Genomic DNA, 70,737 nt, shown 5'->3' with positions numbered 1-70,737 from the left:
GGAACCAAGAATGGGCACTGAATTAATGCAGCAAGAGCAAAATATATTAAAAATATAAAAGATAAAGATAAAATATAAAGATAAAGATAAAAGGTAAAATATATAAAAAATATATTAAAAATATAAAATATATCTTAAAAAAAGATGTATTAAAAATAAATATCAAAAATGGAAAGATTTGTCCGATGAGACTAAATACTTTAGACTATTCTTTTCCTAAAACACATCAAACACTTTCTATTAAACTGTTTCATTTAAGCTATTGCTAGAGGGAATTCTACAGTTATATTCCAAGGAGTTCCTGAAAGCTGACCTGACTTACACATGTATAACCCTGAAATCTGCAGCCTTTGCTTACTGGAGGTGTTTTTGACTCTTCCTTTTTATCAACAAATTCCTTACAGCCTTCCAACAGTCTGCTTGGGAATCTCAGAGCACAAGGATGGTGAATTCCACCATTTCCTTTGCTGCCTCCCAGTCCGTGCCTTAGCAGCATCCCCCTGTGGCCCTGACTGTCAGGGCCAGCCCAGGAGCTGTACCTGATGTGGTGTCAATGTCCCCATCCTGCTCCCTGTAGCTGTAGGTGCTGCACAGGCTCTGGGTGCCTGACTCGTTGGTCAGAAAGCCTTTCCCCCCAATGCTGGTGCTGTGCCAGTCCTGGGCTGGTCCAAGCAGCTGCAAGAGAACAAGGAGATGGTAAAAACTGCTCCTTCCTGCTGTGGGTGCAGTGGTTACTTGCCATTAATCAGAAGACAGGTAAGCAATAAGATCAAGTTCTATTTTCTCATGCTAAGTTATATAAAACTTGTTTTGTCAGTTAAAAAAAAAAAAAAAGTTCATGCAAAACAGCAAGGGCTGGAGCACCTTTTCATCTCTTCCTATCTTATCAGTGGGATGAGCGTGACACATCTGGAAATGCAGATTAGGAGCTGAACATGTCAGAAGTGGAGGGAAGGGCAAAACTGAAAAGTCCAGAGGATCATTGCAGACCTTAATACAACAACCTGAGAGCAAGGAAATGGCCTCAAGTTGTTCCAAGGGAAGTTTATATTGGGTGTTAGGGAAGAAATTTTCATGGAAAGGATTGTCAAGCATTGGAACAGGCTGTCCAGGGAAGTGGTGGACTCATCATCCCTGGAATTGTTCAAAAAGTGATGATATGGCACCTGAGGACATGGTTTAATGAACATAGTGGTGGTGATGAGCTGATGATTGGACATTAATGGTTCTGTGATTCTATGAACCTCTAGTCCTAGCAGTACTCAGTAACTTCCTCTGACTTTCTCATGAAGGGTAAATATTTCCATTGGTGTGTCCTCTCCAGTTCATGTTTGCAAAGCAGCTTTCTTTCTATTTTTAATTTTTCAGGCTTCCTCATTAAGAAAGAGTATGTTCAGCTCACATGAGACTGGATCAGATACCTGCTTCCCTTTCTTGGTACAAACATCAACTTTGGACAACTTTATTCTGACCAGAAAAGCTGCTTTTACCTTAAAAAGATCCTGATTTATTTCCTCTTCATCTTCGTCTGTGACTGTTTTGTAAGCACATAAAAAAAAGGGAAGAAAACATAGATGTCAAGTTTTAGCCCTCTTACTTCTGCTTCTTCACCACAAAACCTGCTTCATATTCTCTTGTCACACAACATGATCACTTTTTATTCACCCCAGACTCCTCACAGCCCTTCATCTTTGATGCTCTTTAACAACTGCATGTGGAGGTGCAGGGCTCCAGCCAGCTCTGATGCCTCCCCAGGGCTCAACAGAGCAGAGCCCACTTGCTGTGGAAGGTGATGGGAGGAAGATGATTTGCACCCACAGTGAAGAACCACTCTGATCTATCCACGTTAATTATTTATTTCAGTGGCAAGCATGGCTACCTCCACCATCTCTGCTGGAGCAAGAGGCATTTCAGACCCATGGGTAGGTGGCATGTGCCAGCTCTTCCCTTCTGCACCCTGGTTGGTTTGGTAACTCCAAATTCCCAAAATCTATCAGGTGGGGGTTGTTTTTTCTACAAGATAGCTCTTGTTTCTCCTGCCGGCCCAGGCACTCCTTCATCCTGCTGCCTTGCCTCCAGCAGAGCAGTGAAAGGCTGGGCTGGGAAAAAGGAAATACTCACCCTCTGAGGAGGAAGCCAGGGGAGACACCTGGAGCTGGTAGAGGTCGTTGGTGCTGTCAGCCATGGTCACCTCCATTGGAGGCCTCCAGTCGCTCAGGGAGCCGCTCACCTCGCAGGAGGACAGGTCTGTGGGAGGCACCAGGGTTGGCACTCACAGGACAGACAGACAGACAGCCCTCCTTCCTCCCTGCCAGGCTGGCACTGCAGCTGCCCCAGCCCCAGGACTCATCTTTGAGTCCACGGGTTTAGCACAAATGGCATTTTCCACCCTGCTCAGCCCTGAAGCCTTTGTCTCACCTAAGGTGATGGCTGTGCTCTCCACCTCCACTTCCTGCCCTGCATAGTCGTGAATGGTGTAGCCACTGTGGTCATCTGGCAGAGGAGTGTTGGTTAAGCTTTCTGCTGACTCTTTCAGCCTTGTCTCTTCATAGCACTGAAAACAAGGGTAAGGCATGAAAGACTTGTCTAAGAACGTGCAAGTTCCCATATGAAAAAAGTTAAGAAAGAAAACCACCAAAACCTCTAGTTTCTTAAGCTGCCTCTACAGACACATACATACCTTTCTCTTGCTCTTGTTTCTTGCCTCTCTTGAAGACTTTGACTTCCTTTCTGTGAAATAAAATAAGACAAATGTGAGAAAGGGCTGCACATTTTAGGCAAGTGTGAGCTCTTGCAGCCTTGAAACCTGCTCAGCAAGCTCAACCACTGCCACCACCAGCCAGACCCCTGACTCCCTGATGCTGCCTTTGGGCATGTTTAAGATATTTGGGATAAAATGAACTGTTTGTACAAGCTGTTCCCAACAATGCCCGGTGAGCAAGCCCAGTAGCACCAGTGCTACCAACAGGTCAATCACCCCTGCTCACACAGAGGAGGACCTTTAAGAGCTGTTTAAGCAGTGGATTGCCAAGGGTTTACCTTTCTTCTGGTGCTTTGTCAAGGGTGGCAGCATCCTGTAAACCCTGACAGCACTGGAGCCCTTGTTGATGCTTTTATCCTTCACTTCTTCAATGTCAGGCAGGGAATTCATGGCACAGCGGAAATTTGCCTTCCAGGTTTTTGGATCAGGATCTTTCTCACCTTCTTTATACCTTCCTATAAATAAGAGATACGTTATGTATTTTAGACTTTCCAGTGCTGGTTTTTCCCATGAAAAGATGCCAACATTCTCCTTTCTGACATACATACTAGTAGTTCATCTAACCACCAGTGTAAGGCAAGGCAAAAGAAAGCCTTGCTCAAGCCAGTCATGTCAGTGATGGGAATGCAAAGGCAGCACCCACCTGTGTGAATGGCCCAGCTCCTGAAAAGGCAGGCATCCTTCTCCATGTCCCAGCCATGCTTAGCTGCATGTTTCCATGGGATTTGGAAGATCCTCTTATCCTGAAATTTAACCAATAGAGGTTTGAATTAAAAAGGAAATGTCACATGCCAGTTTGGAATAATGGATTTAATCAGAGTTCTCAGGTGCAGTTCAGAAATGTTCTAACACCCCCTACTCTCTATTTTAGAGCAGGAGGGTTATAACTATTGGCATATAACTAAAGTGGCTATTTAATCTATATTTTAATTAAATAGCCATGGTTCCACCTATTTTGTTCATGGCATTTAAGGCTTTTTATGATTTCTGAAATTGGGAAAAAAACCCAAAGGTACTACAATACAGTAGAAGTCAGCAATATTATCAATTTTATCTCCAAATAATTTCAATACATTGCATCAAACCTATTAGTATTTCCTAAATAATAGCATTTTTTCTAGATACACTTTGTCAGAGAATCCCCTTTTTAAAGTTGCCCATAAGATCCTGCAGCAATTCTACAAAAAATGTAGCTTGGATCTCCTCTTGGGGTGGATATGGAAACTTCAGAGACTTGGTTCAATAAGCTCAGTGATCTCGACCTGTGCTACACCCTGGTAACAGGGATATGCCTTACAGACCAAAAAATGCAACATTTCTTCCAGGCAGGATCTTAAAAATGGAAGCAACTGGAGTGTAACAGCAGCTGCTTTTCTGGAACAGGAGGTGACTTGGCTCAATGAGCAGCAGGAGTTAAAAGAGATTTTGAAGGTTTCTTCGTTCTCCAACATACCCAGAATGCTTTCACTGCAATTTATCATTCCCCTCCTGGGAATTTTCTGAGGGAAAAATGGAACTACTCCACTGTGTACCAAGCAGAGCTATCTTTTCTGCAAACAAAAGCTGTTGCTTTTTAAGCATAATGCTGGCAGGTTTTCGCCATGTCTTTTCCTTTATGATCTTGACTCGTGTTTAGCGTCATTTAAGAACAAGGAATATTAATGGTACACAAGCAGTACTATTAATGATGACAGTACAAAGCAGCCTCACCTTGTTAATCCATATCAGTCCAGGTATTTGATTGGAATCAATCTGCATTTCCAACCACGGCCTCATGCGCATTCTTGACACCGGCATGTTGGCTGTGCAAGGAGTGACAAACAGGTCAGATAAACTCTCATCGCTGTTTTAAGCGCTCTGCAGCGTCGCCCCTCCCATGCCGCCTGTGCTCAGCATCACCACGGTGCTACCCAGAGCCACTTTTCAGAGTCTAAACTCGCTCAGTGCCTCTCAGCCTCTCCGGGAGGGAAGCGCTTCCTGCTCCGCCTGGCTCGGCTCCAAAGCAGGGCTCAGGTTTGGAGTTCGGCGGAGGGGCCGATGGCAGCACTGGGTGCTCAGCCCGTGCTGCGTGGGGAGCTCGGCTGGGACCGGTTCCGAGCCGGGTTCCGAGCCGGGTTCCGAGCCCGTTCTGGGTCCCGCCAGCACCGCCACTGGCTGCGGCTGTCCCCCCGCCCTACAGCCACCGGCACCGGAGCGGCACCGACTGCAAAATCCTCTCCTAAAAAGTTTATTATTAATTAAGTTGCGCAAGGCAGGGGCAGCGGTGCTGCTGCAGGTGGGGATCCCCTGTCCCACCGCGACCCGTCCCGAGCAGCGCCGCGAGCACCGGCCCTCCTGGCGCTCCCTTCGCACAAGTAATTTCCTGTTTGCGGTGTTTTCCCAAGACACACGGCCCAAGATAGCCCCAAGAACACGTTTCTAACTTTCACCAGCAACCCGCTCGGCGGAGTCCCGGAGAGTGCCCGCCCCGGGCCAGGGTATTACCAAGATCTGCCCCGAGCAGCGGGGCTCGGGCCGCCCGCTCCGCCGGGGCTCAGCGGCCGAGAGGAGCCGAGCCCGGCCCAGCGGCTCCGCACGGACAGCCCGGCCCAGCCCAGCCTGTCCCCGGGGGTTGTGCTGCCCGCTGGAGGATGCGCGGTGCCCACCCCGCCGGCTGCGGGGCAGTGCCCCCGCTCCGCCTGCGCAACTGCTCCGCTCGCTGGGGCCGGCGCTGCCGCCTCTCGAGCAGCGGAGCTCAGCGGCGCCGAGCCCCTGGCACCGCTCCCAGGGACCCTGCGGGGCGCCTGCCTTCCCCTGGAGCCTCCGTGCTGCGCACAGCGGGGGCTAAGGGCGGATGGGACAGGGCAGGATAAGATGGGATGGGACAGGATGGGATAGGGTAGATAGAATAAGATGGGGTAGGTTGGAGCAGGACCCACCTGCTGTGCCCTGCAGTCCCGAGCCGTGGCTCTCCGGCCGACGCGCACCCTCCGCCCGCCGCCCGGCTCTGGCAGCCGCGGGCCGCGCCCGCGGGTATAACGCGGCGGCTCCGGGATTCCCCGCGCCCGGGCCCGGCCGCCGCCCGGCCAATCCGCGCCGCCGCCAGGGGTGGACGCGCCCGTCATTGGCGGCCGCCGCGGCATCACTTCGGGGAAATCACGCTGTTGTAGCACCAGCGGCTCGGGGGGCGCGGCTCACCCGCTGCCGGGCCCGGCCCCGCCCGCGCTTCCCCGCCGGATCCAGCGCCGCCCGGGATCCAGCGCCGAGCCCCTGTCCCAACGAGGGAGCCACTGTCTATCCCATGGAGGGTTCTAGTCCCTGTCCCACCGGAGGAGGCACTTTCTATCCCATGGAGGGTTCTAGTCCCTGTCCCACAGAGATCTCCAGTCCCTGTCCCATGGAGGGACCCAGTCCCCGTTCTCCCAAGGGACCCAGCTCCCGTCCCACAGGGATATCCCTTCCCTGTTCCCTTCCCAGACCTCTTTTCAGGAAGAGACGGTGGAGTCACCAGAGCAATTCCTGTGCACATCACGGTGCACCTAAACCAGGGACCAGCCTGTGCCAGGTACCCGCCTGGCCTCAGCACACCAGTGTCAGAACAAGGGGAATGGCTTCATGCTTAACAGAAGGATAGGTTCTGATTAGATACTAAAAATAAATTATTGTCTGTGATGGTGGTGACACCCTGCAACAGGTTGCCCAGAGAGGATGTTCTGTCCCTGGAAGTGTTCAAGGATAGCTTGGATGGGCCTTGAAGCAAACTGCTCTGGTGGAAGGTGTCCTTATTGCAAGGTGTTGGCACCTTTAAGGTCCCTTCCAATCCAAGCCACCCTGTGATTCCGTGATAAATGGTGGCCAGTGGTATTGTCCCCTCTTAGCCCTCTTGGAGGAAGCCTGAGGAAGGGAAGTGGCAGCATGGCAGAAGACTACTGAAGCCATCAGGATTTCTCTTCAGTCCACTGTAACTACATCACAGGGGGATTCGATTTTCACCCAATGTCTTCAGGGTGCATTCCATTCAGCAGAATATTAGAGCATTTTTAATTACTTCCATAATTTGAATGAAGGTTTGTAGTCATATGCAACAGGAATTTATACTGGGGAGAGGTACAAAGATGCATGGGCAGCTGAGATGGAGTGTGACACCACCACACTGACTGCCTGCTCTGGTAAGTTTTCTTCTTTTAATATAAAGATAAAAGAAAAGCCCCAGCCTGGTTTTAACTGCAGAGAAACACCCTGTAGGAGTCCCATGTTTGCTCTTAAGTAATGTTTTTTGTCTTCTTGACACACTTAACTTGTGGTGGATCCTCCAGTCGGGTCTTTATGCTGAGAGAGGCACCATCCACCACCGAGATTTCACTGTAGATAAAGATACAACATATTAGGTAAATTAAAAAATAATCAAAGAAGGAGAGATACTAGGTATTACTAGACAAATAGAAGCCAACATAAACATAGCCTGAAAAAAGATAGAAGATATTTGATGTTTCAGTGTAAATGTCATCCACAAAAATCGTCACACCACCTCTTATACAACATAAATATTGACAAAAAAAGATTATGCTTTTGAGTTACAACCTCCCATGGTTTGCTTTCATTGCTCACTCAGCTTTAGAAAAAATGAATTCTGAGCTTCCTGGTTTCATGGGCCAAGGTCTGCACGCACCAAACGTATCAAACACTTTAAATAACTGAATTTTGAACAGTAACTTTTTTTTTGATCCATTATTTCAGTACTCTTGAGACCCTTTCTGACTTTTTAGTCTATCTTGTCAGGAATTGACATCAGACACCAAATAAATTGACCAAGAATAGAAATGCATGAAGGAAAGTTAACAGCCCCACCCCTCAATCTCCTATTTTCCTTGGGTTTAAACCCAGGCAGATCCTACTTAATGACACCTAATTGACCTTTCTGTGTCCTGTCCCACATCTGCATGGCACGTTTCCATGGGGCAGGGCCTGCCCAGCCTGGCATGCCTTATGCTTGTTTGTTTTTTTGCTATCTTTCTGCTGAAACAAGGAAATAACTTGTGTCTCCTCAGTGTTATTGAGTGTCAGGCTCCCTCACAGCACTTACAAAGCCTTCTCCTCGTTAAACTGAGTCTTTCCTCTCATTTATCTCACTACACTAACCACCCTTTCAGCAGCTTGCCGAAGGTAACAAGAATATACACTTAAATTTGTCATGTATAAAAGTATAATGAAGGAATAATCTCAGGGAGTCATTACATGGTTGGCCATAAAGCCCTTCTGCTCCACCCAGTTAATCACCCAAGAACTTCCATAATGTCAACATCTTTATTCTCTGCAGAATCATAGCCCTGCTCCAGCCTTATTTGACAGGTGTCTTATCTTGGACACCTTTTTTCATATTCCCTCCATGAATTACCAGTTCCCTTGTTTTATCAGTAAGCTGAGACACAGAGAAGCAGATCACTGACATGTTTTATCACATTTACTTGATCCAGGGGCATCCCAATCTAGGATTGTTGAATGCAGAAGTAATATCTAATAGTATCTTTATGTAAAACCAAATTCAATCCCAAACTGATCCTCCAGCAAGTTGTGTTTGTTATCCTACAACACATACCTCTCCCTCTCAGCCAGTGCCCTGAGATAAAGAGGAAAACTGGAATTTAAGTGATACCAAAAAAGTGACCTGGATGACATCAGCCATGGAGCTCCTGGCATGGCCTCCAAGGAGGGAGGTGGGTTATGGATCAGACACAGAAGCTCAAACAGGGCTCTTTTTTCTCTGGCATCATTGCTCTTCTTGTTTAAGCAGCTCAGGGTGGCTCTGATCCTGTGCTAATGGAAGAAACAATGGTTAATGTAGAACCCTGTGTGCCATGGGGTGAACCTGAGGCTCTGAACATCCAGGAACACTTTGAGGAGCTGGAAAGTAAAGGGCAGAAAACCAGCACACTTTAGGGCAGGCATGCTTGGCAGGGTGGGCACAGACTGAAGAGCTGCCTTCACCTCCAGGTGAGCCTCAGGTTCTAAATCTCTAAGGTGTCCTGGGGAAAGAGCTTGAGCTTGTACCAAGAGCTCCTGACAGTCTTTGCTTTGAAGATTTCCCCTTCCCCTGTGAAGCCAGCCAGGGGAGAGGGTCCCCAGTGAGGAATGTGTGCTCTGACCGTGGGGAGATGGGGACAGGGAGGGCTGGGCTTGGGGCTGCCACAGAAAGCTGCCTCTGGTGACCTGGTGGTGAGCCCAGGGAGGCAGCAGAGCCCGTTCTGCATGCCCAGGCAGTAACTGGGGGGGGAGTGAACAACCACAGGATGGGGCAGGGGTTTGTGGAGGGGAAGAGTTGGAGCACCGTGAGAGGGAGCCTCTTATCTCTTTCCTCGTGGCCCTGGCTGTTTCCTTCCATCTCTGCATCAGGACCTTCCCATGCCCACCAGGCTCAGCAGCCCTTGCAGACCCCATTCTGTGAAGGTTTGTTTGTTCCTCTTTTCCACCTGCTTTAAGAGAAACCTGCTTAAATTCAAGCCCTCTCCAATTTCCCCCCACACCCCACCTGTCTCTGTCTCCTTTCCCCATCAACTCAGAAACAAACCTTCCTTTTTGGGACTTAATATATGGGTGCAGAGCTGTTCCTATAACCCAAACATTGCCATGGTTCCCCACTAAGGAGCACTCAACTGCTGTCACAGTTTGGTGACCAAGGTCATCTGTGGGCAGGAAATGCCTCTTCCTCCCAAGGGCTTTCCAGGTAGTGAGGGGTTAATGCAGAGTGAGTTTTTTTAGGAACAAGGATGTAGTATCAGCCTTAAAAACTGCCAAGGGGCAGCCAACCAAAACGAGCTGCTTCTGGGTCAGAAGCCGTGAGGGTTCAGGGCTAGCTGCAAGTTGTTTCCATTTCTTATAAATGCCTATTTTACAGAAAGGAACTCTGGCTGAAGCACATGCAGGAGAATGAATGTCAGAAATGTTGAAACCCTGCCCAGCTGGCATGATGTAATCCCTCCAAGTGCTCTGATCTGCAGGCTACAATAAATAGATCTGGGGATGGGCCGGTTACAGTTTCCTGGAATTGGAAAGACCTAGCTCAAGACTCAAAATGATTCCATTTTTTTTCCCAATGATAACACAGCAAAAATTTTAATTAGACCAAAAAAGATTGTGTGCTTGTTTTGGTGGGAATAAAGGAAATTGCAAAAAACTTCACTTGTGATCTTGGACTTTCCACGCTCCTTGAAGGAGGACACAGACATGTCATGAACAGTTTGCTGTGGGAAGCTCTGTGGGCTGCAGGCAGCTCTGGCAGTTTGCTGACGAGGGTGCAGACCTGCAGCAGCCTGAGCTCCTTAAAAAGGCCAAAGAGACCTGGAATCTCCCACTGGCACAGCAGAGCAGCTGTGGGATACTCACGGGGCTGTGCTGCCCTGGGGTCCTGCCCTCCTGGCCACTGACCCCCCAAATCAAATGGGAATCCGTGCACTCGAGACTGCTGGAGTCCTGCCAGTGAAGCTGGGGCTGAGATCAGTGGAAAAAAGTATGAGTTGTGTCTTCAAGTTCTCTAATTTGCCCTTAGAGTGTCCATCTGAGAGTGTGAATGGACCTGAGGGCAGGAGTGAAGCCAAAGGGACGAGCAGCACGTGGCACAGGGCTGGCTGTGCCTCTCATCTGGCCCTGCCTGGGAACTGTGCTCCATCCTGGACTGATGGAAAAGGTGCCAAACGTCCCAGCTGTGGGCAGGGAAGGACAGGCAGTGCCTGTGGCGGTGCTGCTGTGCCTCCAGCCCTCCTCAGGGGTGGGCAGGGGCTGCTGGGGGCTCAGGGAGGGCACCCCACGTCCTGCCAGCCCCTGCCTGCAGCCAGCCCCTCCTGCTGCCCTCCAGCCGCTGGAACAGGCCAGCAGGGACACCCTGGCGATGGACCCAGCCCTCCAGGAGAGTCAGGGCAAGTGGAGGCTGCAGAGCAGTGACCTGTGAGTGTTTCACCTCTGCTTCATCTTGGAAAGAACATCCATAAAGCCTGCTTTGTTTGAAATAGGCTGTCCTGTGCATGTGCAGAGAGGGTGCCAAGAGGAAGTGGAGGCAGGATGCAGTGGGAAGGGGGCTGGTCCCAGCTGGGACAGACCGTGGGTGAGCACCAGGATGGGACCTGGGCTGAGCTGGGCTGATGCTCCCAGTGCTGAGGGCAGCCATGGTGGCATCAAAGGCCTTGTAGGACCATAGCAAAGAATGAAAATCATGAGCTAAAACATCTGAGTTGTATTACCTATATTTTAATTATTGATTGGCTTTTAACCCTGATGCCAACTGCAAACATGTCTGCCCAGACACAGACTGTGAGGGAGAACAGCAGCCGTAACAGCCTAATAATACCACAAATTACATAAGCAAGGCTCAGATTTGGTGCTTGAAGAACATCTGCCTGAGGCAGGTGTGGTGCTCCTGTCCTGCTGGGGCCAGAGCAGTCACAGCTGTCACTTTTGGCTCTCAGTTTTTTGATGCTCTCAAAGGGGTGCTGTAAGCACTGGTTGTGTCCCCCCAAGAACAAGGAAAAGCCAAGTGACAGCTCCATCCAGCTGGGTGCTGCAGGAGGGAGCTGGGACTCAGCTGAGCCAGTGCTGAGGGACAGTGGCAGATCTGCAAGGAGGGAAGGACCCCGTGCAACCTTCTCCCAGCCAAGGAATGGGGACCCCTTGAGCAGCACCCAGCGAGGGGGGCCCTGGGGAAGGGACCAGCTGTCCCACACAACTCCTTGTTCAAGCTCATCGCCTTCCCCTGTTTGGTGGGAGTGACTTTTTCTGAAATAAACACGGATTTAATTTTTTATTATTATTTTTAACATCCTCTGCAGTCCCAGTGGAGATTCCCAGCCACCAACTTGCCAGCTGTGGCTGAAATCTCAGATCAGAGGGGTTTTGTTGTCCCCTCCCTTTGGCTTTTTTTTTTGTCCCTCCTTCTTTTTTTTGTGTGCAACCGCTTTTTTTTTGTTTCCCCTTTTTTCTGTCCCTCTTTTTTTTATGTCCCCCCTTTTTTAGTGACCCCCTTTTTTATGTCCATCCTTCTTTTCCCTTTTTCATTGCCTGTTTCTTTCATCCCCTCTTCTTTTTTCTCCCCTTTTTTGTCCTGCCTTTTTTGCCCTCCTTTTTCTTTAATCCTTCCTCTTCGTTCTTTCCCTTAATTTTCATGTCACTGTTGTTAGTCTGTTTCTATTTATTACTTTATATAGTTAGTTAGTTAGTTAGTCAGTCAGATAGTTTTAGTTAGTTAGTTAAGTAGTTAGGCAGTCAGTTAGTTAGTTAGTTAGGCAGTCAGATTATTTAGTTAGCCAGTCAGTTAGTTAGTCAGTCAGATAGTTTATTTATTTATTTATTTATTTAGTTAGTTAGTTAGTTAGTCAATTAGTTAGATAGTTTATGTAGGTAGGTAGGTAGGTAGGTAGGTAGGTAGGTAGGTAGGTAGGTAGGTAGGTAGGTAGGTAGTCAGTCGGTCAGTTAGGCAGTTAGGCAGTTAGATAGTCAGTCAGTTAGTTAGATAGTTTATTTATTTATTTATGTATTTAAGTAGGTAGGTAGGTAGGTAGTCAGTCGGTCAGTTAGGCAGTTAGGCAGTTAGATAGTCAGTCAGTTAGTTAGATAGTTTATTTATTTATTTATGTGTTTAAGTAGGTAGGTAGGTAGGTAGGTAGGTAGGTAGGTAGGTAGGTAGGTAGGTAGGTAGGTAGGTAGGTAGGTAGGTAGGTAGGTAGTCAGTCAGCCAGTTAGTTAGTTAGTTAGTTAGTTAATGTGTTTCCGATGTTCCCCGACCCTCGGTCCCCTCCCGGCTCATCCCCGCTCTCCCGGTCCCCTCCCACCCCGCTCCCTGCCGGTCCCGCCCAGTTTCGGTTTCCCGCGGGAGCGGCTGCGGCGGGAGCGGTTTCCGGGAATCGGCGCTGCGGGGCGCGGCCGCGGGGGGGCGCTGCGGGGCCGGCTCGGGAGCTCGGGGTGAGAAACGCGAATTTTGTCATCGGCTTTTGTCAAATATTGAAATGGATATTATATGTGTTATGTTAGAAAGTTATGGTGTATTAATCCTCTTAAGTAATGCTTATTGACATTTTAATAGTATGGTAAATGTAGGTTTGTGGTTAAAATGTAACTTTCGTAGTTAATATATAAACTACGTATGTGGGATATTTTTTCAAAGAAAGGAATGAGCTACTCGCACCAGACAGCATCCACAGGACACCTAAGTCTTTCAGAGAAAAAGAATTTATTGCTCCATTATCAGAAGAAACTAACTTCATCCCACTTTGCTCAGCCCTGAAGATGCCGTCAGGATCACGACGAAGAAGCTGACACTGACCAGACAGAATCCTGTGTTTGAATGGAATTTATACATCATGGATGAGATGTAGGAATATGCAACGGGCTTTTAAGGGTTAATCCTCTGTTAACGTGTGTCCTTTTTCGGGCTCATTTTGCCCAGAAAAAGGTACCCGGACCGTCTGTAACTCTTTGTTTTTATTGTCTCGTATTGTCCTAAATCCTAATTGTCTAAAATTTTATTACTCTAACTATATTACTATTTTATAACCATTTTATTACTATTAAACTTTTAAAATTTTAAAACCAAGTGATTGGCGTTTTTCACACCCGGGAATCTCGGGATGCTCGGGAATTCCAGCGCCCTGCCGGGAATCCCCGGCCGTGCCGGGAAACCCCCCCGGGGCACCGGGGCCGCTCCTGCCCTGAGCCCCGGGGCCGCTCCGGCACCCGCTCCGTGCGCTGACCCTGGCAGAAGGAAACCAGATTTGGTTGGGGATGAGTAATGCTGCTCGCGGGGTCAATTCAAGTGTGAAAGGGAAGTAGGAAAGGTTATTTGAAGTTACACTGTTGTTTCATGTTAAGGGTATGCTGTTTTCCCCGGCCGTGCTAGACAAGATGATTTATAGGTAAAATACAAAAAATGCATACAATATTATGTCTGAATTATATAATAGACGTTATTAATTATATATTAGATGTTCAAAAATATAGTCTAGAACTCCCTGGGGAAAAAAAAATATATATAATATATAGTATAATATAGCAGATATACTATATTATTATATATAGTATAACACAGATATACCATACCATACCATACCATACCATACCATACCATACCATACCATACCATACCATACCATACCATACCATACCATACCAATTATATATAGTATAACACCTACATTAGTATATACTATATACTTTTATAGTATAACACACTATAGTATACACTTAAAATACAATAAATAATTATACATAATCCAAGACATATTTGTACTAGCTATATGATTTCTTTTTCCCTAGGCATGATGGAAAAGATGATTCTTTTGGACTTTCTATACAAGGTCATAGTTAGTATTAAAGTGCAGCTGGAGCAGCTCTCCCCTGAAACAGGATCCAGGTGGGTTGGAGGGCAGGTGTCTGCAGTGACCTGAGGGTACAGCGACCCAGACAGAGCTCCCAGTATCTTTAGAGTTCTGAAGTTCCTTTTTTTTGTTGCTGACCCTGAGCTCTGCCAGCAGCATGGTTCATTTTTTTCTCGTGGGCAGTTTCATCATTCCCTGTTCAGGCTCTGCTCTCTCCTTTCTCCCCACCATTCCTGGGTGTTTTCCACGGCCGCTGTAGCTGGTGCCAAACCAACTCATTCTTTTTTCTCCACTTTTTGGCCCCTCTCGAGTGCACACTGTGAACCCAGGGACACCTGTCCAGGAGCTTCCTGTGAGCACTCCCCTGCCTGGGTTTCACTCGTGTGCAGCTGCACCCAGGGCTGCATCACCCTGCTGATGTCACCTTGTTCTTTGGGCTGTCACCTCCCTCCCGCTCCAGGGAAACCCGAGGCAGAGGCTTCACTCGGATGAGCCCCTGTGCCCCACAACTGGAATGCTGGAACCCAGAACATTCCTCTGGCTACCCTAGAAAACTCCAGACCCTGGCAGGGGGCCCAAAGACCTTAGCACAAATTCAAAACCACCTGTGCCTTTGATCTTAGCCCATAGAAAATAACCTACCAGCTTTGTATGAAGATGTACAAGCCACCAAAGCTTAAGTAGAATGATAGTTAATTTGTCACAAAGTAAAAAGTAGAATTTTAGAGGTTTTAGAATGGGGATTCAAGAAGCAAGATAGAAGAATCTGGGTGTGTTCTGTCTTTCTCCTTCTTGGCCTCCATCTTCTGCTGTGATGGTGGCACTTTTAGATTAGTTTAGAGTAGAGACAGACTGTCTAACATAAGTGATAGGTAATAGAAAATTATTGTAAATAAAGTACATGTAGTTTTTAGTATAAAAAGATAACACTGCCCCGAGGGCAGTCAGTGTGCCTCAACCCGACCTGCTGGACAGAGCTCAGCAGGTCAAAAAGGAAACGTATCAGATAAGAGCAAATAAACACCCTTGAGAACCAGAGCCCAAGAATCCCATCTTCTTCTTCGGTCTCTAGGCTAAGAAAAAAGAACTTTCCAACAGCTCAGAGTCCTCCTGACACCAAAGACCTCGTCACTGGGCAATCCACCCAGGGATTGCCTTTCTCTGGGTGGCACTGGGGACACAAGGATTCTGTGGGGATGCACCAACGGGGCTTGGGCTCAGCTCAGGAACTGCCACATGGGGGACTCGGAAGGAACGAAGGAGCTCTGCGCACCAGCAGGAAGGAAAGCCCTGTTAGCCCTGTTTAAGGTTTTTCCTGCCCAGAAGCTCTCCCGGCAGACGCAGCGAGCATTTCTGGTCTCCTGTTGCCACCTGCTGTCAACTGCCTGCCGCCGCCTGCTGCTGTGAGAGGCTGCTCTGCTTCCATTGAGCTGCAGACAATTCAACGCCTGCACGAACAACTAATATAATGTAATATAATATAATATAATATAATATAATATAATATAATATAATATAATATAATATAATATAATATAATATAATATAATATAATAATATTTTTCATTTATATTATATGATATATTATTATACGTTATACACTATATATTGTATCATATTATAATATAATATATTCTATGATATAAAATTATATAATATAATATATTATATTATAGAATCATTATATTATTATATAACAATATAAAATATATAATATATTATTTATCTATTGTATTATATAAAATATAATTAAAATTACATATATTATATTACATTATATTATATTATATTATATTATATTATATTATATTATATATAATAATTTTGCTGATTAACCATTGCTTCGCTGGCAATTGTTCCTGCTTTGCCCATCTTACAGAGCAATACTGTGAAAAAACTGTATTTTTTGTTCATAAAAGTTGGATAACTCTAGAAAACACTGGGAAAATCAGCATGTGGCAGGAGAATGTTTTGTTTCTGCATGCTTGTTCTGTCACCACAAGATTGTCGCCTGTCCTTCCCCCGGTGTTCCCAAGGATGCCCCTGAAAAAGGAGCCGGGATGCTGACACGTTGTGTCAGGACATGTCTGACACAGCAGTTCGACACATTAAATCAAACCCTTGGCAACACGGTGACAAGTGCCTTGCTCATCTACTCAGCTTCTTTTTTCACAATGTCAGAATTGGTAGATTTTTGAAGAAGCTTCTCCTATGATCAGAAAGACACTGGTGGAACCTCCCTCTCTATCTGACCAAAAATCTCTTCTCAATTTTGTTCTTATTTCTTTCTCCTCTATATCTATTTCAAAAGAAATTGATTTATGCTGGGATATTCATAGAAAAGAAAAAGCAAACATCATCCAGGGACCTAGAGAGAATGTGTGAGCTCAGCTCTGTTACAGAGGTGGGTACTTTAATGGACTCTCTGGTTTTTAATTCATGTATCATTGGAAATAGCTTTCAGCAATACATTTGCTTGCTCACCTCAAGGATCTAATTCCCCTGACTGATAACTAGATTTCCTGAACTGTGAGAATAGCTTGGAAGAAATCTGGGAGGGAAAGGGAGGGAGAAAGGCAGAGACAAAGAATATTCACTTTATTGAAAGTAGTAAAAATACAGAATAAATATTTTCTCCAAAAACCTTTTGTCTATAAAATATAACATAACTTAATTGACACAATACAAATAAATTTGTAGTGATCTAAACACTCTTATCCATTAACATTATGAAAAAAACCCCAAAACTATTAATTCTCTAAGTGCTATATGTTCACATCCTTACAAATCCTTAGTTGTCAAATTTACACTGATCGACCAAAGCTTCAGGCAGAGTAAAATCCCAGGATGTGTTTCTCAGTGCTTATGGAATAAGGAGGTTGTTATGTGAGAGCAGTAAAACATTCTGGTAGAAACATGACCTGAAATCTTCAAAGTTAGCAGTGTATTCTGACTGTCCCATATTGCTGTTCCCCTGCAGTGGCCCAGCCTGGTTTCCAGGAAAGGCAGAGGGGACAATTTCCACATCCTGCACCCTCTGTCACTGCGTGCTGATGGCACAGCAGGGACAGCGGGGCCAGGCCTGCTGGGATGAGGGTGTGCAGTGACCCAGCTGCTCCTGCTCACACCCAGCCCTGCTCAGCCTCCCTGGCACCCAGAAATCAACTCTGCATGAGAAACAGAGATTTTATTCCTAGTCAGGTCCTTCTGTAACCCCCTGCATGGTTTGGTTTATCAAACATTTAAATGTTTGTCTCAAAATACAAATTGCTATTTTGCCACCAAATACTTTTGAGATGCCAAGCAGGAACCAGTGCAGTACCACTGACGCTGAAGGTGTGCCCTGCCAAATTTTAATGCAAAGGAGGAGCACTTCTTAAACAACGAAAGATTTTACTGCTCTTATAAATTTACAGTTTTAGAAACTTCTAGCTCTCCGGTCTTGTGGGTTTTAACTGTTTTCGGATGAATGTCATCATCTTCGTTATAAACATTGTTGCGTTCCTTCTTTCTGTGTCACATTTCCCCTGAAAAATGAATCAAGAAAATGAAATTGCTTAATATTTAATCATTATTTAGAACTTTTTAATCCCAAAATCATTTTATAAATGATAAAATTTTTTATCCTTATTTTAGAGGTGGATTAAGCTGAATAATAGAACAAGGGAAGGATATGAACATGAAATAATGCCAGGATTTATTCTTCCATGTACTAAAAACAAACCAGTAAGAAATTTCTCTCTTTTATAGATGTAAAAGACACATTTGTGAATTATAGATCTTTTTTTGGTACATTTCTGCTGCATGATCCCTGGCAGACAGCAAATAAATTCCTACCTCTTTTGCCAGGTTTGGCCTGAGCCATTGCTTCAGTCTTTCAAAATTCTGGAAAAAAGCATTGAATTTTTTCATAGCTGGATTATTTTTCAGGTGTTCTGTTCCTTCGAAGATTGTGCTGATACAATTCACATCCTAAGATGGAAGAAATAGAAAATTTGAGATACAAGTATTCGTAACCACAAGCAACAATGAGTTCATTAAAGAGCACTGTGAGTTTTGCCCAGCTGCCTGGGTAGCAAATTCATTCTTATTGACTTCTGGGCTTCAGTTTGCCAACAGCTTAGGGGAGTGTGCTTCTCTGCTCTAAACATTTATTTACTCTGCAGACAGAGACCTGGCAAAGGACAGTATCTGCTGGTGTGTCTTGTAATGTCCAGCTGAAAGATGTCATTGTCTAAAGACTCAGCCCTGCCTCTTCTGAAGCCATGTGAAGCCTGGATTTCTCACTTCTGCTCCTGTCTCTTCAACACAAGAGAAAGAAAACAAATGAACTTGAGGTTACTCCAAACATTAACCATGTGACATCTGACACCTGTGTGCCAGGACAGATGGGGACAGGGGTCACCCTCTCATTTCCTGGCCCTTGTCCCATGCTGGTCCTCTGCCACAAAGCAGTCACTGGCTTTGGTTTCCAAGACCTTGTGGTCTGGACAAGGCCACCAGAAGGGGGAGAAGGGATGTGGGATGGAGGCCAAGAAAACGTGATGGATGATGGTTGCACTCTCCAGTGTCGGGTTGTTTTGAAAGAGATCAGCTAAACTCACAGTGCTGGATTAGGGAAGAGAGGAGAGGACACGACCATCAGCAGCAGGAACAGATTCAGATGTTATGGGAGAAGAAAGTGATGAAAACTGAAGAAAACCCTAATCACTGAAGATTGGAGGAAATGCAGGCAACTGCTGAAGGTCAGCATTGCACCCATGATGTTCTTGACCAACATCTATCTCCAGCTTGTCATTCCTGGATGCTGCATGATGAATTTTTTCCCACAGCCTTGCCTGGGAAGCCACATCCTTCTGCCACTGACAAACAGCAAATGCAGAGACCCCTCTGTCACCTCTGGACCCAAAGAACAGGTGAGAGGGAAGCAGCTGTTCCCATCAAGGGAGAGCTGGGCACTGGCACAGGGGGCTGTGCTGGCACCACCAGGGACCTCATCAGGAAGAGGGACAAGTGGGCTGCCACCATTGGGCTCTGCTGATTCTGGGTCAGAACTTCAGAGCCAAAGCCCCAGCCTAGGAAGAGAGCTCCTTCAGACAGGATCCAGAAAGCAGTGACAGAGCTGGGAACTTCACAGCTAATCTGCAAGGATTGGGATGGATTGGGATGGAATGGGAATCCCCTGTAACCATTTTAGGGCAAAAATGGGAATTATTCTGCTCCTTCAATGAATCAATGAGTCAGAAACGTTTCCACTAATAGCCATCTGGCACACTATTAGCAGAGGAGCTCTGTGCTAGATTGTGATCTGTGGAAATCAGGATTCTAGTAAATGCACAGCAAAGAGAAAAATCCCATTAATGTCTGCATGATGAGAAAGTCATTTAAAGTTATCAGAAAAAGAAAATTTGAGAGGAGACAGGAGAAATGTATTGGAGATGCAAAAGAAGATGGGAAATGCATAAAGGGGACTTTGGTCTTTAGACAGACCCTGCTCACGGGCACCCAGTCACAGTGTACTGCTCAGGGGGCATTAACATCATCCTTCAGAGAAGGTGAGCTAATAAAACTGTTTAATTCCCTAACTGACGGTAAGGGTATAAAAAGCCATGTCTAGAAGTGGACTAAATGAAGCAGACTAAACAGAATGATTATTCAGACATACAAGCAGGAAATGTGATTGAATGTGTTCTTCCCTTTTTAGCTGCATCTCATTCAAAAAACTGATTCAGAAAATAATTCCTTGTGTGTGTTCTGCAGATTTACAAAACATAGAACAAGTACAGTTCCTTTTATATTGCAGCATCTTTTTGAACTTATAATTTGATTGGTTTTAATAGTGTTTTATATCTAATAACACTTTATATCTGATAATTTTATATCTTATAATAGCTACACTTAAAATAATTGTTTGCTCTTAAATACAAATAGAGTATTTTAGGAGAAAATTTAAGAACTACCTTAATTTCTAGTGAAGAAATTAACCAAAGAAGTTACTGTTATTTAAAAAACACCTTTTACTTACATCTATATTGTTGGGAGTTTCAATCCTCAGATTCTGAAAAATAACACATTAATTCAGACTTTTAACTATCTTCTTCTTTAACAGTGATAAAAATATAATAGATAAAAAACATAGATTTTTTTACTTAAAAAAAAAGTTATACATTCCAAAACAAGAGAATTCAGTATATTAAATTTTAAATTAGAAAAATGGAAATTGAATTTACCTGAATGTCCTTTGTCATCACCTCATACATTTGCTGTAGTAGTGTCAGTAATTCAGCCATGCTGCTCATCTGGGGAGCAGCAGAGATGCCTGCAGCCAGCAAGAGAAGGTAGAGATGGGTCTTCATCCTGCTGATGGGATCAGAGAACATGCAAGTGGTTGTGGACCAGTCCTCTATCATTTTATGGTCTCTACAAGGAAGTAACTGTTTAGGTTGAATTTAAAACTGGTTAAAAAAAAAAGAAAAGAAGAAGAAAAAACCCACATTTATTGAGATTTCTGGAAGAGAAAGGTTCCAGTAAATTTGGTGTGTAACCTTGGGACAGCCTCCTTGCCCAATCAGCTTTTCCATGGAAAGTAGATAGCAAATATATAATGAGTGACTTTTCAGCATGAAAATTAATACAGCATAGGATGACCCAAAGCATGACCAAGCAAATATCATCTTCACAGCACTTCTCTAGAAATCAAAACTTCTTTGTTCACAGAGTGTAATTATGTGCTAGACAATTGGAAAAACACTGGTCTAAGAAAAAAACCCCAACACAACCCCATGGAAAATATGTGGCCCATTGCCTACAAAGGAAAAATTACAGCACTTGTCCAATATTGGTGGCAAAATTCTGAAAAAATGCACGTATTCTGTAAGAGTTAATTAATTTACAGCAGGAGAAGCCACTGCCCTGGAGCACCAGGGTGGCCCTGGGGATGGGCAGAGCAAAGGGCCCCTTTTTGGGGGGAAGGAGGGATGCAGGGTGAATTGAGCACATCAGGCCAGACCTCATGGGCACAGTTGGTGCCCCAGAGCTGATTTTGTATCAGGACAGTGGTGTCCTGACTGCCCCATTCTCTGGCCAGGAGCTGAGAAAGGGGAAGCCCACCAGGTTTGTGAGGCTCCAGTCTGAGATCTTCATTAATTGAAGGCATTGTGGTGTGTTACTTGGCCAAATCAGCCAATGACCTGTGTTTCCCTCTTTCCTGGAGGGAAAGCTGGAAAAGCTTCTTTTTTACTTCTTTTTAAAAAGTGAATGATGTTATTTTACAGCATTGAAGGCAGCAGCCCTGTGGCTGCAGATCTGCTGGCCCCACTCGTGGGGTCTGTTGCCACAGCATTTCAGAGTAAGCATCTCAATATCTAAATACTTTGAATTGGGGAAGTCAAGAGTCAGTAGTGGTTATGTGGCTTGGCTGAAGCTAACCTGCAGCTGGCTGCTGCCTGCTTTGCTGTATCCGTTTGTCCTCTCTAACAAGATGAGGGGTTTTTCCACACTCCACTCTTACCTGTAGAACTTTCTCACCACACAGCTCTGAGGATCATGTAGGAATGTGGCAAGGAATAAGGAAAGAACTTTTTACAATGAGGATGTAAAACACTGGCACAGATTGTCTGGAAAAGCCTCATCCCTGAGTGCAAGAACAAGCTTGGGTGGGGGTCTGAGCAAGCTGGTCTAGTGGAAGGTGCCCCTGCTCATGGCAAGGGGTTTGGAACTGAATGGTCTTTAGGGCTCCTTCCAATTCAAACAACTCTGATTCTGTGGACTCTGCATAAATGCACCTCTGGGAGATGCAGAGGCAAAGAACCTGCCTGGCACTACCAGCTGCCCTTGGGCTGAATTTGTAAGCCATAAAACTGAAAAGAGTAAGAACCCACTCTTGGTTCCCTGTGTTTTTGGTGTTTCACAGCTTGCTTCCTCTGGTCTCCTTCAAACTCACATTGGTTTGCAGGCAAAGCCTCCTCTCCCCTTTGGCTGGTACCTGGGCTGCACTGCCAGCCAGGCTGATGTTCCACCCCACCATTAGAGACCTCTGAGGGCAACTCAGTTTCAACTCAAGGTTTGTTGGAAAACCCCACTTTTTTCACCTTTTCCTTGGCCAACAGTTGGCCCATCCATGATGTTTCCTGTCCCCACTGCACAGGATTGCCCCTGGGGCTGCTGGACTCTGCTGTGTCCCCCCTCAGACCTCCCCACGCTGGGGCTGCTTAGCACAGAGAGCACATCTGTGTCCAATTCCATTCCTGGCCTGCACAGCTGCCAACACATCTTGTCTCAGGCTTTTTCTTGTCTTCCTTCACTTGCATTTGGTATTTGCAGACACTTCCCCAGAATCCCAGCACTGTCCCAGAAGTTTTTATGACCTGCATGACTGTTCTTTTCCCCTTGATAAACTTAGTTTGCAGGAGATGATTCCCAGTTCTGAAGAATTCACAGTATTTTTGTTAAATACAACACTAGCATGAGCTACATTTACTTTTAGCTTTTCCCAGCTCCAAAGGAACAAGACCTTCACTGTTTTACCACTCTCTCTGCTTGTAACATACTCCAAAATCACTTACTTCTCAATGCAGGGACTTTTCCTTTTCTTTCACTTTTTTCCCTTATTTTACTTGAGGTAATAGAACTGCTCAAGTGCCTTTTTTTCTCTCTAAGCTGGCTCAGTGCCCCTACACAAATCATAGTCCCATCTCCTGAGAGGTTCATTATTGTACTGATGGTTTGGGGTTTTGTTTTTAATGTAAATGCAGGGTTAAGAGGTTGAAGAAAGATGTAAGAAAAAAATAGGGCAATGTAAGAAACAGATCCTGGCCTCAATACAGTAATCTCTGGTACTTAGAATTCTCAAATTGGTCTGATCTGGGAGTATGAGCAGAGTGAAGGCATCACAAACATGAATAAAATTGGTAGGAATAGGAATAAGAATAAGCAAAGAAAATATTTCAGAAGAAATTTTGGAGACTAGAGTAACAGACAGCAAGTGGAAATCCACACTGCTGAATTTGTCTCTATTTCAGTTTTGAATGATCAGGAGCATGGAAGTGAAGTGAATAAATAATCTAGTCAGTTAATTCATGACTTTTGATACGAACGGAAAAGGCATTTTGGTGTGAGTCAGGGTGTGATAAGTGTTCACATTAGATCTGGTTTAGGAATATTATTTAAGAAAGTAATCAGATGATGCTGAGTGTGAAAATAAAGTTATCCTAAAGGCTGTGCAAGGTGCTGCTGACGCCAGCTGGGACCATCCCAGGCAAGGGCTTCCCTGGGTCAAGAAATGCTGATGATTCCTGCAGGCATGTGCCTGCATGAGGTTGATGGACTCAGAGAATGCCTGTTAAGAACTGAGCTGCAACTCTTTGTAGGAGCTGGTTGTGCTCTTCCATGTAGATGCATGTGAAGTTACAATATTTAGATAAGGTTTCTTTACTGGTGTGAGTACAAAATGCAGCACTGCTGTGCTGCAGTAATCTTACTAATCTGCCTCCCTAGCCTGCCAGGCTCAAGAAAATGGAAATTTCTGGATACCAGGGAACAACTCCTGCAGAGATGCTCTGGAATGCTTTCTCACATGGTTATATTTCAGTATTTTGTGCAGGGAACTTAGTTTAAAACCAACCATTTGAAATGGAGTCTTCTCTTATCCTGACAAATTTTCTGATCCTCAAACTCATTCCTGTCTCCTGGGGTTGTAGAACCTGGTTTAAGCTTTAGTGATACTCTCCTTTGTAAGAGACAGTAATGAAGAGAACTAGGTGAGTGCAAAAAGCAGGTCACTAGAAGGGAGTCATACTCACCATATTTAATGAATTATTTTTTAGCTTTTTGCTGCCTTCCAGCATTACATGTCCCTTGTGACGGTGGCTGATATAGCAAGGTACATGTGCATATCTGGATGCTCTGGCAGTGAGCAGAATTCCTGCTTCCTACAACAGAAGGCAAAGATAAATGCCTGGACTTAGTTCTTGCATCCCAAAGCGGTGCGGCTCCTGGAGCATCTCTGTCCCAAAACTGTCCTGGTGATTCTATAAGGGCCACTTACAAACCATGGAGATTGTGAAATTTGGGGAAGACTGGTTTTGACCTAAATTACATTAAATGATAACTTTTCCTGGGAAACAGGCTGTTTAATTTACACTTCTGTGACAGTCTGTGGGAGTGACTGTTTTCTGGAAACAGTATGTGCAATACCTGGCCAGTTTTTGCACATCTCCCTTTTAGCACTGGACACTGCCATCAGTGGGGACCTGTCACATACCATTCTGATACCAGCTTGGCTGAGCTGTTGCACAAAATGGGCTGCTTCCTGTAGTAAAAAATAAAGGCAGAAGAGAAAAGACAATGAAGGGAACTGTTGCTCAAGATTCAGACAAAACGTGGATGTCATCTCCTGCTCGCTCTCTGCCCTGGGCTGGAGCAAAGGCACAACTACTGGCTGGCCCAGACTGTATCAGAAAGCTTTGAAGCACCATGGAAAATCCCAGTGGAATGATAGCCAGAATAGTGAAGTATTTTTAAAAACCCTGAATCCATCGTCATGTATCTCCCTGAAGTGCCAAGGCAGAAGAACAGTGGTGGGATGCTCATTGCTTCTGATCTCAGGATTTCCTTCCAGCAGCTTTAGCATCTCTTCTAAAATCCTTCGGCTTCCTTTGCCAGAAATTGAAAATCGTAGGAGCTCAGAAAGCTGTGATTATGGGTTTTTCAGCCCAAACCACTCCATATATTTGTCCTTAAATGTTTTGTTTATTTATTTCCTGATTTTTATGGTGGTAGCAATACCCTGGGTTTCAGTTCCCCAAGGGTCACACCCTGCAGCAGGAGCCTGCCTCAGTGCCAGGTGCCCTCTGCACTCAGCCAGACCTTCCTGAGAGCAAACTCTGCCTAGTTTGGGTGGATGTTTTGCTTGTACATGCTGAAAATGAAAGTCTTAAAAGGTTTTTCACTCACAGGGTAAACAGCATTGTGTGTATTGCATGTGAATTTTAAAGTTTGGATAGCCAATCTTGCAACTTTGTCTGCTCTTGCGTGTGCAGCCTTTCCCTGCCAGGGCTCCTAAAAATCTCTTTCATGTGCCTGGATAACTCTGGTTTGAAAGATCACATTTCTTTTCTCCTTTGAAATGACTTTTCAACAGGTTGACAGCGTGGTAAATGGATAATACATGTTGGCAGCACACTAAAAATCCATTTCTACCACTCAGGCTACTTTAGAATGCTCCCAAGGACTCTAAATTGTTTTATAATCCTGGCACTGCTATTCCTGAAGAGCACAGGGCATAAAACATGTGCTCCAAACTCTGTTAACCTCTGCTAATGCAGGAAAGCACTTCCAGAAGAACAAAATGGAAAGAAAAGAGATTTTGCTGCGTGGATGGACCCTCCACAAGGTAAAGAGATGGAACAGTGAATGAATACACTTTAAAGTATGAGCTGAGCTTATGCAAAGTTGCATAATTGTAATTAAAGATATCTTCTGCTTAATTAGCTAATTAAAGTCCAGTCTGGTCATTTAAGCACTCAGTAGCATTTCTCTGTGCTTGTCTTGTGAGGTTTAGCTTGGTGTGGGTGAGCAGAATTGTCTCCAATCAGGTACAGCACATTACAGCTCAGACTTTTTGCAGGTTTTAGAATGTTTTGGAAGGAAAGATGAGTTCTTAACCTGTGTTAACATTACAATCACTCAGCAAATGTTGAAAGGAGTTTGTTTTGACTAAGATTATAGAGATTCTGCAAACTTTGTAGTAAAATCCTGCCTTTGCTCCTACTTTTCAGCTTTGTGCAGAAAGCTGGAGTGAAACATACAACACTAGAAAAAAAGTGCCGTTTCCCAGTCTTGCCTCAATTTTAGCAGCTGTACATCATTTACAGTTACTTGTGAGAGCTAATGTTGAAGTACTTAAACGTCTCCTCTGTGTGAGACAAGTTTTCCTGCTTCCTGTGTTTCTCTGGATGCATTTTTGATTCCTTGAGAGCTGTGTCAGAAGGGCCCTGTTTAGAGAGATGCCTTCTCATGTTTGCTCATTCAAAGTTCATTGTTTTGCTCTTGTCTGCTCTTGCTAAACCTCCAGCAGTGACTAATGATGTGGGCTTGGTTTTGTGGGACAGCGTTCTCCAGGTTTCCTCATTGCCACTCTTTGTTCTGGAGAAGATTTATTAGTTTCAATTAGTGACTGGATTAGCCACTGTCACACTGCTAATACCAATGTCTGGATTTGTCATAGCTTTTCTCAGTCACCAAGATGGGAATATTTTGATGTGCACCCTCTCGTTTCTTGTAAAATCCTGTCTCTCTGCTACAATCATCACAAACCAGATGGTTCCTTGGACATAACTATGCTTGATTACTTAATCCTATTGTTTATTTCTGTAGAGATGGGCTACAACTTCCCAAAAATACATCTATGCCAAGTATTTTTCACTTAGAGATTACACAATGTCTGTCTGGGCAGGTCTTCAAGCTGCTTCATGCCCCAAAAGCCAGCTCCGTGAATCAACTCAATTCATTTGGAATTCAGGAAGTACTTCCATACACTAGCAAAAGTGTTGTTCTCCTCTGACACTTCAAGTTCTAGAAAAATGCCATGTTTTTATTTAGGAAAAGTGACTTGTAATCACAGTCTTCACTTCATAAAAAATACAGCTTTAGGCAGTCCTGAGAAGAAAAACCAAACAAACCAATCCAGCCTAAATTAGACAAGCTTTGCTACCACCACTGTGTCTGTTTGATAATTATCACTATATTTCTATGGCAATAACCCAGAGACCCTCTCAGGGTTTGGTTTTGGCTTGTCACTGAGCCAACAACACTAATTTCTGACTCTACTACAAAATTTGAAGATACCATGGTTGAAAATATATTTGGAGTAATATTAAAATAAATATGATCTGCTCGCACACTAAATATTTTAGTTAAAAAAAAAATGTGTATCATGCATGTTCAACGCAACAAATTTAAGTTGTAGAATTAGAGGGAAACACATTGTTCTCAAATTTAATTATGAATATATTTAAAAGATACCTTCTCTCCTTTTTATTCCTGCCTTCAGATTGTAAATATTTGACAATTTTGTAAGTGCCTGCAGAAATGCACCTCAATGGATCTGAATCTTAATCTGTATACTTTTTGATTTCACTCCTATAGCCTTGACTTGTAGTCTATAGTGCACAACCTCCACAATAAAATATTATATATATTTTTATTACAATACTTTATTATTTTATATATAATATTTTAATTTCTTTTATTCATGATCACTTTGAACATCAGGGTAAAAATATAGAAGCACTCTATAAATTAAATAAATACGCTAATAATTGCAATAAGACATAAATATCTGATAACTCATATATGAAACATTCATGTTAATGTTGTGGTGTCTCTTTGTGGTGCTCTGTCTTCCATCAGAACCAGCTCTAGTGTTGGGTAAGAGTTGTCTCCAGGTATTTGGGGTGCCAACACCTATCATCAGGACTTCCAGCAGTTCTCATTCACCTTCTGAAAGTATTCATTGAAGTGATCCAGGGCATCCTGTAGAGTCAGGTCTTTCATTGGACAGGGTATGATCTTCTGGGGTTGCTACAATAATGATAAAAGCAAAAAAATAGCAAAAGATAACAGTCAAAATAATGGAGGAAATAAGAAGAACATATTCCTGAGAAGGTGCTGGTGTTGTTCAAGGGAATGTTTAATCAGAAGCAAAGAGAGATCTGCATGCATGGACAGAGAGAAGACATTTGAGTATTGGGAATACTTCTTCCTGGCTGACTTTGCTGACTGAGATGTGGCTTAGGGCCTGTACTTACTGGTGTCCTGGCTAATGACAAGTCTCAGGATATGTCTACAGGTGATGCATCTTTTAGGAAACTCTAACTTCCATCCAGACTCTATGAATTCAGGTGGTTCCTGTAAAACCACTGCTGAGCAGCACCTGTAATGCTCAACACTGCAAAACTAAGGATGTTGTAGCAGTTTTGCAGAGATGCCATCAAAATTTTGCTGTTGACTTTCGTCAGGCAGGATGCTGAGATGATAAATTTCATGTTTTGAAAACAAGTGAGTGGTACATTAACATAATTTCATATTTTTACCTAGGGTGTCCCTAGTCCAGCCAGGGGAGATGGGACTAGATGAGCTTTAAGGTCCCTTCCACCCCAAACCATTCCATGGTTCTATGACTATAAATAATTCATGAGAAACTTACTTTATGTGATTTCTTTAAAGTTGATGCTATGTGATTCATGTTTTTCTCCATCAGAGAAATATGGGTTCTTGCTGGATCATTCTCAAAGGAAACTTTCAGTCTTTCTATGGTTCTTTTAAGCTGACAGGGAACTTGACTGCACTAAAAAAAAAAATCAAATAACAGTAAAATTATGTTCTGACAAATTAAACTTTTATTTTAACTTCTGACAAACTTAACTTTTATCTTTCAGTAAATTCAATAACTATTTGCATGCATAGCAGAAACAGAAATTCTGTATAAATACAGAAGAAGGTACTTTCCTATGTTTTCTGCGGTTTGATAAAAAATCTACAGCAGGGGAGTAAGTAAACACATTTTAAAAATTGTTATTAGGGAAAATAGAGAAAAGAATTGTAAAGGCAGACTAAAATCCACTGGGGTTGCAGTTTTATCAAAACCACACTGAGTGGCCTGAGAATGTTAGATCTGCCAGCTCCCTCTCCCAGCTGCACCTCCCACACAGGACAGAAGCACTGTGCCCATCTGTGTATATCTTAGCCTTCTTTAAAGCTGCAAGCTCTAAACATTTTTTCCTTCAAAACAACAGGCTGGCTGTTCTTAATTATTTTTCATGAACCTTTTTTCAGTTCACAGAATTTGAGAAATCTGCAGACCACAAACTGAAACCACTGAGCAACAGGTTTATTATTGTGGGCAATAACTTCTTATGCCAACAAATTGCTTTCTTCAGACACAAACTTTATGGTGCTTTATAACACTCAACTTGTTTGTTTACCAAGAGGTAAGAACATTTTAGTGCTTCAAGTACTAACCCTATTCACCCACCTTTGGTTCTAAATGACAGCAGGTGATGTTCAGGGTCTGCAGCTCAGATAGTAATGTTGAGAAGAACCTCAGAAGTAAACTCTCTGCAAGAACTCCCGAGATTGCCTTCAGCAGGAGTACAACCAAGTCTCAGAGACCATGGTCACAGAACTGGTTCTTTATTTCCATAGCTTCACTGAATTTGACAGAACTGCTCATGAAAAATTAGCATATGTATTTCCTTTTAGTAGGATTTGGTCTTTTTTGGTAGTCTAACTCTCTTTCCTTCAAGATCTGCTACAAAGCATCAGCAGAAAAAAGAAGTTTGAAAGTCTTACCTGAAATTTCCCCTTGGGTACTGGTAGAAAGATCTACAAATTTTAAAAAGAATGTACTGTTAGAAGGTATTTCTCATCTAAGTGACTGCAACATTGTTAAACATCTAGAACTACATATCATCTTCATCAGGTTTTCTATTTCTGAACTTCCTTTGGGGAAACAATTACCAGCTTCTGAGGAAAGCTTGACACGCAGTGCCTTGAGCATCTCAACTTCAACAAACACAATACAGGACATACAAACTAGAGCTGAAACTAACCCAGACTTCATTTTATACTTCCATCAAAAGAACTGTAGGAAATGAAGAAAAAGAGATAACGACCCACCTCTTTCTTTGCTAGATACACTACAGCCTTGAGGTTTGCTTGAAATTCTTCTACCGCATCTCCCATTGAGCCAGGTAAGCTGCAACTCACCAAAAAAATATAGAGCAACAGCATTTTGGGTTCAAGGAAAGCTGTGTTTGATTTATGCACCATATGCTGCCTATATATACACCTTGAATATTAGATGAAAGGGAAAGTTTTCTCATATAGGAAAAGGCACAAGACCATGGTGTGAGTTACCACAAGCATTGTGGGATGCCTCACTGGGGACTGGTTGGGGGTTTCCTTCCTTCTGACATCAAGTAAGGGGAAAATACCTTTGTGGATAAGAGATGTCATTTACTTACATGATATCAAAAATTCATCACAGGAAATAGGAGCATTCCTTCTGTACCATAGATCTTTATGTGGTTCTTATTTTTGTATCACGTAATCAGAGAGATGGAGATCTGAAAAGCTATGTAGTTTTTACATCTCACTCAGTAATATGCCATCCTTTGCTCAGTGGGATTTTCTAAGATGAACTGCAGTTCAAAGCTGAGTAAAAAATATCAGTGACTCCTTAGACATATACAGTCACTAATGCTACTTAACCAGTTTGGATTCTTTACCCTTCCTCCCTCACCCTCGCTGTTTGGGGAAATTCAGCATAGAACACATGGCTGCAAAAGGCATGGATTGAATTGGCAGCCCATCAGTGAAAGCATGGCAGGTATTAACAGCTGGAATTATCTGTCCTGGCACCAGGTGAAAACCTTGTCCCTTAACGTAAGTGGAAAAACTCTATCTACTGAAAAAAACCAATGTGCTTAAAAATGGCTGAAACTACTTTCAGATGACTGGCAAGGGCTTATGAGAAGGTAACACTCACTCATTAAAAGGTTACAATTTTCCAGCAAAACTGGACAAATCATTCAACGATGTGAGAAGAGTCATCTGGTTTTCCATAGCTACTGCTTGAGAGGCCCAGAAAGAGAAAAGACCTTGTGCACATCGAATTATCAGTTTCTCAACACACCATTTCATGAGCAGATCTGTTTAAGTTTTGTTGAAAATACTGCTTAACTGTGTTTTTAAATACTCTTTTAAAATTCTTGTCCTAAAATTCTGGAAGAAAAGAATAACTATGAGTTAAAAAAGCCATATTGAAAGGATCTTTTGATCTTAACTGAAAAAGCTCCTGATAAAGCTTTTAACAATAAACTTATGAAACATTCTGTTGTCATGACTCAGCCAAAGAAATACAAGAGGTCCCCAGATGAAAATGTTGAGCTCTTAGAAGAGTATGTAGAAATAATACAAGATATACTTCCATTCCTCCACAGAAATCAGCATTTGGATGTTCTTATAGTAGTTTAGGCTGGAAAGATAAAAGTGTCTAGTTGCTTTTGTTCTTCTACCTAAGTTCCAAACAGATTGACAGATTTCTAGAAGGGATGACATGATAATAAATGTTGCAGGAAAGAGGTTGTTTCTTCTAGTCCTCAGCCTTTCATGTTCACACTCATATTCATAGATTTACAGACTCTGAGAAACTGATAACTGTGCTGGTCAAAGGAGAACAATCACAAGCCAAGAAGTAATTGCCACTAAACCATCTCACAACAGCATATATACATACACTATTTAGAAAACAGATTGCATATTGGTGGGAAAAATAGTGTGTGTGAAACAGAAAACTCTACCAGAAAGTGCCAAAAATTGTCTCCTAATTATGAACTTTCGCAGAATATTCTGGAGGTGAGGCTGGCTACAGAATCAGGGTATGATGCATGCATCATCTAAAGGCAGTGTGGAAAAATATTGCCATAGAGAAAGTATTGTGCTGCTGAACAACTGAGTCATACTGAGGCAGCTGCAGGGCAGGAGGTGACACACAAATGGAGTATAATCTGGTTTCTCCTCTGCAGGGAAGCTGTAGAGGTGTGAACTTTGGCAATAGTTTTACAGGCTGTTCGGCCAATATGGACACTAATTTCTTCTTTGTCACTAATTTCTTAATTGTCTCAAAATCTGAAGTGGCCATAGCTTATGTCTTGTGAACCGTTTTTGCACTCATAAAAGGTACAATTATCACCAGAGTACAACTGCAGTGAAAGCCTGAATTGTTGGCCACAAAACCACCTGCTGGCTACCAACTTCTGATAAGGTCCAGACTTACTTCACTTATCATCTCTGTTACTCATTTTAATTACAGATGATGCTGAGATTGAGCACAAAGGGCTGTTTTCCAAAGTTTGCCTCTGTTACCTAACCATGAACTTGATCTGACACAAGAACTACTTAAGTTCTTTCTCTTCACGGTGAAAATCCAGTAAAAAATACTGCAATATAACAGAATACTAAAATATGCTGGCAGGTTATTAATCAGTTTTGGAGTTTACTGAAAGTGTAGATGAATTAGATTCCTAATCTGAGCTGTCAGCTCAGACAGTGAATCTGAGATGGCTCCCAGCTGGCCAGGGGCTGCTGGGTCAAGGCAAGGGTGTGCATGGCACGTGCAGCTGACCCTGTGTGTAGTTCTGGAGGGACTCCAGGTCCTCAGGAGAAGGATAACAAAGCTCGAGAGAAGCACGAGGAAGGGGCAGTGCTCTGGCTTGGACTTTTTTCTAGCTGGATGATGAATAGGGGATAGAGAACAAAGAGGAAGAAGATGTGGAAGACAGGTACAAGGGGGCAAGGAGCTCTGTTGGCCCTTGAGAGAAATGAACATGACCAGCCAAAGGGAGTGATCCCCTTTCCTTCCCCTGATCATCTCGAACTTTCCTGCAGTCCCTAAAACTGCCTGTCTTGGTTTCAGCTGAGGTGGAGCTAATTTCTTTTCAGTATTTGGTACAATGTTGTGTTTTGGATTCAGTTGCCAGTATGTTGATGTTCTGGTTCTTTCTAAGTTGTTGTATCCTGAGTCAAGGATTTTTTTTTTTTTTTTTTTTTTTTTTTTTTTTTTTTTTTTTTGTGTCTTGTGGTCTGCCAGTGAAGAGGTACAGAAAAGAAACAGTGAAGGAGCACAGCCAGGAGAGGTGACCCAAACTGGCCAAAGGGATATTCCACACCATGGAACATTATGCCCAGTAGATAAACTGGGGGAGTTACCTGGAAAGGGGCTGGCATTGGTCAGCAGGCAGTGAGCAATTTTATTTGGCATCAGTTATTTCTGGTTTTTTCCTTATTTATTTTCATTATTATTATTTACCATTATTATTGCATTTTACTTTGTTTTCTGTTATTAAACTGGTCTTATCTCAACCTACAAGTTTTAGAGTTGATTCTTCTCCCAATTCCATTGCAGCTGGGGGGGAAGAGCCAGAGGCTTCGTGATGCCCCATCATATAAGACAGACATTAAAGCTATAAGGGAATGTCCAAGGGAGGACAATGAGGATGGGGAATGGTCTGGAGAAGAAGCCATACGAGGAGCGGCTGAGGGTACTCGGTGTGTTCAGCCTGGATGACACTGAGGGTACATCTTGCAGCCGGGTACAGCGGCAGAATCAGATCTGCTCTCTGTGGTGGGCAGTGATAGATGAGACATGGCCTGAAACTGTGTCAGGGGAGGTTTATGTTGGGTATCAGGAAAAGGCTCTGCACCCAGAGGGTGGCTGGGCACTGCACAGGCTCCCCCGGGAAGCGGTCACAGCACGGAGCCTGACAGCGCTGAAGAGGCGCTCGGACAGGGCTCAGGGCGATGCTGCGACTCTTAAGAACGGCGCTGCGCAGGGCCAGCGGCTGGACTCGGTGCTCCTTGCGGGTCCCTCCAGCTCAGCTTATTCTGTGATTCTGTGATTTCCAGCTGGGTTCGAACCACGATCCCGCCTCAAAACTCCATCGCGCCATTGCGAGCCCTCAGAGGCCACCGCAGCCAGGCCAGCTCCCTCAGGGCGCTGCGCGGGCCCGGGCGGCGGGGGCGGTGCGAGCGGCGGGCGGGCCGCCATGGCGGGGCCGGGCCGGGGCGGGGCGGGGCGGGCGCGGGGGCTGCCGGGGCGCGAGCCGGCGGCGGCGGCGGGCCGAGGTGACGGCGGGCACGGGGGGAACGGAGCGGCCGGGCCGGGGGCGCGGTGCCGCGGCGGGCTCAGCTAAGCTCGGCTCGGCTGCGAGTAGGGGAAGGGATGGCTCCCTGGAAAATGTTCGCCCCCGGCGCGGCGCGGAGCTCCGGGCGGGAAAACCCCGCTGCCACCTCTGCCTCGGCAGGAAATGCCCTGGCCCGGGCCGAGCCCCGCCGGGCACCCCCGGAGGAGCCGCGGGAGGGCCGAGCCCGCGCCGTGGGGAACAGCCCCGGAGTACCCCCGCAGCCACACACACACCACACGGGCCGGGGACCGGCCTTGGGGGCCGAGGTGCCTCCCCCAGAGCCCTCCAGTGCCCGGGGCAGCTCCCACCCGAGCACAGCCCGATATCTGTGCCCGCCCCATGGCCTGAGAAGGCTCCAGCCTTCCTCTTCACAGCTCGATGGCGACATGGTGATGGATATGGTGCTGGATATGGTGCTGCATGTGCCTGGGAGAAACAGGCATTGGCAAACTTGGGTGTAGCAGTACAACAGTGGGTTGTCAAAGGGGAAAAAATATTGAGGCTTCTCTTGTGTGTTTGGGGAATTCTGAAGGCACATGCATAGTGTTTGTGAAGTGGAATAAAGGGTTATCCAGGCCATTGTGTTTGATTTCACGATACATAGTATGGCACTTAGCTTGGAGTTGATTAATTTCTCAGTTTGAAAGAAATAAGGTTTTGCCTTCATATGTTTTGTACCTTGAACAGTAACTGAAGAACCTTAGCTGTGTTTTAAAATACGTTTATCATATATGATCCATGATCCAATCATTCCATGATTCTGTGGTTGTAGGGTACAGTTTGAAAGTATCAATGTGTGGAGTATGTAGGCTTTACTTGCTTGTATAGGTGTTTAGCCAGTTTTCAGTAATCTATTGTGATTTCTGCCTACTGGATTTTTCACAAAGCTCTGTTTTACAGGATTTACAGTGTTTTCACCTCTGACTTTGGAACAGAAGTTCAGCAGAAATGTCGAGGATTGAAAAAATGAGCATCCTCGGAGTGAGGAGTTTCGGGATAGAAGATAAAGACAAACAAGTTATCACTTTCGTTAATCCATTAACTATTTTGGTGGGACCAAATGGTGCAGGAAAAACGGTAAGCCTCACTTTATGGTTGGATTTGATCTGTAAATAGCTCTGGAAGGCCATAACATGCGAATAATAATTTCTACAGAAAGGTATTTAATGCTATTGCAAAAGTCATGCTGTTTGCTATAAATATTGTGTTGTTTAGTGTTATTAGAAATCTGCTTTCATGCCTGGAATTTGCAGAGCACTGGTTGATATTTTTTCATAGGAAATTGATCCAGATCCTGATTAAAACTGCTTTTGCAAAGTATCATGGTACTCAAAAATTAAAATGTTATTTCTCTTTGTTTATGTACCTGATTCATTTGTGTTTGGGCTGTTAGTGTGGATTTGCCTGTAGTCCATCTTGGTTACTCTAAATTTGTCTTTATAACTATATACTTACTTTTGTTTTCTTAGACTATCATTGAATGTCTTAAATATATATCCACTGGTGATTTTCCTCCTGGCACCAAAGGAAAAACATTTGTTCATGATCCAAAGGTAAGTCCTAGTGACTAGATGCAATGTGTGTTTACTCCTCAGTAAAATACTCCACTGCACTCAGGTGGTGAATAAAACAGAGATGCTCAAATTGTAGCCAGCCTTGAGCTGAAATGAAGAAAAGCAGAGAGCTGGGGGTGATTAGAACATGCCCCACAGCTGGAGAGGCACACATTCCCTTGAGAAGAATTCCACTCATTCTGGGGTTTTTTGCTTCTGCCAAAGATTGCCAATGAAACGGACGTGCGAGCTCAGATCCGGTTACAGTTCCGAGATGTCAACGGGGAGGTCGTGGCTGTGCAGCGCTCCATGATCTGCACCCAGAAAGGCAAGGAACCTGAGTTTAAAACACTGGAATCTGTCATTACTAGAACAAAGTAAGTTGTCAAGTGTTTCTTCTTACTTTGGCATGAAGATAGGTTTGGATTTGGTATATTTTTATGCATCAGATAAGAGAAAATTGCATAATGTATTCTTTGACATAGCTACTAGTGCTTTTAGATTATAAAGCTGTATAGTTTCATTACTTTATCTGTTAAGTGATTGAAAAATCCCACATCACCACATAGCTGTGGTGTTAAGAAATACTTATATCTGTTGACTTGTATTTATTTGAAAGCTTTATTGGGTGGTGAGGCACTGGCAGAGGTTCCCCACAGAAGCTGTGGCTGCCCCCTTTCTGGAAATGTTCAAGGCCAGGGTAGATGGGGCTTGGAGCAGCCTGATTCTGTGTGTAGCATCCCTGCTCATGGCAGAGAGAATGAGGTGCGTGGCATGGACATTTCCAACCCAAATCATTCAATGATTCCGTGATTGTAGGGTACAGTTTGAAAGTATCATTGTGTGGAGTATGTTTTTACATTTTCAGTTTCACATGCTTTCTGGCCCATGTTTAACTCCCATCTCCACTGTTTAAGTACATTTCTTTAACTCAAGAGTTGTCCTGCCCCCTCTAGTGGTTCCTCAGAGTTCTACTATGTGAAACAGACTTCAGAAATTGGCAGTGTTAAATGCCTTTGTTGAGCATGGTAATTTTGTGCTTAAAGATTGTTACTTGTTAAATTGTTTTTGAATGGGCATGTTAAAATCAGGTTATACTGTTAAAATGCAGTTCACTTTTTGAAGAACTTGCCAGTAACTTCTTTGGGGATTTTCTTTGTCTTCACAGGCATGGTGAGAAGGTCAGTCTGAGTTCCAAGTGTGCTGAAATAGATCGGGAGATGATCAACGCCCTTGGTGTTTCCAAAGCTGTGCTTAACAATGTCATTTTCTGTCACCAAGAAGAATCCAACTGGCCGTTAAGTGAAGGGAAGGCCCTGAAACAAAAATTTGATGAGATCTTTTCAGCAACAAGGTTTTTCCCTTGACTTTTTTTACCTAGTTTTTATTTAATCACAGTATTCTCATAACATAAATGTTAATAAAAATGTCTAAGACGCTGTTTCATACATCAGAATTGCTGTATTGCCAAAGCAGCTGAAATTTTGCTTTTTTTAAAGGTACATCAAAGCTCTCGAAGCTCTGCGTCAGGTACGGCTGAAACAAAGCTTAAAAGTAAAAGAGTGTCAGACAGAACTGAAATATCTGAAACAGAATAAAGAGAAAGCTCAGGAAATCCAGGATCATCTCAGCAACAGAGAAGCTCAGCTGACTGCTTCTAAGGAGAATGTAATATCAATTGAGAACCAGCTTGAGCCTCTAAAGGTAACTTCCATGAGGATTATGTTAATACTTTAATACGAAGCAATAAAAGAAGTGAAAGGTGGATGCATTTCTTGGTTAAAATCTTGCACTTTTAAATCTAATCCTTTGACCTGTAGCAGACTCAAGCATACCTCAACTCACCTGGCAGATGCTTCTCTAATCTGTAAACAGTCATTGAAGAATTAAGAACAGAATTCTTATAGCAGCTTTGGGTTTTTGTCAGTTTAAAATCTCTCTCAAATTTAGCTGGTATCTAAAACCATTTTAAGCTATAATTAAAACAAAAACAAAACTAAAACTTAACGTTCCCTATTTTAAAAACATATTCAAGGAAACTGGAGGTTTTGCACTTAAAATAATTGATTATGAGATTTATGAGCTGATGAGATATTTTACTTACTACATTCTTTTGCAGAGCTCTCTGGCAGTGGTTGAGCAGAATCTCACAAAAGTAATGAGGTTGGACAATGATGTGAAGGCCCTGGAGAGCAGGAAGCGACAGATGGAAAAAGATAATCAAGATTTGCAACAGAAGATGGAAAAGGTTGCCTTTTTGACAAAAAACTTAGAATATTTTACTTTATCAGTCTAACAAAAACAGTTTTCCTGTTTTGCTTGCTGCAGATTTTCCCCCTGTATGTCTTGTAGAAAATCTGCATGTGAGGTGTTAAATTCTTATTCCTTTAATTCTATTGTAGTAAAAACTATACCTTTTTAAAACATCAATAATTGATTTATGAATTTGTGGTGTACAGGTTTTTCAAGGAACAGATGAACAACTAAGGGATAGATACCAGAACCACCAGAGAATAGTGAAGGAGAAGGAGAAGAGATTGTTGGACTGTAAACGTGATTTAGATAGAGCCACTAAAGAGTGCCAGAGATTTAACAGTGAGAAATCAGAGCTGCTTGTTGAACGAGGTAATTCAGACTTCATCTATAGTCCTGTGTGGTTTATAATGTAATTAAATCTGAAATGGAGCTACTGATAATTGAAGTGATCTGAACTGGACAAAACTCCTAAAATGTGTGTTAGTTCAGGTTCACCTGCACAGTGGGGTGGGAGAGTCCTGCTGGTGGACAAGTTTAGGTGTTTTTCTCCTGGAGTTTCTAACAGGCATTTTTTCTGAGCTATAATTACAACATGTAGTACATTTTGTCATATAACAGAAAAAGCATGAAAGCTGAATGCCTGGCATTGTCCATGTCTCATGTGGAGACTGGGGACAAGTCAGAGGGCTTGAAGTTAATGTTCTTTCAATTGTGTATCCTTTTTTGATGGGTTATGGGAATTTCAGCAAAGCTGTAGTATTGAGTCACAGAATACATGCTTTCATAAAATACATTTGGGCTTTGTTTTTTTATCAGAATTATATCGTGATTTTAGGGGCTTACTTTTGAATTATTGATTTATTTAATTCATAAAAATTTAGTTACCTGAAATATAAATCTCAACCTATAGCTTTTTATTCTTTTTGTGTTGTTGAAAAATACTTCAAGGTTTCAAAGGCTTTCAACTGGCTTTGAATCCTCAGCATGTCTCTTGCCTCAGTTTTTGAGCATTTATGTCACTTTTTCTTTTTGTGGAGGTCGTCTTCAACTGCAGGCAGATCGTCACCAGGAGCACATTGTGACCAGGGACTCCTTAATTCAGTCTCTGGCAGCACAGCTGGAGTTGGATGGCTTTGAGAGAGCCCCTTTCACTGACAGGCACATTGCCAGTTTTCACAGGCTGGTGAAGGACAGGCAGGACAGGGACACAGAAGCTGCAAATCGTATGATGGTGAGAATTTTCTTGTTTAAATGGTGTCATTTGTATGGGCCATTGGTGTTTTATTGGTCCCCATGGGTCTTTATGGTGCTGGGAGAAAGTGTTGGTGGGGGGGAGCTGAAGCTGGTTTTTTTTGGAATTATGGAACTTTTGGAATTAGGAGTGGTGACCAAGGCTTTTGAGCAGGCAGTTCATCAGAAAGGTTCTTCTAGCAGTCCTCATGCAGGTGCATCACTGATAAGCTCAAAAACCTGAGGAAGAATTACAATGGCCAGCTGGTTTAAAAATAACCAACTTTTTGTTGAAGTCATGTTCAAAATAGAGTTGCTATGTACAGAATGCTGCTGGTATGGTGCATCTGCATTTTGCTATCAGAAACATTTCAGCAGTTAATTTTGGACAAGTTGTAATTTTCTCAGTATTTCGGTGTTTTACTGTGGTGAATATTGGCACACTAGTGTGAAGAAGTATTTTAAAATATTTTCCTGTAAAAAAATAATGAATATATTATTGCTGATCTTCTTTCAGAGAGAATTTGCACAGAAAGAAGCAATGAAACAAAAACAGATAGATGAAATAAGAGACAAGAAAACTGGATTAGAAAGAACCATTGACTTGAAGTCAGACATTCAAAATAAGAAACAAGCAGAGCTGAAGAATGTCAAATGTGAATTGCAGCAATTGGAGGGGTTTTCAGACAGAATTAGTGAGTTGGATGAGGAGATTGGCAGAATGGTAAGTTAGTGTGTAACTGAAGAAGTTATAGAAGCTTGAAGTAAAAGCTTGTGGCTTTATCATTAAAAAAAATGTACCAAAACCTAAAACCCCCCCTTGATGTTTACTCTTTCAGATGTGTTTCTGGCCTTTTCATACCCTTTATGCTCTGTCTGTTCAGGTAGTGCACTCTTTGGGGCAGGGTCTGTTCACTACCTTGCTTTTGTACAGTCCACACATAGACTGGCTGCTGCTGCTTGGTGAGTTATAAACAGGGCAATAGCACAGCTGGCAAGTAGGAGATTAGTTACTCTCAAATTATTGGGCCAGAAACTTTGAATTGAAAGTTCCATGCTACCTACATTTTTGGAGATAACTTGCCTGTGAGATGGACTAGTTGGTTATAAGTCTTTTATCTGATGAAGTAAGGTTACAAGCATTTTATGTTCCAGCTGAACAGCTGGTCATGCCTTTGCAGCCAAATATTTTATGTTTGTTAGCAGTGTATGAATTCTGCTTGACAGTGGTTTTTCTAACCTCCTCACTAGGGTAATTCCAAATTTAATATACAGTAGATACTAAAATAAAGACAATCAAACTAAGTATGAGTGAGCTTCTGGTAAAAGCATGAACAAGCTGGGCCAGTGTTGCATTCCAGGACTGCATCCAGTATCTTCCTGTGGCTTTTCTTGCCCCACACCAGTCACAGCCTTTGTCCTTTTGCATTTATTCTTTACAAATCTTGTGTCATTCCTGTAACAGCTACTGATGCTGCTGCCAGGCAGCTGAAGAGGTTTCTTCTGTTTCCCTTAGCTAGAACTTTATTGATTTTTGTAATTATTGTGTCTTCTGGACTTCTGTTTTTTGTATAGGAACATGATCTGGAGAAGGCTGAGAGGAACAGCAATATAGAAACACTGGAACAGGAAGTACAGACTCTGCAAAATGAGAAAATAAACCTGGACAGAGCTCTTAGGAGGTTGGATCAAGAGATGGAGCAGTTGAATCTGCACACCACAACCATTACCCAATTGGAGATGCTGAAGAAAGACAAAGTAATGTTTTTATCAATATCTCATGAGAGAGGGACAAGGAATTGATACAGTCCCTCCAACATTTGTGTATTTTTCAGTGTATTTGTGTATTTATCAACAATCAAATGTGTAGCTTCTGTCTGACTTGATAGAAACTATTAGCTTAATAAATGCATTGATGGCTATAAACCTGAAGATAGGAAAATTTCATTTAAAATGCTTCATTTCCCCAGGCAGAGAAAGAAGATCAGATCAGAAAAGTAAAATCAAGACATTCTGAGGAACTAACATCACTGCTGGGATACTTTCCCAATAAAAAACAACTTGAAGACTGGCTTCATGGTAAAAATAAAAAGATTAATCAGACAAGGGATACTCTTGCTAATCTGAAGTAGGTATTAATTTAATAGATTATTTCTTCACAATTTTTTATGTAATTACAAATTTAAATGTTGAAAAGTTTCATATGTTCAAAATACTTTTTACTTTAATTTATTAGTGTTATTTAGGTATCTGCAAAATCAGAGAAAACATTCCTGTGATACAGAGCTGATATAGTTTGTGCTGGTTAATAAAATCACAGTATTTGTAGTGTGTCAAAGAAAGCATCAAAAGCAGATAGCAAAATAGAGATCTGGAACATCCTTAGTTGTTTGTACTAATTCTAGCTGAATGAATATGCCTGGGGCTGGAAATTGCTGGTCTTCTGATTTTCTAATAAGTCACAGAGTTGTTGTTGTTGTTGTGGTTATTATTATTATTATTGTTATTATTATTATTAGTGGTTAGTGACTGTATCACAAATTCATGTGTGATTACCTGTTCTTGGTTTTATTTGATTAGAAAGAGTAGGAAGTTTCTAATCAGTAATCATCTAGAAAACAAAAGGGATTTAAAATTAAACACTTGTGCTATACTTGGATGAATAAAAAGTATATGCTATAGATTGCATGAAAAATCAATAAAAAAGAACTGATGAATAGTTCTCTAATTCCAGTTTCAAATTACCTTTCCATGGCTTTTGGTTTTGCTTAAACAGTCTAAATCTTTGTGTTTAGGTAGTAAAAGTGTTTCTGCATTAATATTTCAGCAAGAGACTGGCATCAGTAGAATATGATAAAACTTATGCCAGTAATGAGCTAAAGAAAAAAGAAACCCAGTTGTCCAGTCATGAAGCAAAACTTTTTGATGTTTGTGGAAGTCAAGATTTTGATAGTGACCTGAACAAACTTCAAGATGAAATTGAAAAAAGTTCCAAACAGCGAGGTAAATTTGTGTATTGCTTGACTTTTTTCTCTGAAACACTAATTTAGCTGATTATTCACTGTTTATTCAACATAAGTGTTCTGTTTGTTTTTCACCCAGCTGTGCTTGCTGGAGCCACTGCAGTTTATTCACAGTTCATTACACAGCTGACAGAGGAGAACCAGTCTTGTTGTCCAGTTTGCCAAAGAGTTTTTCAGACAGAGGCTGAGCTGCAGGATGTCATCAGTGATCTGCAGTCCAAGCTGCGCCTGGCCCCAGACAAACTGAAGTCCACAGAATCTGAGCTTAAGAGAAAAGAGAAAAAACGTGATGAAATGATGAGTCTGAAACCCCTGCGGTAAAGTGCTTAGGGAACCACATTGTTACAGGCTGTTTTCTCTTAAATGTGTGGGGTTTGATTATAAAAAGCTATGCAGACATCAAGGAGGCTTTATTCTAGGGCTGGTTAATGAATTTCAAAATGTCATTGTTGGGAGAAATACTTTGAGAGAATTTGAGGATGGATGAGGGTAGAGCTGTCCTTCACAAGAGGGCACTCTTGTTCAGTGCTTCTGAGCACTTGCTGTAATGAAGTTAAAAACCAAAAGAGATTTTGTTTGCTTGTTTATCTCACCTAAAATGAGGGATGTATTACCTTGGCTGAGTGTGTAATATAAGCTTAAATGTGGGCAAGGTTAAGGGGGTACTATTTTAGCTAAATTTAGTCTTCCACTACTAAAGCATATCACAGATTTTGTGATCTTGAATGTCTTCAATTTATGCTGTTGTTTCTGACCAAGGAAATTTTAGGGATTTATATTTTATTTTAGGCGAACTGTAGTTGAACTCCAAGATAAGGAAATTCCAGACCTGAGGAACAAGATCCAGAATGCAAACAGAGATTTAACAGGCCTGAAGGGTGAGATAGAAGAACAGGAATCACTTCTCCAGACAGCTTTGTCTGAGGAAGAAGGTGCCAAAGCACGTTTACAGGATATAACTCTGATGGAAAGGTATCAGGTATGCTTTGGTAACTTTTTTTTAATGCATAAAATGATATTCCTTTGCATTTAAATATGTAGTTATCCAGTAATATGACATAACTTTGAGGTTCTTATTTTAAAATGCTTCCAAAGACTGTATAACCTAGATTATCTTGTACTAATAAAACTTTGATTTACAAAAGTTTTCTTTGAGCACCACAGAGTCCCTTGAGTTCTGATTCAATTCTGTGCTATATGAACTGAAAAAAGAGATGTAATCCAGAACTGAGCACAACCATGAGTACACCTAAGAGTTTTTAATACTCATAGTCATTATAGGTCTCTGTATTCCCAGCATCTCACATGTGTTTCCTGGTTCCGTGCCATCTGAATATATGGTAAAGGGAAAGATAAATCCTGAACTTTTTATTATCCTGGCATGGGAGACAATTTTTAGCAGTCTTCATGGCTCTATTACCGACATGAAATCTTTGCTTGACTGAGAACCTTCAGAGGAGCTCTTAGGGAACCTGGGGCCAGGCAAAGGAATGAGAGCATTTCACAAGGTGGAGATGTCAGCTACTCCTGAGGCTCCAACAATTGCAGTGTTGCAGGGACAGATTGCACATGGAACTGTCCTGAACTGGGTTGGGGATGTTAAAGGCCTGTGCATCCTTATTGGCTGATTCCATCCACAATTAGGAATTCCAGTTCCTAGCAGCTGACATAACCCTACTGCTAATGATGTGACATTGCTCTACAAGGGAGGGAAATTGGAAGCTCTTGAGTGCCTCAAGCCCTGAGCTTGTTCTTATGTGCCAGAGGTGAAAAAATCCATTGTTAAAGACTAATTCAGTAGTAATGGTTCTTCTCCTCATGCTTTCAGACTGATATCAAGGATGTTGAACGAAAAATTGCTCAGCAAGAGGCTAAGCTGCTAGGTGTCAATTTAAGTAGGACTGTGCTTCAAGTAAGCAGAGAAAAACAAGAGAAAAAACAGCTGTGGGATACAGGTAGGTCCTACAAACCTGTTATTTCACTTTTTACTAAATGTAATGTTCCAAAATTCTTGCCCTTAAAATTTTAGTTTACTTCTTTTATGTTCTTAAATAATTCTATTCTCCTAATTTGTTCTTACTGGTTTTTGGCGTCGCACCAGCTTCATTTAGAGATGAATTTTCATAAGGATTACAACAATGGTTTTGATAACAGATTGACTCTGTTTTCATCTGCAGTTACCAGTAAAATTGAGTTAAATCAGAAACACAAGCAGGACCAGCAAAGCCAGATCCAGCAGCTGAAGAGTGCAGTGAATGAGCTCAAGGCAGAGAAGCTGCAGATTGTCAGCAGCATGCAGCGGCGGCGGCAGCTGGAGGAGCAGACTGTGGAGTTAACCACTGAGGTCCAGTCCTTATGCAGAGAGATCAAGGTGACAAATACTCTCAGTTGTTTAACCCTTAGTTTTGCTGGCCTTGAAATAAAAAATAATAATCTCGTCATACTTAATATTGTCTCTAATCCTAGACAATGGGATGGATTTTTAAATGTTCGTACTGTGTTGCTGTTGTGTATCTATGGGAATTTCTTGAATTTTTTAATACATATTTTCATATTTCCTTTTTTTAATATGCACAAAAAATAAATAAGCAACCATATTACTTTTTTACTGCTTGAAAAAGTATTGATCTTCACCAGAATGTGAAAATAAAAACTACTTTTTCCAACTACTTTTCAGGAAGCAGAAGAACAAGTACTTCCTTTGGAGGCAAAGTTAGACAAATTGCAGCAGGAGAAGGAGGAACTAGTGAATAAAAGGACTGCAAGTAATAAAGAAACACAAGAGAAGGTTTGTTTGCTCTTGGCATAGCTGTGAGATAGGATTAGACATTGTTTTTCAGTGGATGGGAGCTGTGGTACTGAGTTTGCTTTTAGGAAACATCAGTGACACCAGGAGGTGCTTTAGATTGGTAGAGCTTTTAGGGAATAAAAGGAACATGTCACTCAGGACATGAACTCAATTGTAATTCACCTTTGGCAGTCTTGAAAAAGGACTTCTTGGGACATTTGGCAATATTTATTAGCTGATGGCATTCAAAAGCCCTTCCTAAGTAGACCCAAGAGGAGCAGCAAGGATGACCATCATCCATCCTTGCCAAGGGACACACTGGTTCTTCTCAGGTTTTGTGGCCCTCAATTGTTTTGGGAAACATTTTCATGTTTATAAGAGGTACTGGGATTGTAGAAGGTGAAGACTTTATTAGAAAACTAAAAGGACTTAGAATAAGGAATTGTGGTAGTGTCATCCAGTATCTTTGATACAGAGCATATCTGTTCTTGGACAGAAGACAGTATTTCATGTGGTATCTTTTCTCTGCAGATGAATAACATAAATGAGAAAGTTAAAGATATAAACAAGTATGTGAAAGAAATTGAAAACTATATTCAACAAGGAAAAGAAGACTATAAAAAGGTAATCTAAAATCTAAATCTTTTTTTAGTCAGTAAAAGGTTAGCATCAAAATTACTTTTGTTTTAAAATCATACGCCATTTTCTTCATCTTTCTTTAGCAAAAGGAGTCTGAACTTGAAGAAGTAAATTCTCGTTTGGCTGCCTGTGAGAAACAGAAGGAAAAGATAAGTAAAGAGATGGAAATGACCCGACAAGATATTGACACTCAAAAAGTGGGTATATTGTTGAATTATACTTGGCATAGTTGAAATAATTCCTAGTTCTGGTTTGTCTGTAGTAGTGTGAAATGAGCTTGCTTTTGGTTTATTTGATCAGTTGTTAGTTAGGATAGTTGCTATACGTGCATTAGGCTGAAAATAGTCTTGAGATTTGTATGTGGAAATTTAAAAACCATTTATCTCTAACTATCATCTGATGGTATTTCTAAGAGTTAAGTCTGGTGGGATAGTAGTCAGCATTTTCAGGAGTATCTTTATGTGGAGGATACATGCCTTTATAAGTAAAGTACAAACTGCAGGTACCAAAAGTTGCTTGCTATTCCAGATTTATCCTGTACTTTGAATTCTTGTGTATATGTTTCAAATACAGTTTACATTCCTTATAGGAAATATGTCCTTCCCCATTCTACCCTTTCAGTTACTGTCTACTGTTGTAGAACTTCACTAGGGGACGTAGTTAAATCTGTCCTTGGTGAAAATTACTTGTCTAGAAATCCATGGTTGAAACATGGATTAATATTCTTAAAAAGAATCAGTCTTGTGTTCACTTGTGACAGTAAACACTGCTAAGTGTTATTCCAGTTTGAAAGATTAAATAATACTGCTGATTTCCATTATATTCTATTTTTAGGACAGTCTAAGTTCTCCCTGGTATAATTTTTGTGGTTTTCAATTATTTTATGCTTGCAGCACGTTTCAGAGTTGTGCAGAACTGATACATTGTAATTGATAACCAACATACTGAAACGTTATACAATTTCTTGTTTCTTTGGAGCTAGATCCAGGAGAGGTGGCTGGAGGATAATCTCACCTTGAGGAAGCGGAATGAGGAGCTAAAAGAAGTTGAAGATGACATAAAAAAACTTATGAAGGAGATGGGAGAAATGAAAGTCCCCCAGATGAAAAAGTAAGCACCATCAGAACAGAATGGTGTGCTTTGCACAAGAATTCATGGAACATCTGGATGTTGTAGTGACTTCACTGTGTTTTAGGGTGTCTGATCCTCTCCTCACCCCATTCATGCAGGCCACTTTCTCCTTCACACCTGTGTTTGGTTCATATCCCTGTGACCACAGTGTGAATGACTCTGTGAAATTATACAGTGCTTCTGGCTAGAAATAGAGATATCTGCTCATACCTGTTCCAGTCCAATCCTTTTCATGATGCTTACTGAGAAATCCACATTTAAATAATTCATGCTTCTGGATGAGAGTATTTAGTTTTTATTTTCAGTCTGCTCACTTAGTTCCCAGCAGCAAATTTTGTTTACTTCAATAGTTTAGTAATAATTGCTTAGATAATAAACACTTTTGAAAAGTAATTAGCCCTTTGCTGGTTCTTGTATGTGAAATATTTATTTAGCATGCTAGAGCTTACCCAGTAATTAATCTTATTTTGTTCAGTATCCATCTATAAAATTAATTTTTATTTTGTTTATACATGTAGCACTTTAGCATTTGAACTTGACAACTTAAAACTTAACAAACTTAAAACTATTTTTATTTAAAAAATGTCTTCATTTCAGTGGCATTAGTACTATAATTTTAACTGTTACATACTTTATAGATACAATACAATGAGCTGTTGTCCAATATAAACTTGAAATTAGAGCTCTGATTAAAAAATTGAAGCACTAAACACAAAATACAAGTGTATCAATTGTGGTTTGACAGTGAGCAGAAGCATTTGGAGGAGAAGATAGAATCCCTGAAGAGGAACCACCACGTGGCCCTTGGCCGGCAGCGGGGCTTTGAGGAGGAGATCGTTCGCTTCAGGAAGGAGCTCCGAGAGCCCCAGTTCAGAGATGCAGAGGAAAAATACAGGGACATGATGATTGTCATGAGAACCACAGAGCTGGTGAACAAAGATCTGGACCTCTATTACAAGGCTCTTGATAAGTAAGTGTTGTCAAATGAGGGTGATTCTTAAATGTTTTCATCTTCATTGGTATTGATAACCCTGATGCAGAAGTGTGGGGGTCCCAGTTGTTGGGTTTCTCTGGGTGTGGATTGAAGGCACTTGAGACATTAGTTCATGTTCATACTCAGGCGTTTATTATTTCTTATCAGTAAAACAGTCTCATTACCGTGAGTTCAGCAGCTTTTCATTAGAAGGCACAAAATGGCCAGCAATCTTTTGTTCCAAGGTCTTTTAAACTATCCAATTAAGAACTGACACCTGGATTATTTTCCCTTTTAACCCAATAACTGATCCCAAACAGCTGCAATGTGAACTTTTCTGCCCAATTACAAAATGCCACCCAAACCCATGGAAAAGAAGGAAGAAGAAGCATGAAGAAGAAACCCAGGATGACACCCTGTGCCCTCCATCTTGCTGCCGTCCACATCATACTAAAAATCCCCAAACCTAAATGTCTCACCATGCGATACACCTACACTGCTCTCTGTAATCTATTTCACAATTCTGTGGATTCTAATCTATTATGAAGTCTAGGAAACTTTCTCTATGAATGAGGGTCAAAGTCAGTGCTCCCCTGGGGGTCAGGGCACCCCAGAGCAGACAGAGAAATATTCCTGATGCCCTGGGTTTCCACATCAAAGCAGCTTTCAATTTCAGGCTTCCAGGGTGACTTAGAGGAAATTAATATCATTCCTTGAGATACATAATTTCACTTCATATATTTTGACATTTAAATATTAAGAAAACATGACAAGGTATAACTTCCTAAGTAAATCAATGAAACTGTACTGGAAGCTGCACAGGATTGGTATGATGTAGGAAATTTGTAAGGTAATGTCTGTAATATACACATATTAAATGCTTTGATGGTAATAATTGGAATTTAATACTGTCATAGGTAAGTCTGATATTTGTATTCCCAATTCTCTGAAAGCCTTATTTGGAGTTTTGGTTGTACGTGTTAGGACTTATATTTGCAGTACTGCAGTAGGAGAGAGGTAAGGCAAGGTGAGATTGATGTTTAAATCCTTCATTTTCAACCTGAGCCCTTCTACTTTCATTTCTATAGCAATAGATTTTAGCTTATTCTGGTCATATCTTACCATGAGTAAGATATGCCAGGTAAATTTCTTGTTTCCTATGGCATTTGCTCAGGTAAATAATTGTGTTTTAAAGAACATTACAATGTAGAGGATTTTTTTGCCCTTTTCCAGTGTGGGTGGTTTTGTGCTTATATTAAAGAAAATAAGGTCATAAGAAACATATCTGGCATTTGATGGAAAGTGTAGCAAGTTTGTTCTTGTTTCTGTTTCCTCTGGAAGCTTGTTAGCTAGTCTTGGACTGACTGGGCAAAAAGAGCATCTCAAAATTGGTAACCATATACAAAATAAAACATGTGGCTCCCTAAAAACCCTGTTTGGTTGGTTATCATGATGGAATAGCAGTGAACAACTTGATGGACAGTGGGAGAGGATTTTGGAATCAGTAGATACATTTCAGGAAATAGAAAACTGGTTCTCAGTGGCAGAAAGATATGTATTAGGAATGAAAAAAGAGAAAAATAAACATTTTGGTCACTGTAGGAATTCTCAATACACCCATGCCTTGAGTAAAGTATGGAATTTTGGCCTTCTCTTGAAAAGGGTTTGCTAGTGCTGGAAAAGGAGCACAGAAGAGTAATTACGTGCTTGAGGATACAGAATAATGGTCAAGAAACAAAATAAATGAGAACTTTCCAAGTTGAAAGGACATTCTAGAGGATCCCTGTTCTAAGCTGGTTTGATAATAACATTAAATAAAGTAAACATGATATTAAAATGTAAGCTAATCCAAAATCTTTGTGAAGATCTAAGTTATTCAGAGCGTGTATAAGTCTTCCCTTTCAGTTGTAATGGAAATGCACTCCAAGAATTTCCTTTTTAGAATTTTTTTGTATGGTATCAAATCATCTATTGTTTCTATTTAAGGCTAAACAGGAAAACAGTCTTGTAATTTCAAGAAAAATAGATAAGCATCACTTAGCGGTAATCGTCTGAAAAATCAGCAAGGCAAAATGCTAAGTAATGGCCAGAGCTGTATCTGGGGCTGGGAAAACAGCATTTTGGGTGTTCCATGCTATCAGATGATATTTATTGACTCTATTTGGAGATTTATGATAAATATTGATGAGGAATGCATTCTTGGGCCTAAGCAAGTAGTTGAAAATGCTTCATTTTCACTTAACAAAACCTATCAGAGTTGATACCTCAGTATTCCCCAGAACAGGTGGAAGAGCAAAGGTAGAAAAAGCATGTGTAAAAGTCCATTTCAGAAGGATATTTTATTTCCACCACATTTTTTGAAAGAAGACATTGCCGTAAAGCAAGTGAGCATTTCTTTCATTACAGAGTAGCTTTTCTGTAAAAAGACAAGTTAGAAATGCTCTGTCCTGTCTTTTTCTGAGTGTTTTGTAAGATTTCATCTGTTAATAAACTAAAGTCACGCTACTATGTTAACCAGAGAAATTAAATTAAAAGTTATTAATGATATCCTGTGTTACTCTTGCTGCTGATAAGTATTTCTTGTCATAATGCCTGTTTGGATAATTACAAATTATATTCTCAGATGGAATTCTCTGCTCTGAGGAGACTTCAGGTTCTCCTTTCCTGCTGTGACAATACCTGTTGTTTGCCCTGTTATCAGACTGTGCCAGAATAACACTCCTGTTCTGGAAAGCTTAACATCAAATTCATCATCTTGGTATCAGGCTGACAATAAACTTCACACATAAATCATAAATCTCTTAAAAAGTCAGGTAAAGTCATTCTCCCTTGAGTGACTGCAAATATATTTGTTGTCATTACTTTCCTACTTCTTAGAACTGAGCTGTTTGTGAGCACAGAATTATTTACACAATGGCATGTTGTTATTCTTTAGGTACTTCTCTGTCCAAAATGAATTAGTATTTTCTCTATTTTTAGTAAAAGTATGAAGAATGGAAAGGGAGCTGCCACCTGCCTTAAAGCCCCTAGCAGTCCATAGCAGTCCATGGTTGCCTCTCTAACACTTTATATTTTTTGCTGTTTTTAGAGCAATAATGACATTTCATAGCATGAAAATGGAAGAAATTAACAAAATAATTCGGGACCTGTGGCGAAGCATTTACAGAGGACAAGGTATGTAATAATATATTTTAAAGTTTTACCCATTTACAAATGGATCTGTTTGATATTGGGCACTGCATAAGGAAAAGTGTTTGTTGGCAAAATGAGAAAGGCTGTATCTGTTCTTCACCGCTATAATCTTTTTATTGCACATTATGTAGTAACATGCAGGATAAATAGAGTTAATTTTCACTTTTCTGTGTTTTCCAAAGGTTAGGTTTCTTTGTCACAGGACAGTGCATGAGTTCATTCCTTCCATTTTGGAAAAGGTATTTTCCAAGATGGATCTATCAGTGGGAGTTCTGAATGGAATTTTTATTGTTACTACATATTATACCTCTCATCTCCCACTAATCCTATGATATCTTTCAAGATTTTTGATATATGAGCTGTCTCCTTCCCATTTTCAGATATTGAGTATATAGAAATCCGCTCTGATGCAGATGAGAATGCCTCAGCCACTGACAAGAGAAGAAATTACAATTACAGGGTGGTGATGGTGAAGGGAGATACAGCACTGGATATGAGAGGAAGGTGCAGTGCTGGGCAAAAGGTAATGGCTCTTTGTCTTCAGTACACAGCAACAGGGATGCTGAAACCTGACTCACATCAATGCAGGGGAGTCAAGTGACAAAGCACAGGCAGCTCCAGCTCTAATTTATTATTGTGTACAACTTCCCTTCACTCTCTCTGGGTGTTACACACACAATGTGTGACTCAGCATCTGACCCCTGCTTTGGGCTGCCAAAATCCATTGTTTCAGATGGGCACTGGGCTGGTGCCCTGCAGGAGTGAAGGGTTTGACTTCCTCTGTCCTCAGGTTCAAGTCCTCCTGCTTTGTCACTTCCTGGTTACCACTGAAGTTACCTCACCTTCAGGTCTATTGACTTGCTTCCTCTTTCTTTTTTTTCTTTCTGAGCCCTTGGTCTTCTTATTGCACCTGCATCTACTTCTAAGTTGATAGGATCTCTCTTCCACCAAATTATGTTGCTTTCACCTGCTGCTGACTGCAGCCTTTCAGTTCTTGTCACACCAATATCACACCTAGCCATACTTCCAGGCATTGCATCTCCTCCTGTGCTGTCAGCTTGCAGCTCTCTGAGCTGTCCATTCCTCTTCAGTAACACACTGGCCAAGCTGCCTGGTGACACACAGCTGTGACCTGTGGTCAGAGTTCATCACCGTTAACCACACCCACACATGCTGAGGGATCTTTCCACCTGTCTGTCCTATTCAATGTGTCCTTTCCTTGGGGTACTTTAGGATGTTGCGTTAGAGTCCTATGTAAGTGAGAGTGAAACTTGAACAAGTTTCTTAGCTGAAGTTCTGAGAATTCTTTGATGATGAAATGTGATGCCAGCACTCATGATAATTGGAAAATATTTTTGGCAGCACAGTTTCCATTGAGCGTTCTGTAGTTTTTAGTGGTTCAGGAGATCTTGTAAATATGATTACGCATCATTTGATGCAAAGCCAACACAGAAGGTAGTAAATCCCACTGTCTTCCATTTTAGTAAGAAGTTCAGTAACTCAGTAATGTGCAGACAGATTTCCACCTGCTGCAGTGGAGTGGGCTTGAGCAGAGTGTTGGTGTAATGCAAATGGCAGTGTCATAGCAGCTTTACCTCAGATCAGAATCCTTACTTGCAGTGTCTTCTGAATTTTGAGTGCTTCTTTGTAGAGTCAATCTTTGAATTCAAACTAGAAGTTTCAATGTAGTTTTTCAGTAAGTAGTCAGTTACTGTCATTTTGTGCACTGTCAGCACATTGTTCTGTAAACTTCAGTCACGGTTTGTAATGGCATTAAAAACAAGTTGTTTTGTGTAGATCCTCTTTAAACAGTTTGAAGCCTGAGATTTTTGTGGTTTTTCCTTTCCCTCAGGTGCTTGCTTCTCTCATCATTCGCCTTGCTCTAGCAGAAACATTCTGTATCAACTGTGGCATTCTGGCCCTGGACGAGCCTACAACCAACCTGGACCGAGAAAACATCGAGTCCCTGGCACATGCCCTGGTGGAGTAAGTGAGCTTTCCTTGTGGTGCTTAACAGTGGGTATTTTTCAATACCCATTTGGCATTATATTTTAAGCTGGCATGTCTTTGTTGTGAGTAGTTTCAGATTCCATCTCTATCTGGAAAAGAAAAAAGGTATTTCTTATATAATTTCAGGGGATTTTTATGTGGTTAAAAAGAGCGGATAATCAGCATTAGATTACTCAGTGGTTCATATCATTCATTATCAATATTGAAATATTTTAGTGCTGTGTATTGGCAAGTTCTGTGATGCTGGCCTGGGCTGTAGGGAAATGCACACTGGATATTTCTCTTTGCAGGATAATAAAGAGCCGCTTACACCAACGCAACTTTCAGCTGCTGGTGATTACTCACGATGAAGATTTTGTGGAACTTCTGGGCCGTTCTGAGTATGTGGAGACATTCTACAGGATAAAGAAGAACATTGATCAGTGCTCTGAGATCATGAAATGCAGTGTCAGTTCCTTAGGCTCCTATGTTCATTAGAATGCCAAGTAATTACATGCTACAGACAGCCCAACCTGAAACATTGTACACTGCCTGCCTTGATAGAGCTCAGTGTAGGTGTCTGAAAATGTAGTTCCTTCCTATCTATTCTACTGAAACTTTGTAACAATTTCAGCCAGAATCTAAAACTGTGAGACTTCTTAACTTACCTTTCTACATATTTCTGTACCTGAGCTAAGAATCACCATAATTTGAAAGAATTTAAATGAGTGCCACACAGTTACATTTTGATGTATTTTATGCTTTAAAAGTGAAAATAAAGTTGTGATGTTATTTTGCACGTTGTGTGGGACAAGTTGCAGATTCTCTGGAATAGCTGTGGCTCTGCCAGGGGAATACAGCTTGCTGTCCATCTCTGGCAAGGTCAGCAGTGATGGGTGTCACTTTGGTTGCAGGTGTGTTCATTGCTGTCTCCTAATCTACCCAAAATTGACAAGCTTCAAAGAGAACTTTTATTACTTTCTCTACAGGGTAACCTAACTCTGGCTGTTCAACAACAGAATTTTCCCTTGCATCTAACCAGATGAATGGGTGAATTCTGCTCAGGGAATTATGTTCTGGTTCTTCATGGCAGTGTCTGCAAACGGGAAGATGGAGCATAAGTGTCTCAGAGATTGAGTGTGGATGCTGAGCTTCACCTGCCCTGCTCTGAGCTCTTCCTGAAGCTCTTTTCCTTGGGGTGGCAGCAGCCCTGCAGCTTGGCAGCCCCAGGGAACTTGCTTCTCAAGGGGAGGGACAGTGGAAAGCCATGGGGGTGGCCTGCTGCAAAATGCAAAGAGCCTGATCATCAGAGTCCTGAGGTTGCACAAACTGTGCCTTGCTGCTTCCAAAGCCATGCAGCTGATGGAAGGAATTTCTGGATCCCTCTTTCTTTGTAAGCAAGTCAGGGACTACCTTGAATTCTTGGAAGGAGTCCACAAGCAGAAGTTGGACTTGCAGTTCTTTAAATCCTTTCAATCAGCAGCGATGGGCTGACACTCCTCAGCAATCAGTGTATGACCAGAGCATAATTTTCAGAGGAAAAATCTTTAAACAGCCATTAAAGAAAATTAATTTCTGTAATATCAGGACATTCTCTTTGGCAGATGCTCAAATGAGCCTAAGAATATTGCATGTTGTCTTCCTTCTCTTTCAGGGTGCAGGAATTCCTTTATTTTGCAGGGATAAGGAGAAGTTGACAGGGGAGGGGTGCAAGCAGACCTGGCTTGTGTAGGCAGGGCCTGGGGCTGGCTGAGCATGATGGACCAGGACTTTTCCCCTGAGGATGGTGCAGCTGAGCCCTCACTTGATGTCACACACCTCTAAGAGCACCTGAGGAGTGTGGATATCTGCACAAAAAAGGACAGAGCCCAATATCCATCCCCCAGCTCTGGTTCTCCATGGCAAAGGCTCTCCGGCCTCAGCCTTGGCCAGGGTGAATGGCAGTGAGTGCCTCAAAGAGTGATGGCAGAAACCAAGACCTTCAGCTAAGGATTTTTTCTACCTATATTTTCTGAAACCAGTGTCAGGGTGACCCCAGTCATCGGGAAACCACTCAAAGATAAGAAAACGAATGAGGCTTCCTAGCAATTACGATTTCACCAATTCCCCAAAAAAGCAATGAACACACAACTAGGGAGGGAGGGGGGAGGGCAGAGATAGGAAAATGCTACTAACCTGCATTATGTTTGCAGTTTTTAAATAAGAAGCTTCACTGACTCTAGTACTACTTCCGGAAGGGAAATTTTCTGAAAGATATGGTCAACAGAAAAAAAATGTGCTTTGTCTTTTCAAATTTCTCTGTAAATCCTGTTTATTTTAGCATGATGTGTACACCCCAGATCTGCACTGTCACAGAAGTGACTCCTCAGACTTTGTACATTCTGTCCTGCTATTTTTTCCAGCTTCAGGCCATGGCTCACAGTTTCTCTATGAAGCACTTTGGGCGCATTTTTGCCTAATTGGCCTTTGCCAAGTTTATCCTCACTTTGACATCAAACATTTTTTCCAAAAGATAGGGAAAACGCAGGAAATGTATTGGGAAACCAACCTCTCCTATATCAAATCAATTAAAATTATTTCAAAAAACTTCACTGATTAATTTGAATAATCCTTGACAGCCAACAGCATGGAAAAGAGACTCTGCCAGTCCCATGGTTTTCATGTGGACTGGAAAATAAAAAATGTGTTTATGTGAATCAAGTGTAAGAGAAACTTAAAGCACTTCCATGATATTCTGCTGTTGGGAGGGGAGGGTGGCACAGGAGCAGAACATCCCAGCAGAGGAATTCTTGCCCCTGCGTGATAATACACAAAGTGCAGGACCAAGCAGAGCCATTTTATGGCAAACAGGGCATGGATTTATTGCTGTACCTCACTGGGCAGGTGGCAAAGAGGTGAAGAAAGTTTCTGTCCAGTTCCCATTTTGGTGGGAGTGGGGGTGGATTTCCAGCAGGGAGACCACAGCATCCAGCCTCCAGACAGCAATCCATGCACACACTCAGATCCACTGTGGTTAAGAGCCAAAATAACAGCTGCAAAACAACAAAAATATCAAGTCAGTGGAATTGCAGCAGGGGATTGAGCTGAGATTCAGGCCCTTGCCTGGGGTGGTAATGGCAGAGCCACTTGTCTGAGAGCACCACACACCCATCACGTTGGCCTGGCAGGGTTGGTTGGGTGCAAATCCCTTCCAGGTGATTTATTCTGGCTGCAGCCTCAGCCCTGGCAAATGCTTTTGAAGCCAGGGATCTGTAGGGGATGGAGGACATTGGCATGCACTGCTCAGGTGAGAAATTGTCCTTCCACCCCTGTGCAACAGCATCCTTTTCTTCTGTACCATGATTATATTTGCTTTGTCTGCACTTAGCAAGAACTTCTTGCACTAGGAAGAAGAACCCAGAGATCTCCAAGACACTCCTGTCTAAACATTTTGTTTATAAGTGGAATTTACATTAGGAATAGAAAACCAATACTTTGATTTTCTGATGCTTCCTTCAGTACTAGTTCTGCAATACAACTCTGCTGCCTGTTTACAGCCTGCCCTGAAGTACTTTGGGTTTGCAAACTTCAGAGAAGATGAGTTTTTAAATTATTTTTTTTAACAAAAACTGCTTTATGACCTGCCTGAAGTAAAAAGCTGACTTAACTCACTACTCCTAGGTGTAACATCTCCATGCAGCTTTCTCCTCCATGCCACATTTTCGGCAAAGAGCTTTTATGTGCCCTAGAAATTGCATTTAAAAACTCAAGCAGATGAGCTTATCTACAAACAAACACCACAAACCAAAGCAATAAATATAGATGATGCTTTCAAAAGCTTAATAATTTGCTGTCTCCCTGCAACTTTGCATTTAAATGTCACACCAAGTATCATCTCATCTATTTCAGTATGACAGGGTTTGCTGTCCCCCTGGGCAATCTACCAGGAGCCAGCATTTACTCTCTGCCCACTGCAAGATGGCACCGTTGGGGAATACCATGCAGTTTGCAAATTCTCCTTCATCTGGCTCCATCCTACTTGTGTAATTTGATCTATGCAGGAAAAGTGAATTTCTGGAGCTGTAGTGCAGCCTTCCCTCCAGCTGCAGCGGCTGAAGGGAGCAGGAAGGTTCCAGCACTGCCAGCCCTGCACAAGGGAGAACTTGTACAGCCAATAAACCCAACCACTGATTCAAGAGATACTACATGTGCTGATGCTATACATTATGCTGTGACCCACATTTGGGTTTCTCAGCTTATAAAATGTTTTATTGAATTGCTCTGCTAAGTCAGAAACAGCAGACACGAGAGAATGGCGTGGAAGACGTGTGATGGCTTCTCCATGAGCAGTGCAAAAAAGGCAAGGCTGGAACAATGCTGGAAATAAGAAAATGGTTAGTAGGGTCATCCAAAATCAGGCCATCAAGGACAAACTGAAGTTATTTGTATCACCTCAATTAAAGCATTCCCTGGACCTCCTGAGTTCTGACATTGTTGCTTAATGCCATGATCCCATCCTGTTCCTCCACAAATCCTCCACCTGCCACAGGGATGAATTTGGCTGCTAAAGGGAAGGTGGGAAGGTGACTCAGGGATCTCCCCTTGCTCAAACTGCCAGGGAGAGGGAGCTGAGCACGAGGAGACTGCAGGGCAAGGCAAGGCAAGGCAAGGCAGGGAAAGGCAAGGCAAAGGAAAAGGAAAAGGAAAGGAAAAGGAAAAGGAAAAGGAAAAGGAAAAGGAAAAGGAAAAGGAAAAGGAAAAGGAAAAGGAAAAGGAAAAGGAAAAGGAAAAGGAAAAGGAAAAGGAAAAGAAAGGAAAAGGAAAGCACCTGGGAGAAGCAGGTGCCTCCCTTGCCATCTGTGCTGGGTCCTGTGCCCATGCTGAGCCAGGGATGGCCAAAGCAGCTGGGGGGATCATTCCCACCCCTCCTGCTGGCCAACAGGCCCTGGCATGGCCCAGTACCAAGGTGAAATTACTGCCTACTTGAGTGGGGAGGCAGAAACTGAGCCCAGCTGAAATTATGGACTGGCATTCCCCCGTTTCCTGCAGAGCCAGGGTAGAGAAGGGAGCACTGCCACAGGAGCTGTGGCCCCTGGAAATCTGACAGCCATTGGTCATACCCATCTCTTTCCACTGATTTCCACCAATGCCATCCATATCCACCAATGCCATCCCAGGTGGTCATGGCCATGGCTCCAGCCAACCCCTCTGCTCTTCCTTTTCTGTGGTAATTGTGGCACCCATCCTTGGCTTTGCTGCTGGGAAAAAAAATAAAGAAAAAAGCTTTGGCTTTGGGTACAGAACAAAGCAAAATTTCTGGATTTGGTTGCACTGAGGGTCTCTCCAGATGACTTCTCTGTTTTCTGGTGTCATCATCAGAGATGCAGCTGTGGAAAGGCCCAACCAGTGCTGGTCCAATGTTCACCATCACCCCCTGGGTTCTCCTCCAAACGGGGGCAAGAGGGGCATGATGTACCTAAAATAACCACTTGGATCATTTCTCTGAATTGCTTGGGACCTTCTTGGGGTGGCTTAAATCAAGCATGAAGAACATGGAGTGGCAAGGGAGGGTGGGCACAGACCTCTGGGACCCCTCTGTACTCTGCCTGTAGCTGCAGCTGAACATACATGGCAAAAAACAGCAAAAGCAAAACCATCTCTCCTATGACAAGCAGTCCCAGTTCAGGCTGGGCTCACATACCTGGGGTTCTGTGTCCACTCTGATCAGCAGCACGGGGCTCATGGTGGTGGTGTCCCAGCACCCATGTCCCTTTGGGAAGGACCAAGACTCTTGGAAGGAGCAGTTTCAGTTCCCTGCAGCTCCCATGCTCCAAGCAGCTCTGACCCCCTCTCACATGACCCCCCCTCAATGCTGTTTCTCAGAACTTTCAAGGTACCATTTTCTGCCCCCACAACCCAAACTGGCACACGTCAGCTTTTCCCATCGGCAGGTTCATGTTGCATTATCAATAGTCTGGGGAATGGTTTTATCTGCCCTTGGGGAAGGTGGCCTGTACTCTCCAGTGCATGGTTTGCAAAATGGGGTGATCCAAACCCATGGGAGCCCTCTCCTCATCCCCCCAAAGCCCTGGGACACTGCAGCAGGGCACAGTGCTGGGGGCACAGGATCCTTCCTGGGGTCATGGTGCATCCTGCTCCAGCAGCCTGGCTCAGGGCAGCCAGGGTCAGTGGCCTGGGACAGGTGGGCACAGCACACCCTGCCCTGAGCAGCCCTGGATGTGCAGCAGCCCCTCCACCTGCAGTGATGGGAGCACCCCAGGCTCCCCCTGCCTCTGACACAGCCTCTCAAATTCACAGGAAATTCAATGACTGGGAACTGTCACCACCTTTTTTTTCAGGAAAACCAAGTTTGTCAGGCTAACACAGGAACAAATGGTGAGTGCTGCATCCAGTCCTGCCACTGCACCCTTAAGTCAGTGGTCACCCCATGGAGAAGGAATGCAGTGCAATGGGAAGGGGCTTCTTTGAAATATGAAGTTCAGGTTTCCTCAGGCTCTGTGACACCTCAGTTTCACTGAAAATTTGGGGGAGAAAAAAAGTTTTAACTTAAATGTGTCTAGATTTTCTAAATTCATGTAACAATTTGCATTGTTTATAAGCCTCTAAGCAGGTCCCGGCTGAAACTGGGCTTCCCTGACAGGGCTTGCCCCATCTGGGGCAGCAGCACTGCAGGGCCATGGGGAGCTGGTGAGAGCAGAGCCACAAGTGCTGCTTCACCTGTGTGTGCAGGAAAAGCAGCAAAAGTAATTTAAGAATTTGGGAAGAAATGAGCCATTTTGTCAAGTCAACTCTTTTCCCCACAAAATTTCTGCTGGCAAGACCAGCCATGGTGGGAAACAACAATGGGTTTTTGTCTGGTCTCTTGCTCAGGAATGTGGTGGTTTGAATCCCTGAGCTGCTGCTGGTTTTCTGATGTCCCCTTGGATGCCATGAGAGGGACAATGTGACATGGCATGGAACAGCATGGGACAGCATGGGACACCATGGGATGGTGTGTGAGGCCAAGCTGGGCTCTACCAGAGGCATCCTCCCACAATGGGATTTGTGCTACAGAGCTGAGTAAGTCCTGCTTGAAACCAAGTACCAACATGCCAGAAAACGCCCTCAGATGCTTCTTCCTTTACAAACAAGAACACTTTTTTTGGTTTTGCAGATGTTTAAGATCTTGATAAAAGTTTTGAGGTTTTCTTTTCCTTCAAATCTTTGATGACTTGAGCTTGCTGGGGCTACGGCAATTATGGCCAAAGGACATGAATATTTTCTGGCACACAGCTCAGCTCTTCCTCTCCAACAGCATCCCTGTGACAGGCTGCTAATGCCCATGATTCCCATTCTGCTGGTGGTGGCTGAGCTGTAGGGCACTGCATGAGGTCCCAGCATGGCCCAGGGCAGGAGGAGAGGCCCAGGCACCCTCTGGTTCCACATCATCCCCCATGAGACACCTGAGAACAGGAGCCTGGCAGGCACCCAGCCCTGCACACTCCAGAGCTGATCCTGCTGCATACCTGTTTGTCCTTCCCATTGTGGACACCTGTGACCGTGGTCCCAGGGGCTTGTAGGTGAAGGAAGAGATGAGAATGTTGACTCTATGATCAGAAGGCTTGATTTATTATTTTATGATGTATATGTATTACATTATAACTATACTAAAAAGAAATAGAACTAAAAGGTTTCTTCAGAAGCTAGCTAAGCTAAGAATAGAATAAATGATAACAAAAAGCAGCTCTCTCGGACTCTGTCCAAGATAGCACCATCTTGATTGGCCATTAATTATAAACATTCAAGATGGCTGAATCACAGGTGGACCTGTTGCATTCCACAGCAGCAGATAACCATTGTTTGCATCTTGTTGCTGAAACTTCTCAGCTTCAGCAGGAAAAATCCTAAGGAAAAGGATTTTCACAAAAGGATGTCTGCAGCAGAGACCATTGGAAAGCACCAATGGATATTTCTCTGATCATGCCTTGGCTTCACTCAAGCCTCGCAAGGTGCTTGGTTCAGTCCAGCCCATTGCCAACACGCTCCATAGTAAACAGATCCTTGAGCACTGAAAAGAAATTCTCATCTCCTCATCCCAGTATCTCGTGGTCTATCAGCTAGGTGATTAAAATCTGCATGTATACACCAAATGATAGATAAGGTTATTTAAGGAGGAGTCTTTGCCATCATTACGTAACGCCTCTTTTAGACGTGTCTGGCGTCCCACAGCATCCTCTGCTCACCGGAAGACACCTAATTTGGCAGCAGGAATGGAGAAGGTCCTTCTTCAGGCTATAAAAATGGTGCTGTCTCAAGCAGAGAGGCAGAGAGACCCCAGCTGTGCAGCCCAGCCAGCCCAGGCCGTGCTCAGAGAGCGGTGCCAGGATGCTCCCCACACTGAAGGCAGCTGTCACCCTGCTCTCCCTGCTCCAGCTCGTCTCTGGCATACCTGTGACTTTATCTCACCTTCAGCAAGCACTGAAGGAGATCACCACCAGGATCCAGGCGTTCAACTCAGAAGCACAGGTAAATGCTGCTGCACCTCTCAGCTTTGCTTTGCTTTCTGACCTTGTTATTGATGATGATGGTGATGATGGTGATGATGGTGATGATGGGGATGATGTTCCTCAGTGTCCAAGGCCAGCTACTGGACTGCCACCACAGGGACTGGTGCCCACCTGGGTGGCAAGAGCCCTTCCTGCTGGCTCAATCCACTGTGTCCCACCCATCATTTGGGCACCCTGGCCCATCTCACCCTAGACTTTGTGTGATCAGCACCTGACTTGGTGGTACAAGCAGCTCCTGGGGTCGGGTCAGGTGAAGTTTTCCACCTGACATTAGCTACTTGTGCTGAGGAACAAGAAAACCTTCTGTGTCAGGGTGGCAGAGGCAGCTCGGGGACATGGACATGGTGGTCTGGGCAATGTGAGCTCCTCTACTCCCAGTGAGCACACAGGGATTCCTGTGCCTTCCCAAACAAGTGCTCTGCAGGCGCAGGTCCTGTGTCCAGGAGCCTGTTTGGAAGCAACTTGCTGAGAGACGGATCTCAGTGCTGGCAGCAGCAAGGCTGCATCCCTGCCATGGCCGGCTGCAGAGGGATGGGCACAGAGGGCACCCCTGGGATGGTCTCACAGTGACGGTCCTACAATGGCAGTCCCATAACCATGGCTCTCCCTTGTGTTGCCTCTGCAGGTGCCCTGCAATGACACCCGAGTGGCACAGGTTCCCTTCACGGATCCAAAGGTAAATACCTACAGGGGATAGGCAGAAAATGTTTTTATCATAAGTGCAGACATAGCCAGGGCCCTCCTCCCCGTGGGGCACAGCTCCTGTAGCTGAGGGGGCTCCATCAGTTCCTGAGGGCTGCCCAGTGCCAGTCCCTGGGGTCAGTGTGCAGCTCCACGCTGGCTGTGCCTCCAGCCCCAGCCCTGGGCCGCTGCTCTGACATGAACCACGTTAGGAGCTCCCTGTGGAACCTCCTGCCAGCCCTGGACACCTGAATAAGCAACTTCAGCTCAATTCAACCACACGGCTCTAACAATTCCCCTCCGTGTTCCCCAGCTGCCAGAGCAGGAGCTGCTGTGCCAGGCACAGGTGGCACTCTCCAAAGTCACCATGTGCAAGAAAACCTACGAGCCTCTCATCAGCAACCTGAAGCTCCTGCACGGCAAGAAGGTAAGCAGGGGGTGCTGCTCCTCTCCTCCTTGTGCTGTGCCCCACAGCTCTGCCCCACGCTGCCTGTGCCCCACTGTGGGGCTGGGCAGAATTTGCTCTCTTCAGTGGGGCAAGAGCTGGGCATGGCAAACCCGCCAGTGCTTGGGTTAATCTGCCCCTGAGGGGGATGACAGCTCCCACCGTCCCCAGCCAGCCCACAGCAGGGGTCATTTGGCCACAGGGGACAGATGTTTGTCCTTAGCAAAGGACAATTCCCGGGCCAGCATCCTCACCACTCTGGGTTATTTACTGAGTTATTTATGAGGCACCAGAGGCAAGCAAAGCATCTCTCTGTGCTGGGAGCCCAGCTACGCACCGAGCCAGCCGCCAAACCCTGCTGCCAGCTCTGATGTATTGACACTTTTCCTTCCCCAGAAATGCAACGTGAGCGATGACAATGAGATTTACCTGCGCCACTTCTTGCCCGCGCTGGGGAACTTCACGCAGGGGATGTTCCGGCGCCGGGGCTGGGCTGCGCAGTGATGACGGCTGGCACCGCTGCCAGCCCCAGCCCGGGACCCGCTGCTGGCAGCTCTCGCACGGGCTCTGCCCAAAGGTTTTGTTCGGGTTTGTGTTGTTTTGTGTTGTCTCTCTTTGCTCCTGGTTTCCCGCGCTCCCCCAGCCCTGCTGCATCCCTCCCGATGCCAGCCGGCTCTCCCGGGCAGGCTGAGCCCAGGGGGCTGCTCCTGGCTGGAATGCCCCTGTGCCGGGCACCTGGCGTGTCCCAATTCCCCGTGCAGGGCCGTGTGCTCCATTCACTCAGCTCTCATTTGCCCAATGCCGCCCTGAGCTCTCCGCGGCTCCTCGGGCCGGGACCGAGCCCCGCTCCGGGCTGGGATCCCCGGGCAGGGCCGGAGCCCTTAACTCATCCATCTGCTCCTGCACCGCCTGCCAAAACCAAAGCCCCGCTCATTATCGGCTTCCTGTTCCGCTTAGCGACGGGACGTTTCTTCACAATCATCTTCTCTTCCTAAAGAGATCGAAATCTCGTCTGAGGTGGTGAATTTTTCTCTGATGTGCGGCTGGGTGCAGCTGGGGGGAGGCGATCGCTGGGACCAGGGCTGGGGAAGCGCAGCAGCCGAGCAAAAGCTGGGGGGGAAATGGGTCGGAGGGGTTGGACCTCTCACTGCAATTTCAGTATGTCTCTTCTATTGTAGGCAGCTTCTAAGTTATTAATTCTGAAGACAGGAGAGTCTGTAGGATAACTTTGAGTCTAATGGGTGCTCACTGGCACAATAATTTGAAATTTGTTTATTTATTTTTATATGTTATTTAAATAACTTATTTTTATAGTGCGTAACCTCCAAGAAGTGCTGGCTTGTTGAAAGCTTTTCTTTGCTGGGGACCTAAAATAAAAAGGGAAAGCCAGTATTCAAGGTTTATTTTGAAATTACATGGAAGTTCTGTGGAATACAATCATATTTAAAATACTGCTACCTCATTTCAGGGAACTCTTACTGTCTGATTGCCTTTGCACAACAACGAATGAACATGTGCTGATTTGTAATTTATTGTTGTTCTATTTAAAATATTGGTATTATGAGAGTTAATATATTCAAGTTCCCATGTATTTGAATGTCTTAATTTTATTATTTTGTTAATAACAACTATGCACTGATTTTATTGAAGTGTCCCTGGGCTTAAGCAATAAACAACTGAGTTAAGAGCTCTTGGTGTCCATAGTTTATGCTGTCATTTCCCTCTTACCCTCAGCAGTTAGTGAGGAGCACTGGGGTGTGCCTCTTGGTCAGGAATGCTGGCATTTTTGGGGCAATGTACAGTAATTTACCCACTGTGCCACTGGGAGCAAGGCCTTGAGAAAGGAAAAGGCACCAAAGAACCCACCTGGCTCGTGGCTTAGGAAATGGGGGAAAGGAAGGGCTGGAGCAGGGAGGACGGGAGCCTTTGTTTGGGAAGAGGACTTTGTGCATGGGGCCAGGGTGGACAGGGGTTTGGGGGGCAGGCTGGGGGGAGCCAGCAGGAGCCCAAGGGGAGCTGCAGGCAGGGGAAGCCTGGTCTGGTGGGACAGGGAAGGGATGGGGCTGCCTCGCAGACCAGGACCTGCCTGGGGCCAGCTGCACACATGGAGGAAACAAATCCACAAAACAACTGCTGGAAATCGTTGCTCATGCTCCAAGTGCCTGCAACAGGGGCTCAGCTGCAGCCTTGGGATGTGCCCTGGATAAACCCCAGCACTGTCAGCAGCAGCCATGGCAGCAGCAGAAATAAATGCATGAGAACAGAACATGGACAGTTCCCTCAGGCCCATGGTGCGACCCTTGGGATGGAGCTGTACAGGCCAGGAGCTGGACTCAGTGACCCCTGTGGGTGCCTTCCAGCCCGTTCTGGGCTTTGTGATTCCATGATCCCTGTTGCCATCAGCTGCCAGTCCCCTCAGGCGGGAGGTGACAGCTGGGCAGACCCAAGGCTCTGTCCCAGTGGCTGTCCTGGGATATTTCTGGCTGGGACAAAGAAGGGAGACCTGACCTGGTGGCTGTGAGCTCTGGCAGAGCCCAGGCTCAGCAGCCACAGGTGCTGGACCCCTGTGGGATGGGAAAGGCTCCACAGAGCACAAGGAGCTCCAAGAGGTGAAACACTGAGGACACATTTCTGAATCAAGCACATCTTTGGTGGGGACACAGGGCAGGTTCATCCCTGGATGGTGGCTGGATGAAGGCACAGCCAGGGCTCCAGGAACACTGGGGACCCCACGGGGGCTGCAGCTGCCCCTTCAGAGAGCAGTGGGGCCATCACTGCCATCAGCTCCATCCCTCCCTTGGGAAAGGACATGGAAATGTTTAATTTGCTGTTGTGTTGGGTTATTGACCCTGGAGGGATGTCAGGGTCCCACCACAGCACCCCTGTCACCCTCAGCTGGGCAGAGGGGAGAGAACATAACAAAAGGCTTGTGAGTCAGAGTAAGGACAAGGAAAACACAATCAGCAATTACTGTCACAGGCACAATAGAGTCAACTTGGGGGAAAACTACTTTAATGATTTAATTATTCAATTTATTGTGAATTAAATCAGCAAAGGATAAGGAGAAATAAAAATTAAATCTTAAAATACCTTAGTCCCACCCCTCCCCTCCTCCCAGGCTTAACTTGGCTCTAGATTTTCTCTCCTTTCTCTTCCAGCTGCAGCTGTGCAGGGATTTCCCCCAGGGCACTGCCCAATGGGCTGGGCCCTGTCCAGCAGCAGATCCCTCTTGGAGCAACTGGGGTTGGCTCCATCAGGCATTGGGAAACCTCCCAGCAGCTTCTCACAGAGCCCAGCCCTGAGCTCCCCACTACCAAAACCTTGCCATGGAAACCCAACACACCTGGTGACTTTCTCATCACACAGCAATGCAGTTTTCCACCATGATTCAGCCTGAGTAGAGCAAAGGTTAACTTTTTCTGTGATTTGAGCATTTTCTCTTCATTGATCTAGAGCTTTCCACCATGATCACTGGGGAATCCCTGTGTCTGCATGATGGGGCTCCTGCCTCCATCACCTTCTCCAGCATCACTTTCAGGCAGGGATCCACCACCACCACCACCACTAATCCCAGCCCGGTGGCACAGCTCTGTGCCACCATCCCTGCAGGCCATGGGTGCAGTCACACAGCCAGAGCAGCTCCCTTGTCTGCTCTCCACAGCACAGCACAGCTCTCCACTGGCAAATCCCTCACAAAGGTCTCTCTGTGTCAGTGACTTCACCTAACTTCATCCGGGGCATCTCGGATGAATACCAGACAAACAAAATTACTCTCAGTCTGGCTACTCCCAGATTCATCAAGTGCTCACGAGTTGTTATCTGGTAACAAGTTGCTGTTTGAGTTAGAAAAATCCCTATTAGTTATTACAAAACTCCAAAGTTTCCCAGCTCAGCGTTTCTCAGTGCCATTTCCTGTGGCAGCAGCGGCTGGTGGGGCTGGCAGAGCCCATGGTCTGACAGCTCAGGCTGCTGCTCCCCAGGCAGGGCAGGATGGATGGGCAGGATGGACGGGCAGGATGGATGGACAGGGCAGCCTCCAGCTCCCTGAAACTCTGGAACAGGGCCACAAAGCCTCAGTTTCCCAGCAGGACTCTGATTCCCTCCCTGCACACAGCCCTGCAGGATGCCACACTGCTCTGGGGACCCTCTTTGGTCAGGGGGTCCCCAGCTCTCCACCAACCCCCCAGCTGATGCCCTGCCCTGCCCAGGTTTGTCCCCACACAGCTCTGCCATTCTTTCTGCTCCTCCCCAGATTGAGAAACCCAGGGACGGAAATCAGAGTGCAGCTGAAGGATGCTTTACGTGATCTGGAGATATTCAAATGAAACACCATAGAAGATCTTGCAGGATAGTCAAAGGAAAATAAAAAAAAAAAGTGTTGCTATTGGGGAGTGTCAGAGCTATGGGCTACCCAGTTTAACCACTTCCAATTCACTGTGTAGAGGAAGCCTTGAGATACGGAGAAATGGAGAATCCCCAAATCAGGTTTATATGTGACCTGACTCCTGTCACTCTCATCTTACAGTGGAAATTTCACAATGCAAGATCAGAAGAAAATTTTGACTTGCACAAAAAAGAGTTGTTGCTCTCCTAATCGGGAGCAACTTTGGAAAGTGCCTATAAGGGAAAAATAAGTTTTTCCTTCTGGTTCAGCAATTTTACGGTAATAAATTGAGGTGCTTCCTGCAGAAAAGCGCACACAGTTACAGGTCACCAAAGAATCCAGAGCCTAAGAGCTGAAGGGGTGCAGCCCAAGCAGGCCATGAGTGTCCTGGTGCAGGTGCTGCTCACCCTGCTGCTGCTGTCAGCCTGCCTGGGTGACGTGGTGACTCCACAGCCACACACACTACGGAGCAGGACACTGAAGGAGACCATGAAGCTGCTGGAGAAGGTCCAGCGGGAGGTAGGGCTGGTTGGTGCTTTGCCCACTGATGGGAGGAACAGATTGTTTCACCAGGCTTGGAGGGAGCGATGCTGAGCCAGAGGAAGGTGATGAGCATGGGGTCACAATGCTCCTGGGGCCTGGGGGGGGATGGATTTGTGTCTGTGTGTGCACATCAGGATGGATCTGTGCTGTCTGGAGCCTGACTGCTCCTCTCCTTTGTGTCTTCATCAAGGTTTCCTGTGACAAGGTGAATGTGATAAATATTTTTGCAGATCATAAGGTAAGAAAAAACCCCAACCATGTAGCCCTGGTGGGTGCTGGGAGGGTGCTGGGGGCCAGGGGAGAGCACAGGGGGGTGGGAGGCAGGTGGGGAGCCTGGGATCCTGCCTGTCCTGGTGTGGTGCTCTGGAGGAGCAGGAGCCCTCTGTGAGCCCCCAGCACAAACACTGGGCTGCCCAGCTGGTTCTCAGCACTCCCAGGTGCCCTGCACAGGTGCCCTCACCTTCCCACACCCATCTCCACCTCCAGCCAAAGCAGCATTGGTGCCTTCTGGCCGCCCTGGGGACAGAGGAAGGGCACAGATGGGCACCTGTGCTTGGGCACCAGACAGAGGTTCAGCTTTTCAGAGAGAGGAACACCTCCCTTTGCCTTGGAGAGCTGTCACCAGCTCAGACAACCACACACACCTATTGCACAGCATCCTGAGAGCTGGGTATCCCTCTTCAGCCCCTTATCTGGGGAAGCCTCTGCAGTTAGCACAAGATTTAATAGCAGATAATAAGGCCTCTTTCTGCTCCGAAAACTGCTGCCTAAGCCACGCTCGCCAGCCCCTGAGTTCCTGTTTTCACAGAAAGCCCATGCCCTCACCTCATGAGAGGAGATGCCTGAGATGCTGCACAGCCCCACACTCACAGGGACAGGCTGGTCACTTGTTTGAAGACACTGTGAAAGCTGGGATAGAGCAGGCAGCACTGGGAACATCCCCCACGGAAGAAAGTCAAATCAGTTTGTTATTGCCACCAGCACTGCTCATCTCCCAGTTGTCTGTGCCATAGGGCTTCTCAAAGCCCCCAATGAAGGCAAACTCTTCTCAGGTCATTCCTGCAGCCTCCCTGCCTGCCCAAAGCAGCTCCAGGGTCCCCCATGCACACTGCAGCAGGAGCACGGTGCTCCAGCACAGGGGGCTCCCTCTGTGCCACACTGCCACAGCTTCTGCCAGGGCCCCACTCCTCACCAGGAACGGGATGGCAACCTTCAGGGAGGCTTTGGCACCTCAAACCACAATTTTCACCTGTCCTTTAGGATAGAAATTTATTATCTGTAGTGATTTAATTTGCTGCTAGTAAGAGCAATGACTATACAAACATTTTTAAAAAGCCACGTGTCTTTTCCCAGAGAGGTAACAACACAGACATCTTCTGCAAAGCTGCCACAATTGCTCGGGAGACTAAGAGCTGCCACAGGGAGCTCGGGGGCATTTACTACAACTTGCTGAGCCTGGGCAGAGCAAGGCACAAGGTGAGGGACAGTTCCCCTTGCACTGCCCACAGCAGTGCCACAGAAGCCCTCAGGCTTCTCCCTTGGTCACTGTTTTTGTTTTACTCTCCCACCACCCCTGGCAGCCCAAGCCAAGCTGCAAAAGCCAGTCCCACCCCAGCAAGCTTTCTAACAGCCCTTTTCCCTTTCCAGAAGCCATGTCCTGTGGCACCAGGCAGCACCACCTCACTGAAGAATTTCCTCAAGGCATTAGACTACGTCCTCCAAGAAGAATTTAAGAGTCTAAAGTGAAAAAACACTTTGCCCTTTTAAACTATGACCCTATTTTTCAAAGATTATGTATAATAATTCTTTAAATAAATGTATTTTTGGATTAAATGTGCTGGCATTGTATAGGACATTACACAAGGCAACAGTTAAGAGAGTTCCAAGTTTATGGAGCAAGGGTAGGGTTGTGGTGGTGTTCACAGGGGTCCCAGCAAGAGGGAAGAGATGAGGATCTGACTCCATGTTTCAGAAGGCTTGATTTATTATTTTATGATATATATATTATATTAAAGCTATACTAAAAGAATAGAAGAAAGGATTTCATCAGAAGGCTTGCAAGGAAAGGAGAAGAACAGAATGATGATAAAATCTTGTGCCTGACCACACAGTCTGTGACAGCTGGACTGTGATTGGGCATTAATTAGAAACAACAACATGAGACCAATCTCAGATGCACCTGTTGCATTCCACACCAGCAGATAACCATTGTTTACATTTTGTTCCTGAGGCCTCTCAGCTTCTCAGGAGAAAAAAATCCTAAGGAAAGGATTTTCCATAAAATGTGTCTGTGACATAGTGTGACTAGGAATTGCCAAACAATTTGTCCTGCTATGGCATTAAGCTCATGCTAACATGAGGATCACAGATTTAAACAGAAAGAAAAGCCCAAGAGGGAAGAAGCCAGGCCACAAATGGGGCATGCTCCTGAAAGCTGGGAACTCCAAAGGACATGCTGGAGCTGCAAAGGGAGCAGCCAGGGCTGACATTCCCTCCTCACTTCACTGAGGCTTGGCAACAAGGCTCCAACACACCCCAAACGCTTCTCCAGCATGCTGGGCAGCTCAGAGCCACAGAGGCACCTCATCCACCCTTCCTCACACAACTGAGTTAAAAAGATAAGCTATGCATAAAGTTATTTGGAAAACATGCACACAGGGTGGAATTAGGAATCAAGAATTTTATTTCATGGTATGAACATGCTCCAGGGACACAATATTGATATATACAGTATAATGAATTAGCATTAATAAAACAAGAAATAGTCAGAAATAAACAGAGTTAAAAAAACAATAAACAGAAGGACAAATTATACAGTAGCAATTTTTCCCTCTATGCAGGCCTGGCTAAGCAGAACTGTGGAGAAAGGTGAAAGCTGGACATGTGCAGACAGTGTAGTCAGTAAAAGGCACTAAGGACCATTTCCCCTCCTCTTAAAGGATTAGGAACAAGTTAAATAATTCATTTACACAACATTAAGCAAAAATCTCATTGTTAAGGTCAATGTTCTTGGAATGAGGAGACTCTTCTGTTAGCAAATGCAAAGATGAGCACACACAGTGTATGTTATGCAAGATGAATTTTGATAAATATCATAGAGCACATACTGACCCACAATACGAAAGGCTGTATTAAGCTCTTTAAAGTCCTTGCCTTATTAAAACACATTAGGGGCCCATGAGACATTCACAGATGGGCAGGCCTATAGAGAGGCCCCATGTGGTAAATCCACAAGCCAAACTCCTGGTTTTACAAGAAACTTCCCAGAACTTAACAGGTGAGCCCAGCTGACAGGGCACATGACCATGAGAGTGTTCCACTTGATTTAAAATCATCTTACAGAGGTAATTATTTGTCCTCCAAGCCTCTGCAACAGGAGGTAACCAGTTTCTCCAATCTGCCAATTAAAGGTGCACAAGAAATTACTTATTGTTTACCCCTGCTCCAAGGCTCATTTAAACATGCAGAGTACCAAGGTTTTCAGCAGCAGGACTGTTATGTTAATTGTAAATCACATGCCTT

The 70,737-nt window shown here is 43.9% G+C and overlaps 3 protein-coding genes across 4 annotated transcripts in view; 1 reads left to right on the top strand and 2 right to left on the bottom strand.

The window, feature by feature from the left end:
* IRF1 (interferon regulatory factor 1) overlaps positions 1 to 5,808 on the bottom strand; it is a 6,897-nt gene extending 1,089 nt beyond the window's left edge. The window contains exons 1-9 of the mRNA XM_058815159.1: positions 5,680 to 5,808; positions 4,472 to 4,563; positions 3,405 to 3,504; positions 3,040 to 3,216; positions 2,681 to 2,730; positions 2,419 to 2,554; positions 2,122 to 2,247; positions 1,491 to 1,534; positions 540 to 675 (exon numbers count right to left, since the gene is read on the bottom strand). Coding sequence (XP_058671142.1) covers positions 540 to 675; positions 1,491 to 1,534; positions 2,122 to 2,247; positions 2,419 to 2,554; positions 2,681 to 2,730; positions 3,040 to 3,216; positions 3,405 to 3,504; positions 4,472 to 4,558 — 856 coding nt within the window. The 5' untranslated portion in view covers positions 4,559 to 4,563; positions 5,680 to 5,808. The remainder of the gene's footprint in view (positions 1 to 539; positions 676 to 1,490; positions 1,535 to 2,121; positions 2,248 to 2,418; positions 2,555 to 2,680; positions 2,731 to 3,039; positions 3,217 to 3,404; positions 3,505 to 4,471; positions 4,564 to 5,679) is intronic.
* Positions 5,809 to 29,613: 23,805 nt separating this feature from the next.
* On the top strand, positions 29,614 to 53,396 carry RAD50 (RAD50 double strand break repair protein). Of its 2 annotated transcripts, none has more exons than XM_058815230.1 (26): positions 29,614 to 29,849; positions 34,743 to 34,919; positions 35,312 to 35,395; positions 35,621 to 35,772; positions 36,564 to 36,749; positions 36,895 to 37,099; positions 37,515 to 37,643; positions 37,855 to 38,020; positions 38,689 to 38,882; positions 39,399 to 39,605; positions 40,457 to 40,639; positions 40,852 to 41,009; positions 41,709 to 41,884; positions 41,984 to 42,221; positions 42,694 to 42,883; positions 43,733 to 43,859; positions 44,082 to 44,275; positions 44,582 to 44,692; positions 45,224 to 45,316; positions 45,415 to 45,528; positions 46,314 to 46,441; positions 47,208 to 47,432; positions 50,524 to 50,609; positions 51,008 to 51,150; positions 52,480 to 52,613; positions 52,928 to 53,396. In XM_058815230.1, exons 2-26 carry the CDS (start codon positions 34,791 to 34,793, stop codon positions 53,112 to 53,114), a joined length of 3,939 nt encoding a protein of 1,312 aa, XP_058671213.1. In that variant the 5' UTR covers positions 29,614 to 29,849; positions 34,743 to 34,790; the 3' UTR covers positions 53,115 to 53,396. The 2 variants fall into 2 exon arrangements, with proteins under 2 accessions (XP_058671213.1, XP_058671212.1); XM_058815229.1 differs by lacking the exon at positions 29,614 to 29,849 and adding an exon at positions 33,741 to 33,783.
* A 16,484-nt stretch (positions 53,397 to 69,880) lies between these two features.
* Positions 69,881 to 70,737, bottom strand: part of KIF3A (kinesin family member 3A) — an 18,953-nt gene continuing 18,096 nt past the window's right edge. The window contains exon 17 of the mRNA XM_058815659.1: positions 69,881 to 70,737. This exon is cut by the window's right edge and continues 2,151 nt beyond it. The gene's annotated coding sequence lies outside the window, so the exon portion shown is untranslated.

This window comes from Ammospiza caudacuta, chromosome 16 (assembly GCF_027887145.1).
Source record: "Ammospiza caudacuta isolate bAmmCau1 chromosome 16, bAmmCau1.pri, whole genome shotgun sequence".
Lineage (NCBI taxonomy): Eukaryota > Metazoa > Chordata > Aves > Passeriformes > Passerellidae > Ammospiza > Ammospiza caudacuta.
The sequence above is the reverse complement of the archived record's forward strand: the minus strand, read 5'-3'. Positions and strand labels throughout refer to the sequence as shown.

Excerpts from the sequence above, each read along its gene's own strand:
- RAD50 (XM_058815230.1), top strand. The coding sequence starts at position 34,791 with ATGTCGAGGATTGAAAAAATGAGCATCCTCGGAGTGAGGAGTTTCGGG. Across the intron at positions 36,750-36,894 it reads GAGATCTTTTCAGCAACAAG|GTACATCAAAGCTCTCGAAG; the intron begins GTTTTTCCCTTG and ends CTTTTTTTAAAG. Across the intron at positions 42,222-42,693 it reads ATGAGTCTGAAACCCCTGCG|GCGAACTGTAGTTGAACTCC; the intron begins GTAAAGTGCTTA and ends ATTTTATTTTAG.